The sequence below is a fragment of the Carassius auratus genome, unplaced genomic scaffold (assembly GCF_003368295.1).
Source record: "Carassius auratus strain Wakin unplaced genomic scaffold, ASM336829v1 scaf_tig00008591, whole genome shotgun sequence".
Classification (NCBI taxonomy): domain Eukaryota; kingdom Metazoa; phylum Chordata; class Actinopteri; order Cypriniformes; family Cyprinidae; genus Carassius; species Carassius auratus.
The window spans coordinates 1-59,576 of NW_020523964.1; the positions used below are offsets into that span (position 1 = coordinate 1).

The window sequence follows — 59,576 nt, forward strand, 5'->3', positions numbered from 1 at the left end:
TTTGACATGCAGGTTAACATTAAAAGGTTAAAAACATAGCGATGCATCTGTTGTCAGGTCAAGAGGTGAGCGGCTGTGGCAAGCTGACAGGGTCATAAGGTGAAAGTAGGTGTGTTTCTTATAGTTACGAATGGACAAATTACCTGGCATATTAAAAATCTTCGTTTTCTGTAAAAATGTTGCTTTTACTGATTTCAAAACTAAAAGGGTCCAAAAGTTAAAATGTAGGTTAGATTTTTTGCATATTTCTCTAAATAGATCTTGGGTCTTAAACAGTTTGATCTCATACAAAGTTTGTGAAAAAAAAGAAAAATAATTAATATTAATTAAATTATTAAGTATTTGACGTGGCACATTAATATCGATTATTTTAATGACTTTACAATGTAAGCATCATATATGCATGTTATAACAGGCCAAGCGTAAAATGCAACACTCACTTTAATATGACATAAATCTCTTAATTTACCAAAATGGGTCTTGAATATCTTTGCTATAAATGGTCTATGGATTACAACATCCGTTTTAACTTTTAATTGCTAAAAATGGCATACGTCATATCTCTAACCAACATGCAAATACATCAGGCAAGTTCATTTTCAGTTCATTGCACAAAGCACCTATTATGAACTGCGAGCTATGTTGGGGTTGAGTGAAACTAAACCAGGCCTAACCAGAAACTTAAGTTACCAGGATGTGTAATAGTTTCTCACATCATTACTGTACAATGCCAAGAAAAGGAAAGGTGCAGTCGCACATTTGCTTTAGCTCTGGCAGAAGTGCATCACAACACATGAATATGCATGAGCAAAGCACCTTGTGACCATGACAACCATGTCTTGTAAAGACAAAATACAACAAAATACAAATCTTTCAATCTGATTCTTCGCCAACAAGCAAGCAGCTTCGGCTTAAAATAAATCACAGACAGGGCATTCGCATTAAAAAGCCTAAACACTGTGCATCGACGACTGGCTCTGGATGAGGATTGTCTAATGATAAACTAAGACCTCCATTTGTGCTTGTAATATAAAGACTGTTTGTCCACATGTTCATGCTTCTGGAAATTATTCTTGTCAATGTTTAGATGATCTTTCTCCAGGTAACTTGACCATGTTTAGAGTTTTAGAAAATAGTAGTGCTTTACAAAACCAGTTTAAATCTTCCAAAACATCTTCCAAAACAAGCAATACATTTATACTTGCATGATTAATGTAGGAACATGCTGTCGTAGAAACTGGAAAGTCTTTTTTTTTACTATATAAAAATGACTGGCTGTCAGTTTCAGAGGCAAAAATAAAATAAAATACAATTTGACAAAGTTCTGGATTTGAACCCAGCATGCTGAATATGAAAAATGTCCCACTAGACTAACAGATCACACGTTTTAAGAAAAAAAAAGTACTTTGTTTTTCATTTGGCCATGTCTTATCTTACATTTGGCACCAACAAATCCATCACTTAACAATAAAATAGTTTGTGTTCACGAGTCCATCTGAATTCACATTTAAGACTCAAACTCCAAAAGATTTCCAAAATATAATTTTTTATACATTTGAGAACAAAAAAAATGCGTATGTTTATGCGCAGTTTAATCAAATAGCTGAGACGGCAAACTGGTGGCTGAAGCGATCAGGTGAAATCTAGAGATCTGTAGCTAAGCCGCAGCTGTCAGGAACCTTCCCAACGGTTTTCACCATTCACATGAACTCTCCAGCAGGTGTAGTGTTGATCTCAGGTGTTGTGGGTCGTCAGTCTTTACTCTCTCTGCGGTCACAACGAAAGAAGGAGAAGAAGCTTGAGCTTTGAGGAGGACCCATCAGCATACGGGCCTGATTCTCATGCATGATATTAATCTGTCAGAAAGATTGGAAACAAATAGGATGTGAAAATGTTTACATTATATGATATGAATTCATGAAGACAATCGAATGAGAGAAGATATGACAGATAAACGTTATATGAAGTGGCATAATGCACAAACAAAGGCACATAACTAACAGACTGGAATTTGAAGTGAAAGTGTCATTAAACTTCGTTCCTGTCACATTTAATTGGGTGCTGAATTCCCTGTTTGTGGGGTCAATTATAATTCCACTCAAAGTGGATGGTAAATATCAAGCTTCTTCTCTTTGAATTCACCCATTTGCTTTGTTCGTGAAAGTATTCAGGCAATCAGAAGGTAAATGGTACTGAAACCTCAAAAAGAAAACCTTTGCAGGCATTTAAGTTTAATTAAGACGAAGAGTCAACATGACATTTTTTTAACATATGGGGTGAACTCGAGAGTGTTCATATATAATGCAAATTTATTGGACTCATGCCCTTTTTAGTGTCTCTCTGGAACCATTTATAAAGACATGATACAATTAGGTGCTTATTTTATGAATAATATACTTGATGGTTTCTCTGTGGAATATGAAATGAATCTTTATTGTTAAATAATTCAATTACAAAATTAAAAAAAGGAAATTTAATTTTTTTGTAATTTGTAATATATTATTGATATATATAGTATATATATATATATAATATTATATATATTATATATATATATATATATATATATATATAATTATTATAATTTTTTATGTAGGAAAAAAACTTTATTTAGTGATATTATTTTGTAAATAAATAAAAAAAATCTATAATTTCAAGCCATTTTTTTCATTTAGTTCCACATTGATTGCATGAAATATATAACAAACAAATGCAATGCCACTTATTTACAGACAAACCCTCACAAGCAAATACAGATAAAATGCAGTGCCACCTAAAAATGGATTAGCATAATCACTTTTTGCTGAGGATGAGCTGGAACACCTGAATATTGACTGTAGTGTCTCAAAAGCATTCCTTACGTTTACTGACACTAATTAAGCCTCGACAAAGCCATAGGTTGCCATGGAGATCACCTGCTATGATAACAGTTCTGTTGGTGTCTACCTTTAACGGGAGTTTTAATCTACAGGTACAAGTGCTCCTTCCAATTAATTGTGTTGTCATGCTTTTTGGATTCCAGGCATCGACAAAATGAAGTATATGTAAATGAACAGTGCACTTCAGAAAAGATGCTTTTAGAGAAGGGAAACTTTAATTAAAAGCAAACAAAGCTTTGAATCTTGCAAATGAGGAGGTTGTTTCGGGCTGGAGCATATTTTCAACTTTCTTGTAAAAGGCTGCTGTGATTTTTAAACAAGATATCAGGAGATAAAATACGATTGACCAACTAAAGTCAGTTTAGAAGGAAGTGCAAAGAGAGAAAAATGCCCTTTAAATATCCAATGCTTAAACGTTACGGTTAACACATGTAATGTACAGGACATTTAAACATATAAAAACATTAAAAGTGCATGCCTTACTTACAGTGCATGGGCTCTGCATCCATGGCTCACCATCTATTTGCATAGGAAGGGCTTTACTGGTTCTGTCAATGGAACATAGTTATATAATACTGAAACCTGAATAGTACTGTGTATTAAATTATTATTTCAACCTCATTACTCCAGTCTTCAGTGTCACACGATCCTTCTGAAATCATTCTGATATGATTTCTTATTTTAATCAATGTTTTATTTTAATCAACAGTTGTGCTGCTTAATATTTTTGTGGATTTTTTTCCCAGGAGTTTACTTGAAACAGAAAAAAAAAAAAAAAAAAAAAATTATATATATATATATATATATATATATATATATATATATATATATATATTAATTATAAATGCCTTCAATGTCACTTTTAATGAATTAAATGCACCTTTGCTGAGTAAAAATATTAGTTTCTTAAAAAAAAAAAAGAACTAAGCAATATAGAGCTTAAACTCGTTGCAGAAAAGTAAAGCATAATATACTATAAATCATTCTACTATAGAAATAATTTACCCCGAACGCACTACTTTTTCTAAATTCAGAATATTAGGAGCACCACACTGGAGGATGGGGTTGATTTGTAATTACAATGAATGTAACCTGATAATGATGGAGGAACACTGGGCCAGACGTCTGCCTGCGCTCTTCAGACCTGTGTAGATCTGGCCCATTTCCATTGCCCCCTCCAGCCCCACCACCTCCAAAAGCTGATCAGACGGGTCTAAAAGACAGAGAGAAAACTAGTGACAGACAGAAAAGAAACTAATGAGGTCAACCTGATCTAAAAATGAGCACAAATCCATCAAATAATGAAAAAGACTTGAGCAGACCTTCATCTAAGAAAATTCTGTTCCAAACAGACATTTCCATTCACATCAAATTAAATAAAAAAGTCTAGTCTGTTTAAAGTCTTACAATGACCTGCCAGTTACTCTATATCAAAACAATGAATCTTGAATCTATCGGGTTTTATCTGCATAAACAAATGCATTTCCTTTAAATAATGAATTTTTATAGTAAATCTTGTTGTGTCCTGTATGATAAATTGCTTGTGATTTTTCGTATTTCTAATTCGTTTGGCACAAAACATCTGCTAAATGATAAAATGTAAATATGTAACACATGCAGGATATGTGCTAATACCTAAAGTGAATTATTTAGCATTATCATTAACGTACATGAGATACACCAACCAAAGAGCCCATACAGACAGTCCTCTCCCTCCAAAACACAAAACCAATATCAATATCCCTGTCAAAATGTGTTAGCCTGCGAAACCATCCGCTTTCTACCAAACGCTCGAGCCTGACCCATGGGGGACATCAGGGGGAAAAGATTATGAGGAGAAAGACCAAAAGAGAAGATGAGGAGCAGACAGTGGAGGTGTGTTTGGGCGGAAGGGGGGGGGAGCGTGTGAGAAGGAGAGAAAAAAAAGCAGACAAGCTTGATTTGGAATCTTCACAGTCTGCCTTCCGCTCTAAAAAAGCATAAATTGTCACTGTTGGAGAAAAGGAGGAGAGAAAAAACACCAACAACCCACAAACAAAACACCTATTAATTAGAATGCGACACTGATGCAAAGCAATCTTGTGTTCCTCCATATTTATTAATTTCTTTTTTGTTTTGAAGTTATGAGCATTGATTTTTCCTCGGTCGGAGGTCCAGTGTCGCGCTGGACCATCTGTTCAGTAACAGCTCCTATGAGTCTTCCTCTCCTCCTCCTCAAACACACACACATACACACACACACACACACACACACACACACACACACACACACACACACACACACGGTGTCATTCAGTCCACAGACAGGCAACAGTCAAACCACACAAATAAACAGAAGCGAGTGCTGACAAAGCTCTGACCGCTAGTGCAAGCTCCAGTCCGGTCAGGAGCACTCTAATCATTTCTATTCACTTTTAGCCACTTTTGAGATGGATAAAGATACTGAATGTTATAAGGAAATGTTGCGAACCAAGAACTCTTGCCATTAACATAAGAACTATGGCTTAATGAGCATATTTGTTTCAGTTATCTTACTCCTATTCTATTCAATTATATTCTATTCTATTCTGTTCCTTACATTTTGTAAATTGTATATTATTTTTCTATTCTAATCCTATATTCTAATGCTAATATTTAATATATCTTATTTTATTCTATTCCTTAGATTTATTTGATTCTATTTCTATTATTTGTATATCTTCTTCTATTCTTTGCATGTGTTTTATTCTATACCTTGCATTCATTCCATTCTATTCTATAGCTTGCATATTTTATAACAATCTATTTCTTACATCTAACCTATTTTCTCACATTTATTTAACTCTGGATTATGCATTTTATATATTTTCTATTTCTTAAAAAAATTATATTCTATATATATATATATCTTACAGTATATCTATAAATCTTACATTTAGTATATTCTGTTCCAATACAACATATTTATATATTTCTTTTCTATTTCTTACATATATTCTTTATCATACATTTATTAGTCTACTCTTTACCATATATTTTTTCATAACTTATTTTCATATTTTTCATATATTATTCTATTCCATTTACTCTAGTTTAATCTTACAATTATTGTATGCTATTCCATAGCTTACATATGTTTTTTGTCTTAATCTGTTCCTTAGATTTATTCTATAGCCTCACATTAATTCCATTCTTTAGCTTGCATATTTGAAATCATATTCTATTTCTTACATCTAATAATTTTTTTATTCAATTCTATAGCTTACACATCTTTTCTCTCATTCTATTCCTTATATTTATCCAATTCTCTTACATTTTATTCCATTCAGTTCTATAGCCTACATATTTTATATCTAGTGTAATTCTATTCTTACATTTATTATGTTCTGTTTCTTTACATTTATCCCATTCTGTAGCTTACATATTTTATCTTATTCTATATATTCCTTAGATTCATTCTATTCTGTATCTAAAATTGTATTTCATTATATTCTATTCTACCTTACATACATTCTTTCAGACTTTTTTTGTATTATATTCTGTATAAATTAAATTTAGATTCGCTTCAGGTGCTAGGCAGTGTTTGGAGTCATAACTGTTGCTATAAAATGCATTTTCTGCATGGCTCTTACACTGCTGACCAATCAGAAGCAAGGATCAGAAAGTCCATTCACATATTCAAGTTAAATGTCATTTGTGTGGAAAAAGTGATTCCACATGTGCCTAATGGCAATGCAGAAATACATTTCTTAAAAATGTAAAAGCTAAACACAACAAAACAGAATTGGTTACAGTTGTCTGGCAACCACAGTTAACAGGGTAACACAAATTCTTGGATTGTTGTACCAACGCTGTGTTCAACTGTTGTCAAGGAGACAGGCTGCGAACAAGGCCTTGCTGGGATTCGGAAAAGTGTGAGAAGTAAGGACTGTGTGCGTTGAGTGTGCGTTTGTGTACACAGTCCTTTGACCACAGTGGCTCTGCTCTCTAAAAGGGTCAGGCTTGCAGGACTGGTGAGGCTGAAAACAGAGGTCTGTCTGTCATCAGTAATGGAGAGGATTTCTAAACACACTCTCTATCTGCAGCTTCACCTGCTCTAGATGGGAGCGGTCATCTGTTTCAAACTGGAATTTAAAATAGCCTTAATGAAATGCTAATTATAAGAAATTACGTCAACACTACGTCAATTGGTGGCATTCCCTTTCATTTCAGTTGATGTTTGGCTAGCACTTGCTACCCCAGAGTGCCATTCAAAATCATATACTTCTACAGTATATAGTATGCAAAAAAATAAATAAAATACATAATAATAAAAAAATTAAAAAACACTTTTGCCAGAACAGTAGGTGAAAAGTACCCAGATGCCCTACTACTTCTGCTGAGATTCTTAAGTGTGTATTTCATGGACACTTTACTATCCCATGAGGCCAAGGGAGAGGATTTCTGAATGACAGTGATGTGACACAACTGACGCTGGTAGGTCACATGACAGTCACAACATGGCGGATGTAGAATGTCTGAATTGAATTCATGAATTTCATTCATAATATACAGATTCATATATTTATATATTTATATATTAATACAAATATATTTTTAAAATCGCTGCCAGTGAAGAAAGATCCTTTTGTGCACCTAATGGTGTATTTAAAAAATATATTAGAAGGGGTTACCTGGCCAAACCTTAACCCCTTGACTCTAGAAATATACTAAAAAATAAAGAGTGCAGTTCCACACTACTAGAATCACCAAACATAATTTCAAAAATAATGATTTTTCAAAATTTGTTTTCCTGAAGACCCCAATCAAACTGCTTTATTGGCTGATTATACTGCCTAAACAAACTTTTATTTTTAATTTGTATTTTTTTTTTTTCACTTTTAACCTCCACATCCATTCCTAAAAGTCTCTGCATGTAAAGCTGGGATAAGAAAATAATAATAATAATAAATAAAAAAATACTAACACCAAAATGTCAAATCACCTTCACTTTTGAACACAAACCTCTCTTTCTTTTGCACATGCACACACACATACAGAAGCTGTATGCACCTGATAATGGTGTTTTCTTGTCACCTGTTTTTTTGTTGTTTTTTTTCTGTGTGATTGAACAGCCCGTGTTGCTCATGACGCACATGGAGCGACAGGCATAGGCAGGGCTGAGGGGCGATGGAGGGGGTTTGAGGGGCTTTCGCACAGTGTGTCAGGGGACATCAGTAGCCTCAGTGCAGCCTAGTCCATGCTGAATAATTCAGCCCGCCTCCATTCCCTTCCACCTGAGGAGGCCTGTCTCCTAGCGTCACCAGCGGGGCCACTCAACTGCTCCCGAAAGGTCAGACTCTACCCCACCTGAGAGCTGGGCCTCGGGGGCTAATGCACTCCCTGTTTACCATCCAGCTAATGCTCCCTCGACTAATCTGACAAGCACAGGCCTCTCACCTTCAGAGCTCCTTCAAATGAAGCCGTATCTACGAAGGCTTTCAAAACCATCGGCAAGGCGCCCAGGCTAAGTGCCTTCTCTGGTCCAAATCTGGGCTTGTGGGTGCCTTCGCACCAGTCAATTGATCTTTTTTTCCAGAGTAAATGGAATAGAATGAAGCGTAAAGAGTTTTGTCCTCTTGCTCTCATTTCTAGAAGACGATTTTTATTAACCAAGCACTCCGTTTCTACTGAGAGATGCAGCAGAGATGCAGCGGCAGGATATTAGAGCAAACATGCATGATACAAATGGGTGCATTTATCAGCGGCTGACTCGTATTGACTGAAATTAAAGAGTGCAAGAGGTTGGATGAACTGTAAAGACGGTCTCAGTCTAATGACACCTGAAATAATGGATTGGTACTTGGGGTTTAACTGAGGTGGACAGATTAAAGAGTTTAATGAATGAGATACTATGGAGTGTAAATGTACGGATATTGATATACTGTACAAAACATGAATAAGTATACTCATACTAGAGGTTATATTTCATTTTCACCCATATTGACTGGAAAGAAAGCAGCTGGGAAAGGCAAGTAAACTCTTTAAACAAGAAAGTCCAACTGACAATCTCTTTCAAATGGGTGATTTCTCATCAGGGAACCTAGAATACTGTGATTGTAAGACTCGAACAGGCTCTGACGTCTCACCCTTCATTCTGCTCTTTGTGATCCCAAACGGTCCCATGATAACGGCCCAAAGAGATTCTGTAAAACTACAATCGATGCTCTCAAAGCAGCACGATACATAGATTTTCCCCAACGTGGTGACAACCGGCGTACACATTTCTAGATTAGTGAACGGCGTTCTGCCTTGATGATTCTCCGTGGAGGGAACATCTAAGTGTTTATCTCAACAACAACAAGTCTTCACTGTTTTTTTTTTGCACTTTGACAGGATTTGGGTTAATGTCAATTGGCAGGGAACTACTTGTAAGGGTTTATGTGTGTTTGGTATCTCACTTGTATCGGCAGCTCTTTTTGGATAAAGATAATTTTTATTAGGGTTCATCAAAATAATCTCTGGGCCAAATTCTGGGCGAAATGTAACTATTCTATGAAACGTATGAATTTAAATGCTTATATATATTATATATATACTGTATATATATATATAATAAAAAAACTAGTTTGCATGACTGATGTATGTTGGTCATTTCAGTACCCTTTAGCACAGCTAGTGGCAGCAGCAGATGTATGTGACAGTAAGTCTGCCGTTATAGAAAGTTATTGAAACCCTAATCAGCCTGTTTTACCATGGTACAGTTGAGCCTGCTTTGATTGGACAGTTCTGTCTCCCAACGCTAGCACAAGCCATTACAAAGCCACTGACAATCCCAAACACTGACATTAAAACTGCATCCCTTCAACCCAAACAAAGGCCACTCGCCATGATTCAATGTGTCACTGGTGAAATATTCATCATGAAAGAAAAGTTCCTCTGAAGTTGCCTTTGATTAATCAGGGATGAAGACAAGGACTTTGCAAACCAGTAACGTTAAGGTGACCCTTAAAGAAATTTTCCAAATTCAATACAAGTTAATCTCTATTGACAGCATTTACGGCATAATGTCGATTACCACAGAAAATATGTTTGACTAGACCCCCAGTAAATAATAAATAAATAAAAATGTATGAAAGCATAAAAAATGTAATGTAAATTAATGAAATACAATATATATATATATATATTAAAGTAAATATATAAATCGATCAAAATATTTTTGATATATAAAGAGTATGTGTTTGTATACCTTGGACAGCAAAAACAAGTTGTTTGGGGTCAACAATTGGGGTCTTCTTTTCCGGAGACTTCTTCCCTGTTCGACGGTGACCCCTGCGTTTCTTGCTCTCTCCCCAAAGGTTGGAACCGCCGTGCATGCTGGGAATATTCAGGATGGCAATGCCCTCCAATGAGATGTTGCTGAGGTTTAGGGTGACACCATCACACTATAAAACATGAGAAAGATAAAATTGCAATTATTATACAATGAGTGAACGAATAAATTAATTGATAGATCAGTCAATCAACAATGAATAAATCACTGTTGCATTAGCACAAACAAACTAAAAATAACGTGCTTTCTGTTATGTTGGCGTCTCTGAATATCATCAGAGTTGTGTGTGAATACAACAAAATATTGAAAGATAATTTTTTTGTTGTTGCATTGAAATAATATACTACAGTTCTTTCCAGTGGTTCAGCAGAGAGTGTTTGAAAGGTGATAAGGCATGTGGTTTCTCACTTATTCTCATTACCTCCACCTCAAGATAATCATGCAGCTTCTTGCAAGTTGCCGAGAAGGTCTCTGAGGTTCCAAACTCAAAGTACCAAAGTTTATTCTTCGTCCTGAAACCAACAAGTTGTGTCAGTTATTTATGGATAATGTCTCATCTACAGATCATGCAATTATTAAGTAAGTGGTGAAGCATGGTTCCATAATGGATATCAATCGATATATTTTATTGTGCATGATTTCTTTTTAAACATTTAGACTTAGATTCAAATATACTGATATGTAAATGGCCAAAAAGTAAAATGAAAATATATAAGACTACCTACAAACTAAATATCAGTTGCCATCACTCTATATTTCTCAAACAAAAAATCTTGGTAAGATTGTATCTAAAAATGCTTATTTTTTAATCAAATATTATTTATAGTGGAGGCAAGATATAATGCAATGCAATACAATGATGATACAATATGTATGTATAATTAAATATACCCAAGTTATTTCAATCCAGTACATGTTCATTTTTAAATATTTCAAATAATGTCCAGAATTGTAATATTGGTGCATGGTAACTGTAAGACTGTAGGTTCAAAATCAAAACGCTTTAGAGCAATGCACAACCTAAAGCAATCCACAAAGACTGTCTGGTCTTCATCTTGGCATGAAAATTATAGATATCAGGATGACTCAAAAACTGAAGCACATGGCGCAAACCCCTATCATTACAGAGCCCAGCTAGGGTTCTGAGAGGGTAATCTAGCTGCCCCTTCAATTAAGAGTGGGCTGTGGAGCCGGACCCTTGTCCCCCACCCCACACAAAGTCTCTCTGGGACAAGGATCATGATCAGTGACCTCACCAGAACAATCCACCATCTGTTTTCATTACCAGCACACACACACACACCTGAACCTTCTACAGCAGGGACCAAGGATTTACAGATTTAAAGAATTACACAATCCAAAGCAGAAAAAAGCGATCTGGTTACAGGAAAAATAAAGGAGAAGAAGGACTCGATAATTGGCATGAAAACAATAAAAAGGCTTAAAGGAATAGTTCATACAAACATGAAAATGTGCTTAAAAGGTATAACCCTCAGGCCATCCAAGACGTAGATGAGTTTGGAGAAATTTAGCATTACATCACTTGCTCACCAATGGATACTCTGCATTGAATGGGCGCCGTCGGAATGAGAGTCCGAACACCTGATAAAACCATTAAAGTTATCCACAAGTAATCCACATGACTCCAGTTAATCAATTAATGTCCTGTGATGTGAAAAACTGTTTAAAAAAGAAAAAAAAAATCAATCAAAGTCCATTTTTCTCAGAGTCCTCTATCCAAAATATTGCTTTCTCCAGGAGTAAAGTCATCTCGTCTGAATTAGATGAGAAATAAGCACAAGCAAGCACTGATTTTAAGCAAAAACTGTCCAAAACAATTCTAAACGAATATGTAGTGGCATACTTGTAGTCGTGTGGTTTACTTGGGGATTATTGTGATATTTTTATCAGCTGTTGGTACGGCACCCATTCACTGCAGAGAATCCACTCGTGAGAAAGTGATGCACTGGAATTTTACATTTCTTCAAATCTGTTCTATTGAAGAAACAAACTACATCTCTACATCTCTACTCTATATCTACATCTGAGAGTGAGAACATTTTCAGTACATTTTTATTTTTGATGAAGGACTAGACTGAGATAGTGTTTGTTGGCTTTTCAGCAATACTCTAAAAGAAGAAAAAGGTAAATGCATAAAAGCATTCTAAAGCATTACAGTATCTTTCTAACATCAATCTGTACCTCTGTAATTAAAGGGGAGGTGAGAGGTATTTTTCACCTAATTTCACACAGAATGGATTAAATTAATATTAATGGCAGCAGCACTTCTTAAATGCCCATAACTTGAATCCGACCAAAGTCCTGGCATCAGTCACAAATTCCACAACAGATTATCAATCAGGGGTCCGTGGCGGGGGGAAAAAACCTTTTAAAACACGCTGATGTGCAGAAACTGCGCAATAAAAAATGGCCCCCTCTTCACTGGATCCCTGCCCCAACAACCTGGATCTATTAGTATAAGCAGGACAACAATCGCTGAATTATTGATTTCCTTATTAGACTTTTTGTCAGGACCATTTAGTGATGTTAAAAATGAGCTTTCATTAGCCACTTGCAGGAGAACCTCACCGCCTTTGATTTATAATGTGCAACATGGTCAATATACAGCAGAAAGGATGAGAAAAACACGGCGCACACGCTGAGATCGGCCTCTGTATGTAACCACACACACCTCAAAGCACAGATTACATGGACACACACACTTCTACATAGTGACAGAAGCTGAAAACTCTCCTTCCATAGTATAGATTCTGGTCATACAGGATGTCTGGATTAACATATGGACCTTTATGTTCGTTATGCATCTAGGTAGGACTGCTAATTAAAAAGACTTCTAATTAAAAGCTGCGTTAAAACTCAGAGCAGAATGTCTAGAGATGGTTTGATAGCATTTGTCATATTTTATCTGAATGCGAAGGGTAACAAACATAGGTATCTTCTTTTGTGCATAATTTGTAAACTCTTGTCTGGATCATACAGCCTTAAAAGTTACAAATAATGTAGTCTATGAGACTTCAAATTCTGAATTGGAATATAAATGGATGAGATTTTAGAATTTGAAATAAAAATAATGAATGAACAATTGAATAAATTAATAATTACTGAAAATGTAAAAACGAATATAAAATGTAAAAAAAAAAAATTAGTGCTGTCAATCGAGTAAAAAAAAATACTTAATTTTTAAAATACTTTTACATTGCAATAATGAACATTAAATTGAACATTTATTAGACTCCTTAAAATAACTTCTAATTTAACTTAAAACAATTGATCACATAAACCCATTATAATTAATGTCATATTTAGTTACTTGTGCCCTTCAGCAAACTGAATAAAGTTATCAAACACTAAATTCGAAATTAAATATAGATGCATCCAACGGATGATATTGTCTGTATATTCTAAATGCGCAGGTGTCTGTTGCTTTAAATTCTCCAATGGATTCTGATTGGCTGTCAATGTTTTTTATTATTCATCAGCTGGAAAAAAATCATTCTGAAAGTGATCCCAACGATATCGCTTCTCCTTTATTGTTATAGTTGTGGTGTGGACACTGCTATTCTTTAATATTCAGAACATTTTTTAGAAGTATATCTTTATCGTTATCTTTATAGTTATTGTGCTGGGTGTGAACAGGCCTTTAAACTGAAAACAATAATTGCCTGCATTAATGCGCAAATTTTGCCAGCACTAAAAATAATACATAAATTCTTTAACATTAAAAAAGTAACTACTAAATAAAAACTACTAAATAAAAAAAAAGAATTAAATAAAAAAATCAGAATATCTATATTGTTGAGATTTCATAATAGTTTTGAGATTTAAAACAATTTAAAGAGAAAAAAAAAGAGAAAAAGCATAAAATAAAGTACAATAAAATAAAAGAGAAAAAATGAATAAAATAAAAGAATGAAGTAAAGACTAAATATAATATAGTTGTCTAATTACTGAAGTTTTGGGGTTTATAACACACTGCAGATCTCAGATTGTATCTTTTTAGACATTTTCTGATTTCCAGTATTGCAGACATTTGAGCTAAAGATCAGGATAGATTGAGCCACGATGGCTCCTTAGTCGATTCCCTCCACTTAACCTAACAAGAGTGCTAAAGCGACAAATCAAGCCGATCCCTTTGCTCATTAGGTAATTAGGAGCATCTCATCTCTTCAATCGGATTCCCATCTGTTCCGTTCCCTTTCACCGACGCACACAAGTAGAGCTGATAGACGGGGTCACAGCTGCACTAAAGACTGAGGAAGAGATCCATGCACACACTAGGAGCGGTGGAATGAAATTTTGGATTATTCTTTCATGGAAACAGAATTTAAGTGTACTTGAAGTACCAAAAATGTACATAAATAGTCTATTGTGTGTATTCCCAGTGCTACCAGACAAGAACTTGAGGCAAAGTGTCACGGTGGTGCTGTTGACCTGAGGCGACTCTGCCTTTCGCCACTTTCTGCTGCGTCTGAGGAAGGCAAACATGGTCTCGTCATTGATTTTTTTCTTTGACACTTAATCTAACCTGCAGTGATGTACGACCTCATTCTCACACTAATTTCTTCTTTATCAGAGGTGATAAATATCACATTGATATAACTAGCTCTGTCAGGACTGCTCCGATGCACTGGTTTGCAGAACATGACACTACAAGAAGAAGAGCAGAGAGAGGAAGAGAGAGGTGTTCCTTGTAACAAAACCGTAACCCTAAGTATAGCACAGTTATTTTAGCATCACTGAGATACGAGTTTAAGTTTTTAATAATAACTTGAATTAGTTATCATTTTTAGTTAAGTTAAAGTTGTTGCAGTTTAGTTGTGTGTTCTTGTCATTTTTATTAACTTGACCATTACCGTGTTTATATATCAGACATTAATTGTTTTTATATAATAGTTTGAAATCATTTTGACCAGTAGTGTGTGTGTGTCTGTCTGTGTGTGTGTGTATATAAATAAAGAGAGAGAGAGAGAAATATATATATATAATAAAACTAAACAAAACAAAATACTATATATATATTCAATATCTGGAAAAGCATGAATGAAAAAAATATATTGTAATTATAGATGTATAATTCCTCATTTTGTTATTTTTCTAAAGTAGGTATACCTTGAGGACAAAGCAATCCCAGAATACATTGCAACAAGCTTAGTGAAAATACAAAATTGCAAAAAAAATGATGAAAATGATGATAAAACTATGATTTTAATCATGCAAAATTTTTAAAAATTGATGTAAAAGTAAATCATACTGTGCAAGACAATGCCACACCAGACCCACATGACTGATGTAACATTTTGAAATTCAAAATTAAACCTAAAACCTACTTAACGACTAAGTTTAAACAGTTTAGTGTGTGCATTTTGGAGTGGAACACTTGAATGTGTAAATATAGGCCTGTATGGTGAAGTAGGCTCTCCTGACTCAGGGTGATGGTTAATGGCTGGAGAGTGTGAAGGAGGAGAGGTTCCCTGACAGCTGGCAGCCCTGCAGGAGTCAGTGGCTCCACATGGGGCTGTAGCTACTGAAGAGGTTGCCGTGAAGGCGGAGGAGAACTCAGCAGGGGAAGCAGGCCTTTCTAGTACCGCTGGGTTTTATCTGACTCGCCGTACTGGTCAGAGACGAAGTGCACATCAGCAAACATGTACTATAGCTTAACTACAGCTCAGCGTAATCTGTGGTCATGATACCCAACAGTCATCAGTGCACGTGTATGCACTCAAGTCTTTTGTACAGTAAGGGCTTCCCTGTGGAATTCTGTTCCAGTGTGGATGGGGAATGTTTCACAGGCCCTGCAGATGGAGACCAGCATCTGCCAACTGAGTCTAAGAGATGCAACACAGGTAATCAGATGACAGCAAGTCCTGGCATGTCTACAACATGAATGAACTGAGACTAAACCATCCAGGATCTGGCCAATGGCCATTGATCTGAAATCAAACACAACAGGGTCTTCCAGTGAGCCCACTAATTAAAGGCACATTGTCAGGATTAAAACCTTTTATAAATTAAATGATTTTGTAAATGCTACTGTAAGACATTATTTAATAAGTGTTCACTTTAAAATTATCATTTACTTAGCCTCATGCTATTTAAATTCTATATGCCTTTACACTATTTTTTGTTGTTGTTGTTGTTGAAAGAAATTTATATTTTTATTTAGAAAAGATGCAATTAATTGATGAAAAGTGACTTTAAATGCATTAAAAGTGTTGTCAAACATAGTAAATACCTTACTTTTGTAAGGTATTTTCTATTTATCTAAGAATCCTGAAAAAAACAATCATCACAGTTTCCACAAAAAATATTAAGCAGCACATCAACATATTGATAATAGCAAGAACTTTGTATTGCGCAGCAAATCAACATATTTTAGAATGATTTCTGAAGGACACTGAAGACTGGAGTAATGATGCTGAAAATGTAGCTTTCATCACAGGAATAAATTACACTTTGAATATATTAAAATAGTAAATATGTATTCTTAATTGTAATAATATTTCACAACATATCTGTTTTACTGTATTTTTAATCAAAAAGTAAAAGTTCATAAAAAAGTATCATAAAAATATCATAAAAGTGCATTTTGTACACTATGTAATACATACTCAGATTACTTTTAAATCTAATTTAATTTAGCGTTTTATAACACAAGAGGAATTAAATCATACAGGATTGAAACTACATGAGGTTTAAGAAATGATGATTTCATTTTGATTTTGAATGAACTATTACTTTACGAGTTTAAACATTCAGCAGAGACAATTGCAAGTCAAACAAACTAGTAAATGCAGGGCTGAAACCATTAACTATTGAGGAGGACAATTTTTTGTTTCATACATATGGGTTTTTCAGTAATTGATTCTGAACCATTCCTTCTCTATGGTGTGACTTTTTGTTGTTGTTGTTTTATAAGTGTTGACATGATATGATTGTGCAAGGTGTGAGATCTTCTCCTAACATTCAGTATGTAAAGTGGCGAACATCAGGTGGAGTCATCTGCTATTTCTGTATGTACGCAGTGTGTGAACATGAGGAGGTGGAGCAGGGAGGGGGCTGAAAGTCCAGCAGGGATGGAGACAGTGCCACAGGTGAGATCTCAATAAATTAAACTCTGAAGTGGTCATTAATTATAGATGACATCCCAGTCAGACCAGCCATTTCATTTGAAATGAGGAGCAGTGTGCATAGCGGTGCTGCCCAGGGCTCTGCTGGGATGGTTTATGTATATATGTGTGTGTGTGTGTGTGTGTGAGAGAGAGAGAGAGAGAGAGACAGTGAGAGCAGTGGGTCAAACAGTCTTAGCTCTTGCAATAGCTTTTTGATGAGGACCCTCATTACACTAAACGGCCCTCTATGGTTCAGCCTCCCTCCGACTCAAGGAAAGGTTAAACAAAGAATAATTAAAGAAGAGCGCCTCAGGCTGAGCTTGTCACCCTTGAGGCGATACTCTGGTCAGCGGTAGGCTGTTTCAAAGACGGCTCAATAGAGCTCAAGTACTCCTACCTAGTCAGTATCATATGGCTGAAATAAATGACACATTAATGACACTTTCATTTATTTCACACTTGGTGAGGATGTGCAAATGCCAGCAAGGCAACAATTAACAACTAAAATCCTTGAAATAGAAAAATATCTAGTTAAAGATTCAGTAAGTTTACAGTTACAGTTTTTTTTTTGTTGAAAAAAGTATTTTATGCTCGTTAAAGTTGCATTTATTTGATCAAAAATACAGTAAAAACTGATGTAGTACATCTGTAATTACATTTATATGGTCTTAAACCAATCCATAACAGCAAACCTGTCCCTAACCTCACTGTGCCCCACCACAATAGCAGCAAAAAAGTTGTTTTGCAATACAATATGATTTATTTTTTTGATGCAAGTACCTAGCAGTTAAGGCCACCTAATATAAAGTGTGACCTTTATTTTTGTGGAAACCATTTTTTTTTTTTTCAGGATTCAAAAAGAAAGTTCAAAAGAAAAGAAATTCATTTTGAAAGGTAAATTTTTTCTATATTGACAAAAAAATTAAAAAAATGTAAATTCCATTTTTAAACATGAAAGTAAAAAGGCAAATATATGAACAGCTGTTGCAAATCCATTTGTAGTGTCCATTGGGGGGGGGGGGACACATGAGATCATAATGATCAAAAAAATTTGGGGGTTTAAATATTAATTTAAAATTAATTCATTTAAAGGCTTAAGTAAATAAACATACACAGTCACACATCCATTCATGTTCATCTGCCATATTTCCACCTTGATGTCATAAATAGCTCTTATTGTTATTATCATAAAAACTCAAATTCATATGAGCATCAAACATTTTAAGAGGCTTTAAAATGCTATTTGTTTAATTATTTATTTATTTGTGTTTTATTTATATGACAGTGATGGCTAATTTCAATTTAACATAATTTTACTATAGTATTTTGGTGTAAAACACGGCTCCGGTACATGTGGTACAGTATTTTTGTAGGCAATAACCACAAGGCCACAGACTCTACACATAACACTAAGTTCACAAAACAAAGACAACTGAGACATGTTTTTTTTCTCCTTTTTCGCATCGTCTTGAAGACAGAGATTATCTTGGAAGCGCATGAAGGATCAGTGACGAGAGAGAAAGTGTAGTTTAACGAGTCCGTGTGACGCTGCCACACTGATTGTCTGCTTTTAATCCTCGACCTCATTATCACCCTCTGGTCTTACTCCAGCAGTAAATTAATCTATCTGCAAAGTGTCAAATCTTCTCACCTTCCTCCTGGTAATCACCCGAGGTGCAAATAAAACCAGGGAGCCGTGTTCGCTCAAGACCCCGCGTCCGTTATCAACGAGAAGATGCCGCGTTATAATTAAAAACCAATTGGCCATTGTTGGGTTGCTCATTAAGCCGATCAAATATTTGTGTCTTCACTAAGGTCAACGCAATGACATATGAGAACTGGGAAAAATGTTAGAGATTCGAAAAGTTGCACAGAGAAAACAGCCAAAAAGTCATTAAAAATATGCTAATTTTAACGCTACACCATTTTAAGAAGGAAAGACTAGTAACAAACAAAGCACAGTCAAAAAAACAAGTTAAACAGTCAACACTGATACCTTTCTTACGGCTTAAAAGAATAGTTCACCCTAAAAATGAAAGTTTGCAGAATATTTACTCACCATGAAACTATCCGAGATGAGTTTATTTCTTTATTGGAAAAGCTTTGGAGAAATGGATCTGCAGTGAATGGGTGCCATCAGAACGAGAGTCCAAACAGCTGATTGAAACCTCACAATAATCCACAAGTCACTCATACGACTCCAGCTCGTGAATTAACTTGTTGTGAAAAGCTGTGTATTTGTAATAAACAATTCCATCATCAAGCCCCTTTTGTTTCTGGCTAAAATACAAGTCCTCTATCCATAATATTGCTTTCTCCTATTAAAAAGTCTGAATCAGGTTAGAAACATGCCGTGAAAACAGTCCAAAACACTTCTCAACAAATATGATTTTGATGTGAGAGGATAAGAGATTATGGACTTTTTTTTTTTTACAGAAGAAGCATAATTATACATTATGGACTGTTATTTTAGAATAGTATCAATGGAATTTTTTTAATTAAAACAACTTTTCACTTCACAAGTTGGACTGGAGTGGTGTGGATAACTTGTGGATTACTGTGATGTTTTTATCAGCTGTTTGGACGGCACCCATTCACTGCAGAGTATCTGTTGGTGAGCAAGTGAAGTAAAGCTAAATTTCTCTGAATCTGGTCTGATTTATTTCCATTAATTGTGCCCAAATGTGTAATTGTGCTCAAAGGATTATTGTGCTCAATTGCTTAATTCATGATGGCAGTGTAATTCATTTAATCTAACAGAATTCTGAAAATGTATCTTTAAAAGCACCATGTTAAACTGCAAAAGGCCCTGTTTCACAGAACGACCCCTGGGTTAAGATGTGTCAGTTTTAATACAAAAACCCTCCAGTACTATTAACTGCAAGCGAGATATGCATGGCCTTCACTAATATGATGATTTATTAAAACAGCTATATATTTGTAAAAGATAAAGGTTCCTAGAAAAATCCAACAAAAAAAAAAAAGTCTGCAATACCTTCCTACATCATACATTATTGAGGAAGAAAAGATACTATGTAATAGAAAGATCTAAACCCATTCTCTCATGTGAATTATTTATCAAACTCAAATAACAGATGGTATAATTTTCTTAAAATATCTTAATCATTATTCAAAAGACAGAGTGGTATAAAACAGTTCCTGTACACATGCTTTTGTGTGATCAGAATACTCTTTGATTCTTTATGCGTCCCACACGGATCTGAATCAACATCAACACAGTCCTATAAACAAAGGCATTTGCGTCTTCTGACTCCTGACCAATCCTTAATTCCTGAAATTAAAATGTTATCTGCTCACCAGGTTTGAAATATAGGACTGCACGTACAAAGTATAATTATCATTTGATTATTAAAAGACTCTCCTGAAGGTCTTGTGTCATCACGGTGATGGAAAAATGATGTCAAACTACCCAAGCAAATTCAATTACCCAACCAATTACTCGGCTGCGTTCGTACTGACTTACTGGGACATTAAATATTAATGGGAGCATAGATATCAAATTTGCTCATCATTAGAAGGTGCACACATTGTGGGCTAATCACAGATGTTCCACATCACTCAGATCCTTTCAGCAAAGAATAAAACACTCCAGCACAAAGGAGCACCTACATCTGTTGCTCAGCTATTTAGAAAAGTCCTCAAAGAACAGGATTTTATTAAGTAAATCATTTTTGCAAATGAGTAAACTTGGATCACAACATTACTCCAGTAGCAATATAGAATAAAGTAAAGGTGAAGTGTATCATTTCTGTTACACTGGCATGACTAAATGCAAATGCAAAGTAATAAACATTTCCAAACAGGTTTCCTGGTCATCTATTGGTCAGACAAACAGAAAGTCCCGCCCTAAACTCATGCCATTGGTTGAGCGAGTTTTGTTGTGTCAGGTAAATGTTTTAAAAGCACCACAGCGGGGATTTAATTTCAGGAAAGCCAACCTATAAATTATTTTTTTATGTAGTTGCATCTGAATATTAAGCCTTTAAAAAACATCTATAAATATATAATATTAAACATCAAAAAATATATAATAATCATTTCATGAGTGATTTTGATGAGTGGTTTTAAAACAGTGTTATATTTGTTTTATTACAGTGATTATATTACATTTTCTTGTAGGGGTGGAGATGTTATTCTTGACAACTAATAAAAAATATTATATGTGTGTGTGTATTTTAATACAATAAAATAGAATTAGGTAGGATCAATAAATTATGAATAAGCTTATATGCAGTGCATGCTACAAAAATCAACACTTTGTCTTTTTTATATTAAGTATTTTAGATATGCATGTATTAGGGGTGTCCCTGACTAAGGATTTTCAAAGTCGAATCGTAATTTTCGAATCTTGCCGATAGTCGATTGATCATTGAATCATATGTTCAGGGGCGGGGCAAAATACATTACCAAGAGTCAAGTCAGACATTCGACACACACAGGGAAAATGTGTATAGACGTCTCGCAGATACAAAAATAATATTTTATGTTTTGATGTACAGGCTATGACAGTAGCCAGTTATTAATGTTCTCTATTTCTGTTTTGAGCTTCGCGAGCTGAAGATGACCAGTATAATGAAGCAATCCATAACAGGTTTTTAATCAATGGGATTTCACTCATCATTGACTGTATGTGAAATCAGACATTTAAGCACCCCCATATAGCCATATAGCATAATCATAACACCTCTGCGACTGTGAGATTGGTAGTCGAATCAGGCTCCTCGAAAAATAGTAATGAATTAAAAAGTAAAATATATTATAATCTATCTATCTATCTGTCATATTTATATATCTGTAATCATATAGTATCAGATATTGTTCTGATAATATATATATATATATATATATACACACACACACAGTACAGACCAAAAGTTTGGACACATCTTCTCATTCAAAGAGTTTTCTTTATTTTCATGACTATGAAAGAGAGTCACACTGAAGGCATCAAGGGCTATTTGACCAAGAAGGAGAGTAATGGGGTGCTGCACCAGATGACCTGGCCTCCACAGTCACCGGACCTGAACCCAATCCAGATGGTTTAGGGGTGAGCTGGACCGCAGACAGAAGGCAAAAGGGCCAACAAGTGCTAAGCATCTCTCGGGGAACTCCTTCAAGACTGTTGGAAGACCATTTCAGGTGACTACCTCTTGAAGCTCATCAAGAGAATGCCAAGAGTGTGCAGAGCAGTAATCAAAGAAAAAGGTGGCTACTCTGAAGAACCTACAATATGACATTTTTTCAGTTGTTTCACACTTTTTTGTTATGTATATAATTCCATATATAATTCCACATGTGTTAATTCATAGTTTTGATGCCTTCAGTGTGAATCTACAATTTTCATAGTCATGAAAATAAAGAAAACTCTTTGAATGAGAAGATATGTCCAAACCTTTGGTCTGTCCTGTATATACAGTATATATAGTATCAGATCAAGTTTTGGGAATCCTTGATAATGCAGTCCCACATCATCATCTAATTTTAGAGAATAAAGTGAAAGTGAAAGAAAGTCTAAAAGCATGGCAGAAGTTTCAAAGACACACCTGAGGGGGGAAGGAGAGTTATCAGGGCATTAACTCACTGTAAACCCAGCAGACACACTGGCGAGCTTACAGATTGAGATGACAGCCAAAACAGTGGGAGTTAAGATGCAGTGTTGGTGAAGTGTTTGGTGTTAACACAGAGATAGAGAGCGAGTGGTACCTGCTGTTAAACCTTTCTGGATGTTTCTCTCTCATAATGTGGAATCGATGAGCAATGGATGCATCCTGCAAAAAGGAGAAAAAAGCTAATCAGATCAGGTTTTTATGCACACCGATACACCATCATCGCTGTTTCGCGAGCCTCTGACAATGGGTCGTTAGGAGCCTTTGACGTATTACACTCGTGCATCAGATTCTCTCATCATCCTCTGTGCATCTGGGTCTTAAAATCTTGAATTTGTCAAAACAGCTGTGTGAAGATGAAAAGACAACAGATTGAGGATTGTATTGAATAGTTTCATGATGGTTTTATCACGGACCATTAGCTATAAACAAAAGCCCCACAACAGAGATGTCGCAGACAGAGACGTGTTTATTTTAAAACCAGATGAATGTATTTTAAAACCAGACAAAACTCTGACGACAAAAACTAAATTCCTTCCCCCACGCCGAGCTCCAATTAGGGGCCTGATCGCCCTTCCACACGACTGGAAACAAGTTTCAGCTCCATGCATATTTATGTGTGTTAACAGATAAGGTGTTTGCGATTCTTTGCTGGGGTTCTAGCCAACGAAGATGAGTATTGACAAGAGGACTGAACACGTGGTTCAGGCTAATTAATCGCACACACAGACAGGATGCTACAGCTCAGCTGGCGCCCATCACAGGTATCCTGACATCTGGGGTTAGAGGTTTAGATGCACTCGTGTGCGCTCTGTTTGCATGTGTTTTTGTGTACTGTAAATGTTCTGTTGCTATGGTGATGTATAGAGATGGTGTTTGAAATGTAAAGTGGCTTTATGTCCTGATTGAGAAATGTAGATTCTGAAGGCCTGGCCATTTGTAAGGACGAACAGGAGACACATGACAAATATGACACTTTCATACACAATACAGAAGATATGCATTCTTCATTCAGCAGAATTTCACAGATTGCCCCCCCCCCCATTATCAGCAAAAAATAAAAATAGTTCTGACATATTATGAAGATGAATACAGGCAAAAGTGGCACATTTTCAGATAATTAGTCTGTTACACCAAATTATTTAAAAAAAAAAGTAAAACATCTATGAAGCACATGAAAATGGAACGAATATTGAAATAGAATGAACAGAAACCAGAAAACAGAAATGAATGTCTCACCACGTTCTCAAAAAAAAAAATTTCGAAAGTTTGGGCACCCCTTGCAGAATCTGTGAAAATATGAGTAATTTTCTAAAAATAAGAGAGATCATACTAAATGCATGTTATTTTTTATTCAGTACTGTCCTGAGTAAGATATTGTACATAAAAGATATTAACATTTAGTCCACAAGACTCTCTTATTTTTTTTAAATTACTCATATATTTTCACAGATTCTGCAAGGGGTGCCCAAACTATCGAGACCCACTGTATATATATATAAAATAAAAGTTTGGCTTCTAAGCTGAAATTGTAATAATACTTTTTTCTTCTAAGTAGAAGAATATATTTTCTTTATTAGATAGTTGAAATGTATTAGATTTTTTTTTTTTAAATCAGTCAGGATCTATTATTATTATTATTATATTGCTTGATTTAAAAAATAATTATCTTTTATGCCCATACCTTTTCAGAAAAAAAAATCTTGATTTTTAATACGTGCCAGTTCTGTTGAATCATCAAAGCAAATTAGCAATATTAATTAAGGATTATAGAAAATAAATATATATTACTGATAAAACTAAATGTAAAATAAATGCTAAAACATTTCGAGAAGTAAACAATAAATAAAGTTGTCATTTCTCATTTTTATTTATTTTCTAGTTGAAGTACTAAAATAACAAAAACTAAACAAACTAAACATTTAAACTATATAGACATTTTAAAAAGACTAATAAAAATTAAACAAAATTACTAAAACTTTAAAAGCAAAATGAAAGGAAAGATATACAAATAAAATCTCATTCTAAATACTAACAAAACAACAAAAGTACACTAAAGTACCACTGTCTGGAGATCACTAAAAAATGTTCCACAAACAGGTCATTTCCACCTGACTAGGTATATTCGGGGGAAATAAAGTATGAGTGAACTTGGGTGTGCTCAAACAGAGATTAAAAAACTTGCTGAAACTTTCTTCTTCCTCCAGGAGGCGCCTCCCTATCTTTTCCCCCAAGCCCCAAACACACTGTTAGGACCATTTGTGAAACCACCTCCACTCAGAAGACCCCCTGCTAGCTCACCGCTCAAAAAAAATCTAGCGAAAGGCAAAAAAATCAATTCCTTTACTGTTGACATCTTTTAAACCCGCTGTTAGTTGCAGAGCAAAGGGAGGCCCGGGGTCCCACCAGTCTTGGTTTTCTTCAACCAAGAACAAGAAGAAAGGTAAAATGACAGGTGTATCTAAAAGATTGTATTGCTCTTTTCTAACAAACTGCACAATAAATAAAAACACGAGAGCAAAGGCATAGTCTCCCCTCGGCCTGGCTCTGGTTTGATGCCCGGCGCTGAAACAAGGAGCTTTCAGAGACGTCATCGTATCCGGCATCCATGACAGAGAGAGAGAGAGAGAGAGAGAGAGAGAGCAGATTTCCTTTCATTGACTCTAAAGTCAAAGTTGCAGCAGTCAGTCACTCGCTATCTTTCATCTGCCGTTGTCCACCCCTCCCCGATAATTACCACTGCAAAACTCTCGTGACCAAATTAATAAAGGGACATGTGTAATGTTCTCTCATAGTTCACCATTTAGTCCAATTATGGCTTGTCCAGGCAGATGATGTGCCTTCAGCGGGAGAGTAATGACTTTGACATGAGCGCAGGGTCATTAGGAAACAGACTACATTATCTTAGGCGATCCTGTGTGATTAGGGACTGTCTCTAGCTTCTGGCTCTGACCGAAATGATAACACCCCCTGTCTAACGGAGAGGGATATTTCAACTTTGGTATTTAAATGGTACCTAATTACCCAAAATATCACTTGACAGGGTAATCAGTCAGCGAGACAAGCGTTAATATGAAGAACAGCTTTGATTTGAGGGGGTTTTTGTTGATGCGTTGCATTGTTTTACCAATCCCGTTGGTCTTTGGATTTAAATCTGACTGATTTTATATCTTGCCGCATTTCTTCTAGGCTGTTTATCTGCACTCGCTATGAGAAATACATTTTTGCTTTTGCTTTTTGAGGTGAGAAGTTTTCTTTTTGACAGAGTTTCTGCGGGTCTCAAACACTCTGAGTGCTAAAAACCTTTTAACATCTTCAACTGAAGCAGGAAGTCTTACATTCATTTAATTTCATTAAATGTTAAATCCAATTCATTATTTTGTATTTTGTCTAGTTTTCCAGTACAAATATCTAAACATCCTTAAATCAAGATACTTGAGATGCAATATAAAGATATGAAGTTTTGATTTTTCTAAAAAATACATCAAAATTAAGTGTTTTTACGCTTGAAACAATAAAAAATACCTGCTAATGTGGTCAGAAAAATAACTGTGTTTTTCCTAGACTTTTTGGCAGGCACTTGTTATTGCTTTAGTCATTTATTGAATTTATTTGGTGTATGTTTCTATTTATTCTTTCTATTTTCTTTAGATGATCTTTAAAAAGTCTTTAAATTCCCCTTTAAAAAAAAAGCAGTGGAAACCCTATCGTTTATACTGCCAGGTTTCAAATATGGTCAATGATGCATATTCTGAGTTCATGTTAACTTAGACCTAAAAGTTAAGGTTTTTTAGAAGCTGTGATATAGATTTTGATGTAAATGTCTTAAATTAGCCCTTTCTGTTAATGTTCTTGCACCATCTTGTCTGGCAACAGCTGCATTTGTTGGCTGTTTAGTTCCTAGAGTTCATATACATAATTACGGAAGACATTGTTTTTCATTTGCATAATCTGCAAAGTAATTATGAGCACGACTTGCTCTGTAATCTCTATTGGTTTTCAGTTGTTTTCAAATGGAATTTGTGTTTTCTTGTAAATTGTGATAGGGAAAATATCACTTGATCCCACTGAGATTTGCACTTCTGTATAATCCAAACAAACAACTACATTTCACAACACATTGAAAAATTAATTTCATTAACACAGTACTAAATATACTGCAGCTGAATAATTAATGAGACATAGATCGATTTATTTATAAATCAATTAAAAAATTTTTACACACAACTATATATATATATATACTGTATGTGTCTATCTCTCTGTCTATCCATTAAAGACTTGTTTTATGTAAAGGTGAACATGGGACTGAATGTTTCATAAATCAATACTTAAAGCCATCCATTCCCTTATTAACAAGATGACACTGACTAACATTTGTCCAAGCATGTCTCCCTCATTACATTTTCTTTTTTTTTAAAGATGTGTACAAATCTAAAATAAAATAGAGCCGTCAAACCTGTAAATGTCAATTACCGTATTTCCCTTGACATTTCTGGATAATGGCTGACATGCGGTCGCCGTAATAAGCATCATTAGATTTCAGACGGCCCGAGAAGCATCAACACACGCCGTGTTTGATCGTCGTTCGGGAAGACGAGAGCCGTGTAACGTCTACGGCATATTTCATTGTCAATTGGCAAGCTTCGCTCCTCACCGCAGTGATGAGGGACGGCTTTGTTAATGTAATAGATGCTCTTGGCATTTCAAAAAGCACTCAGCCCTCTTGATTAGCTCATTTAGTCTTATTACTTAGGGGCCTTATTCACTTCTTCATTCATAAACTCCACTCACAGTCATCACATTCTGTATCACGGTTAGTAGACCAGACTAGCACATCGGCCAGATGTGGATATGCATGTCTCTCTGTTTAAAGAGAGAGGGAAAGAGTGGAAGAATGTGGACAGCCTCAGGGGTCTCTACGTGCAACTTTTATTGTTCAGACTCACCACGCCAATAGAGAAGTAATTGTTCAAGATGCTATACGGGACTGGATCTCCTCTTTCATCTTTGTCTACAGGAGTGATGTCAATCTTCCACCTGTCCAGCATCACTTCAGTACTGTTCTCAATGTCCTTGAGAATCTCCAAAAGACTTTGTCCGTCGTAGCCTGAAAGCCAACATTACAAATAACTCCACTGAGGTGTTTCGGGTTTGGATTCATTGTGCTCCAGCTATTTATAGACAAGGAACTGACGTTTTTGTAACATTTAGATCTAAGTAGTTTTGAATGAGTAAAAAAACTACAGTGATAATATGTGATCAGTTTTCCAGTGTGGCTCGCGGTGTGGATTTAGGCTTCAGGATTCACACGAAATCTCATTTACAGCATCAAATTAAAATATTGAAATGACTTAAATTACCTCCACCCCAGCGCAGACACCTTGCGAGGTCATTTCCTGTGCCGAGAGGAAGTACACACACAGGGGGATTCTGTTCAAAGTTGGCTTTGTCTAAGAGAAAGAACAGCACTTCAGAGAACAACAGGAAAAACACAACATCCCAGGATTCCACTAAAGTTGCTTTGGCAGAGGGGAAAAATAGAACTTGTTTTACCTTTGCTCCAGAAAATAAAGCAATAATGAATAAAAAGGACTATTTATGGGAATTCAACTGTACTGTACACAGTACATAGTTTATACAAAAACTGCTAAGGGGTAATAGTGGATTTTCTTTTCTTTTTTCACTATGATTTACAACAGGATCTGCATTTTCATGAGTTTAAATACAATATTTTTCAGAGACAATAAAAACTACTTTGTCCACAAAAAACACTCTTTTTTTGACATCTCTAGCATGTTTCATAATAACCAAAAATCAAACCAGAGACAGTAATCTACATAACACTTTAAAATTTGTACATAACTCACAAAAATTAACAGGTTGTTTAAAAGATTAAAAAGCCAATGATCAAAGTTGAATAAAATTATATCTAGTTTTCCTATATACAGTTTTAATTTTAATGACCTCTTTGCTGATTTTGAGCATACTCATATTGACCATACAGACTACAGTACATATGTATAACATGCTCACTGTATAATGAAATAAATGGCAATGTCAAAACTACAGTGGTTCTTTTCTAATACACTCCTCTCCTCTGAAAGCATCCAGTCTATTACTCTTTGTTTTGATTGATAAAAAATGGAGGCAATTTTTGACACAAATAAAGGACTAAATGAGCACGCAGTCATCTAAAAAAAAATCACATGCAGAGACTATTCTTCAGGTGATATAAATAATATGCCATTTCTTGAAGAAAGATAATCATCCTATTTGCCCTGAAAATACAGGTACGAATGTAATAGCTTTAGTTCTGTGAAAAATAAGCATTTGACTATTTCGACTAATATAACAAAATCACTTCTGTACAAAAGAACCTCTGAAACAACAAGAAAAGCCTTTTTTTTTTTGTTGCAATATTTCCTCAAGATGTCTTTATGTCAGGAAGTTTACTTTAGCTTGTTGTTTTTATCAAATCTAGACTGAAAACTTCTTGGATTTAGTTTACAGCATGGCACATGCCCTGAAGCCCTGATCCACATGACTCAAGCTTTTAATTGCTTTAAGAAATGACTCAGTCAACGAGAGGCCAAAGCAAACAAACAAGAACTATTTGGGCATCATACAACTGTGTTTTAATCTGAACTCACCGATAACATCCAGAATCCATCCAACGGTCCCATCTCCACCGCAGGCCAGGACTCTGAAAACTGGAACATCTCGAAAGAAATTTAAGCTGAAATCAAGAGCATCAGAATTACTAAGACACCAAGCGTTAGCAAAGCAATACAACCATACTTTACTTTTAAATTTCTACAATTATCATATACTGTATATGCATGGATTTAATTAAAGATAACAATGATTTATAGAAAATACACATACAAATAGTATAATAGTAAATTTTTTTCTCTGTATTGGATTATGAATTAATCTTTTGTTTAAATAACAAATGCAAATCCATCTTTTAGAAAGCCAAGCCTGTTCAGAAGCTAATCAAATCTATCAAGACAATGTTCATTGCAGCGTCTTCCGTTCCTTCACAATAATAAAGCTCTAACACAAAATAAGACGCTCAATTACTTTACTTATTGGGACATGCAGGCTTGCCAAATCATATTAGAGAGCAGAAACAGATGACCAATCTCATGAAAAAGCAACTTTGAGGATGTTTGAGTATGAAGAAACAAACACTCAGTTTGCTCTAATTGTGTTAGCAGGGCCTGTAACTGACAGAGAGCCCAGAGCTACGGCTGACAGTCACCTCGACAAAGCAATGTCACATTATCATCACATGACTACGCCAAGCTTGTGTGTTATTTCAAACATAATGCAAAAAGTCAAAAGCTATATTTTCCACCAGCAAACATCAATACTTGGGCTACACCTTACTTCAAACAACATAATCAATAGGTTCAAAACCAAATTGGCTGAAACGCTCTAAACGGTGTCTGGAGAGCATCGCTCAGTGGCATGCATTTAAAAAATCATACAAATCTGGAAAAAAATTATCAAATGCCAAGAGCAACAGAAAATACCCCCCCCCCACCCCGTTTATTTATGCATGTATGTATGTGTGTTATGTATATATTTATTTGTAAAAAGGTTATTTTGCTCACCAATGTTGCATTTTTTTTATTGAAAATACAATAAAAACTGTAATATTGTGGAATATTATTACAATTTAAAATAACTGTTTTCTACTTGAGTTTATTTTAAAATGTAATTTATTCCTGTGATGCAAAGCTGAATTTTTCTAATTTTCAGAATTTTTTTACATGATCCTTCAGAAGCCAATCTATTATGCTGATTTGGCGCTCAATAAGCATTTCTTCTTCTTATTATTATTATTATTATCATCAATGTTGAAAAGTATTTTGTTGATAAATATTGTTTATTTTCTTTAACTGCATTTAGAGTAGTTTTTCTTCTTTTTTGCCCAAAATCCATAAATGCATATAGAATTAAAATCACTAATAGAATCAAATCAATTATCACATTTTTTTCTAAATTTGAATGAAAACCTACAGTATGACCAGTGAATAGAATCGATACACTGTCTACCCAAACATTCACACACAAATAAGATTTCTGCTTTGAAATTCCATTTTTTAAATATAGTCTCATTGAATATTGTCACAATCCTCACGGCTGTGCACTTAACTCAAAAGTGACCACGTAGCTGGCATACTAATAACAAATTGAGTCCGTGATCACAGAGCCTCATGCTTGCGTGCATTTGATTGACACCAGCGATGGTATGCGTGATCACACAAGGCCTTGAGAGCAGTGACACACTAACACTAACATGAATCTATTATTACCAGCTGACTGTCAGCACTGGAGACTACCACCGCCTGGCTTTGTTCTCCGCGGTGTTTGTGATGGCGGATCTAACCCTTTAATAATGTCTACATTTCCAGCTAAGATGCAGAGCGACATTGTCATGCATGAATTAGTGCACTTTATTATCAAGCAGTGTCTTGTTAACGTGGGGTTGTCAGAACTCTTATGATCGTAAAGCGAGAATGTGGCACAACAATACGTTTCCTAAAAAGCTAGACAGCAGGGAGCTAAATGCTTCTGATAGAATGATAAGAGAAAAGCCTCTCTGGAGTGTCAGGAGAACTGTCACTCACCCAGGCATGGGGCCGTTCTTCGCCAGGTTGTAGACTTGACGGGGGTTCAGGAGGTACTGGAACTTTCGGAAGATTCTAGATAGGGCAGAATTTATAGAAATGTAAGAAATCATAATAAAAAAAAAAAAATCTAATCCAAACCATTTTTTTTTTTAAAGAACTCAAACATATTTAAAATACATTTATTTCATGCTTAGTATAATACAAATACATTTACATATTTATGTGTGCAATAAAAATGCCCTGCAATTGTACTGCTGGTACTAAACTGATATTTTAAAATGAAGCAACTAATTTAGTACTTAAAGCACTTTAATTGTGTTGAAGTAGTGCTGAGGTCCTACCAAAGATATACTTAAGTATATTTAAATGTGCTTAAGTGGAACTATTGCTATAAATATAATTATCTTTCATTTAAAGATGGATATTTTACAGAGATCATACATAAACATATAAAGATTTTGGTCATTCAAGTATTTTAAGGTATTTTTAAAGTATTTTGGTAGTTTTAAAGCACCAATATTCCATCCATAATATTGTTTTACCATTTTGTTACAGTGAAATTCTTACCACAGATGCCATTTTTGTTCATAAATTTAACAGTCAGTGATTTTTTTAATATATTTTATATATAAATATATATATATATATATATATATATATATATATATATATATATATATATATATATATATATATATATATATATATATATAAAATAGATAGATGTGGTTGGATGAATTTGCAATAGAAACTAAGGATGTTGTCATTAATAATAGCTATTACAAGACATTAACTATTCAACAAATACTGGTGATCATGGCCATCTCATCCAATATTGTCCATCAAGAGGAACTGAAATCTGATATGGATCTTTATGATGCCAAAAATGGACTTAAAATTGCAACTGATTTGATTAGATCCTCGTTTAGGCTGCCAGAAATAGATGTGAAACTGTAATTGTAACTCAGAGAAGTTTCATCAACAACCTCGAACACATTCAGCGCATTGCTAATTTGACTGCAACTGGTATGCACTGGTGTCAAACAAACTGTAGTGATGGATAAATTATGCAGATTGACTGAAAGACAGTTAAAATGCTACATGAAAATACTAAAGTGTAACTTTCTTATTAAAATCTGACACCATCTTTCAAAGTTCTCACCTTTCTCCTTGTTTACCTCCACTTTTAGGGTTGACGAAAACCAACAACGGATGAGTTCCTTCTAATGGCGTAATCTATAAATTCAAAGGATACAAGCATTATTATATATCCTAATCTAGAAACATTTAGCATTAAAATCAGCTTTTATGCTTCATGATGCAAATTTTACTGACCAGCGTCTATTTACATTTATTAATGACATGAGTCTCAGAAAATACCCCAAATTATTAATTCATCAACAGATCATTTTCTTAAAATTTTCTTCACCACCCGAACCTTAATTTTCAGTCAGCAATGTGATAATTCTCTCTCTATTCTCTGATAATTAAAAATGAGAGTCATCACATTGACGTTAATCTGCTCAAAAAAGATCTCAGAATAACTCTTCAGAACTATGATGCACTACCCATGTAAAACCCACGTCATGAGACGCAACTGGCAAACCTCAGTAATCAGCTCCTTATTTAGTCATTAATGACAGTCTTTGACCGTGAGTCACTTTTCTGCATGGATGCATGATGATTGTGGGCTTTTGGAGCGGACGACGCACTCACACACTAATCCAGAGAGTGTGAGTCGTCTTCCGGTGGACAGTGACACAGATGAAGCGCTTAAAACAGGACCCATCGAAACAATCCCAGCAGGCCCAGGTGAATTAATGAGCCGCCCGTCCGGTGACGAGTGATCCATTACTTCCTCTAATTATAAATAATAATCCTGATTATTATACTGGTTAGCCGCCGCCAGCCGAGATGGATGACCTGGGACACGATTTGTCTTTTTTGGTTCTGTCATTACTATGCTCAGACAACACCCAATCACAGAGGGTCACAGCTGCCTAGAAGTGTGATCTTGAGATCCAATTGTAATTTTGAGCAAAACTTAGTTTATAACTTACCGGGAAGTTACTTGTTAACATGATATTAATAGATTTTTTTTTGTGTACTTATATTTTAGTTTAATAAGGAGTGAACAATGCCGATTATATAAGTTATTTTAAACTTTAAATATGTTTTAGTCAATATTGTCAAATGTGATTATATTGGAAAATCTAAATGTTTATTTTTGAAAAACACCAGTTTTATACTGTATATCATGATGTTGTAATGCCTAGATTCACTTGTAGCATTTAAAACTATTATTTCAGTTGTTAGTGTTTATTTGTAATTAATGCATTTTTGTGTTTTTCATTCTTTTTTTAAAACTGATTTATTTAGACAAAAATGCAGAATTTAATTATAAGCGTTTATACTGTAAGACATCAACCTTATTAAATAATTACAATTAATACATAGATAATAAATAGATAAATACATAGAATAAAATTCTATTAACTATTAGCATTCCTATTATTAACATATTGACCGTTAATTAGTAATGTATAAAGTAAGTGCCAATAAATTCTGCATGACCATATTCTACAATCCTACCTAGAACCTAAACTTAACAACTACCTTACGAATTATAAATAAGCAGTAAATTAGGAGTTCATTGAGGTTGTATTTAAATGTTTGTTAATAGAGAGAACTGGAACTTTTTATAAAGTGTGACCAAAAATTTATATAAGTGCATCTCTTGTTAATATGTAAATGGTGTATGAAAACATTCTAAAAGTTCACATATTTCATATTGTCCCTAATTTATATAAGATGATCATAAAAAAAAAACATAAAAATAGCTAAGTCAACCCAGATGTATTTCATATCAGTCATGTATTTTGCCTGATAGCATTAGGGGCTATTAGATTCACTTTAGCACTGCGCTATTTTGTCTGATTCCATTTGCAGGAAATGCACCCCTGGGACTTCCTGTTTTTAACAATATCCGACTATAAGTGTGTGTCATTCACCTGTAGCCCCTGTCCATCCACTGATACTGAATTGGTCCTTTGTATTTTCCCCCGGCCTCCTGATTGGCTGGAGTCTTTTCTCAGAGTGGACTGTCTCTCCTGCAGTTAAAGGTCACACGTAAAAGTCTTAAAGAGCTGAGCTTTATATAACAACTGAGTCCTGAAATAACATAAGAAAAGAATAATGCCATATTACCAGTACAACAGGGCATATTGTGTTTGGAGGAAGTATGTGGTCTCTCAGTGATCCGCAGCCACATTCGGGTTTGACGTGTGAAGCGCACTTGTTGTGTAGCTGCAAGACAGAGCTTTAAAACTTTAAAACAAAACAGATAATCCATCAATATTGTTTACACATTTTAATAAATTGATTAAAATATAAATGAACACCTACAAATTACATTGTGTGCAAACTGCACTTTACTTGTGGCAAACTAATAACTTTTATAATTAATACTTGGATTAAATACATACAACCCAACATTCACATATGGTTATATGTTCAGAGCATAACAGCTGTAATAATTATAAATACTTATGAACTCACAGTAATCTGGCACCAGACACAGTGAAGGCCCGTAAGCCCCTGATAACACTTGATAGTTTTGTGACACTTATCGCACTTGCTTGGACAGTTTCCCTCAACCCAGAAATGATGCATAATCTATAAAAAAAAAAAAAAAGCTTGTGTTAATATGTAAAAATGCAAATAAATGCATATATAGAGGAATAAACAATATACGGGCAAATCACAAATGTGCATAGGCGTTTATTAAGGCTCCTCATTGGTGCATTCAGGTCTCTGTTTAAACCAGGTTAATCATGTAATTAGCAATGCTTAGAGAGAGAATTTCGTTCTAATTTCATTAGCTGAAAAGAAGCCCTTGCTCTAAGCCCCATGAAGCATTGGTGATCCAAGCGTGCTGGTTTTTAAACACTACAATTCGACGCACCTCTGTGTTTTTCTTAGATTTGACGTATGTTTTGATGCAGGACAGGGGGGCTCGAGCCACACATCTCTCGTGAACGGTGTACTTACAGACTATAAAACAGACACACAGAAAATGAATTCACAGCGTAAAGTAAAACTTGTTTTGGTATCAATTTTTAAGATGTATTTTTCATAAAATGTATTATTAAAGTGTCTTGTTTTTAATGTCAATGAATTTGATTGGAGATGCATTAATGCATTCATTTTAAGCTTAAAAACATATTACTTCAAAAATTAAATAATAATAATATTAAAAAAACAAACATTGAAATGTATCGTTATTGTGACTTTGCAATCTATAATTCTTTGAATGTCACTGTTTGAAGATGATACATTTAACAAACTAGCTTACTTATATTCCAAATGTAATTGATTAGATGGTTTTGATTTGCATTTGCCCATATTCACTTTTAAAAAATCATATTTGAACCAAAGTGACTGATGGTTAATATAATAAATGCTGTGAGTTACAGGAGCAGCAGAGGCCTTGCTTTCCCAATCCAATCAACATATTCAGACACAGGTTACAATATGCAGGTTTACTGAAGTGCTTTAGTCTCCACACATGTTGCCCGTCATCCTTTACATTCTGCACAACAGAGAGAGAGAAAAAGACAAAGATAATAGCGAGAGAATGAGAGGAAGACAGCTATGAGGACTTGACAAGGATAATACAACTATGACAACTGTTATGAAAAACATTAGAGTAAATTACATAAAGTGCATTCTGGAATCCTGCTGAGACAATGCAGATCTTGAAAGCAAAGGAATATGTTTTGAAAAATGTGGATTAACAATGTGGAGGACATGCAAAGTAAATCAGGCACCAGACCACTGGTACAACCAAAAAGGCATTTAAAATGAGTCGAGGTCTCCATCTAGTGGGCAAACAGAGTGTAACAGCTCAATTTTTATCAACAGTGATGCACTGCATCTGTTCTTTTGGTTTGGAAGAATTTAGAATAGATGGACAAACAGATGGACTAGATGGAAAAAAAAAACATATGACAAAAACACATATAGATATGTAAAGCTTAATTGATAATCACAGTTTCAAGTCCCAGAAGTACTAGCAGAGGAATGGTGGTCAGACCACCCTGGACCCACTCTTCAAGAGAAACCATCCCGTCACGGTCATAGTCGATCTCCTGCATCATCTCCTCCAGAATCTACACCCCAAAACCAATGATGTTAGACATGTTAATTATTAGAAAAATATGATCAGATTTGACACGCACTGCCTATTCAGGTTTAATTTACCGGCTTTAGTTCTGTGACGTCCCACTCCAGATACTCCGCAACATGCATCATCTGAGAGATAATGTGCTCCAGTTCCTGTTTGAGAGGAGAAGACCATTTCTGCACAACATCGCTGTAACTCTACACAAAGATCTTGTGGTGGGATCCTGAATCCTGCTACATCTACATTCTTGTAAAAAGTTTACTTCCAACTCTATTCCAACTATTTCTTCTACTTGTAACATATACACATATAAACACGTATAAGTGTGTATTTAAATACAGATTTAAAAACATTTAAATACACACCTATAAATGTGTCTGTGTGCTACAGTATGTGCATATATTATATCATAATAAAAAATATTTAATTTTAATTTATATATTTATTTTATACGTCATATAGAAATACATTTTGTAATTCATCTACTTCAAAATGCCTTGCTCAATTCAGTTTTACTTGACATTTTTACTTGCAATTCTTTGTAAAGTTTCTAGAAATTTCTGTTGAAATTTACTAGCAATTTCTAGCAAAATGCACCACATTTTTGCACCAAATCAGTATATATATATTTTTTTTAATTATAATTGTGTTTATCTTGAAAAGTCTCATCTCGAATTCTTTATTTGTATCTACTTTTTTTATGAAAAGCATCTATAAAACAAAACAAAACAAAAAATGTATACAGACTAAGCAAACTTAACAGAGAAGGGCGAAATAAGTAAATGCAACCAAATCAGCAATGAACCACTAGGGGGCGTTTCATGTTATTACAACAATAATAAACCCAAGAAAGAGCTGGAAATTAAGATGAAGGTCTCACCTTACTGTCTAAAAACCCGTTCCCATCTGTGTCATAAAGTCGAAACATAACTGCGACAGAAACAAAGAAAGATCAAGAAAGGATTCAGTACAAGGATAATTACTGCATCTAAAGGGTAACCTATAGGAACATGCTCTGTAGGTCCAAAAAAAAAAAAAACCTTATCCCTGGAAAGAATCTCAAAATTCAGAGTGCAATCGCAGCTTTTCTATGAGCCATTATAAATGATCGGCGCCATGGAAACCAGCAGCTCAGCCAATGGCAGCATTTCTCAAGAAGACAATTCAATCAAGCTCAGCACAATTCAATCTGAACAAGCCCTTCACTGATGTTTTCCATTCAAACAGTTTGTTCTTTCTTGCATAATAGCATCTCGGAGGCAGTATTAAACCTTAGCAAGAGGTTATTAGCATCTGAGCAGCCCGTAGCAACAGGTTTCTGAACCAACAGCCTGGAATTACGATCAGAAAACCATTCGAGATGGGACAAAAGCTGCCAGTAGATGGCAGCACCGCCTTGTGTTTTCTCTATGGAAATCATTAATGGACCCAAAAGGTAGCTTTTTCAACACCACGAAGGACTTGCAATTGTACTGTGAGGCATTTTGCATAAAACTAGTCAATTAGTAGGAAAGGTAAGTGATCTTACATTCTAGTTTGTCTTCTGGTCGTCCGCCCTCCAGCAGAGAGAGGTAACAGATCATATCTTTCAGCTGGACTGAACCGGATGATACCTTCGGTGGAGTGGAACTTCCCTTTAGGAGTTTTAAACCTTGTAAACCACAAGTAAATTATGTTTAACACAGTGTGTTTTAGTTAGAAATCACTGGGAAATAATTAAGAGATTGAATCACTCTATAGCTGTTTCCCTGCTAGAGTTTTGGGAAATAACATTGCAAGTTTATTGATTGTTTATACAATTATAACCGAATAACAGGAATAAACAGAATATATTTTTTAATGCTTTTGAGGAAAGATGCTCGACAAGGCTGCAAAAACACATTACATACTATTACTTTGAAATGCTATTATAATGTAAAAACTATGTGATTCATGGCAAAGCTTAATTCTCAGCAGCCATTAGCCTTCAGTATCATCACATGGTCCTACAGAAATCACTCTAATATCCTGATTATTATCAAACATGGAATATTTTTGTGGACTGATACATTTTTTCCAGGGTTTTCTGATGAATCGAAATGTATATAACAACATTTATTTGAAATCAAAATCTTTTGTAACATTAGAAATGTCTTTACTGTTAGTTTAGTTGCATATTTTCTGAATAAAAGTATTATATTCTTTAAAATAAAACATAAATAAATTGGTAGCACTTTATTTTACAGTCCTGTTCCTCATGTACATACTATGTACTTATTATAGTAATTACAATAACTATGTAATAACTAGGTACTAACCCTAAACCTAACCCTACCCCATTGTAGTTACCTTGTATTACTAGAACTTTCTTAGATAAATACACTGTAAGTACACTATAAGTACATGTTAGTACACGTACTGTAAAATAAAGTACAACCAATAAATTGACTTTACAAATGTTTTCTCTACACTAAAGTAGTTAAGTAGTGGTTTCTTGATTAGGTATATTTGTTTTTCTCAAAAGGTTTGGATGAAGTTTGTTCAGCCTGTGCGAATGGGCAGATTTAGATTACCCATGATTCTCTGCTTGTCTGTGACGGAGGGGCTTGGTTTGGGGTCTTTGTTGCAGAAACTGAGGAAGAGATGCTGGCAGAACTCCTCAGCAAGTTCACTCTCCAGGAATGTCTCCATGAAGAGCTTGAAACCCTCAAAGTCAATCTCCTGCTGAAGGTGATGCACACCCTGTTACTCGGTTAATATTTCATACTGAACAAATAACTGTGCAGCCAGACTGTAAAACCATAAAACGACAATTTACCTGATTGAGGATTTCTGGCTTCTATGCAGCACAAAACGACAAGTAAAAGCATCTTCGTTAAATGGATGGCAAGCGATTATGGAAACTGTAATGATTTCATCACCCAGAAGAAACATCATATAGTTTCATGGCTCTAATAACCAGTGAAATTAGATCATCATCATAACGTTCGGTCCAGTACAGCATTCTTAGCTCAGCATGAACATTGCAAAATAGCATGCTTCAAAAGGCCATAAAGAGTTGCAATACCTCTTCAGGATTATACTTGGCCAGAATCCCATCTCCGTGAAACTCCTGGAGAACATCTTTTAGTTTCTTAGTCGTGTCTGCAACAAATGGGTAAAACAAAAGCAAGATACTGTACTTAGATGAACTAGTGCAGACATTTAATGGTCAATGACATGTTGATGTTGTGAGGGGAAAAAACATTTAAAAAAAATGCATATTAGACAGACAATGACCTGCATTTTTTTAAGATGAACATGTTTTGAACTTCTATATTCATATTCATGTTTTTTTTTTGTGTGAAAAGTATTAAGATATTTTGATATTTTTTTGGGACATGGCAAGGTTACATTACTGTTAAAAGTAAGATTTTTATGTTAATAGCTCACCAAGGCTATTTGATTAAAATACAGTAAAAAGAGCTATTTTTACTGTAACAGCCAGTTTTAATATATTAATATCTAAAATATATATTACTATATTAAGTGTCACATGATTATGATTTGATGCTCAAGAATCATTTCTTACTATTATCAATGTTGAAAACAGTGCTTTTATGTTATTTTATTAATTAAATAAAATAGTTGTTTTTTTTTTGAGGGAAAAGGAAAAATCTTTTAAAGTTCTCAAATGTAATCTTTGTGAAACATTTATGAAAAATGTCTGTCCTAATTTCATAATTGCTCAAGTCCTTATTTGTCAATGGCTGTGAGAATTATTTAAAAGACAAATTGCTATGCCATTACGTTTCGTTTTACCTCCACATGTTGTCCCTCTGTCGCTCTGCACAGATTTATCTTTTATAGATCATATATTCTATATCAGGAGTCCAATGATATTAGAGCTCAAAACTTTCAAACTGTGGGATTTTTCATATCCCTCCTTCCTCTTCACTAATGATCCACATTGTTATATTGCATGCTAGCCAATCAGAAGGAGAGGAGCCTTGGCCCTACACAGGAAACAGTGGGCTCTGGGGTTATCAATTATTCAGATTACTCAATTAAATGCATGCGATCTCTGTTCTCTGCATACGAAATGAAAGACCCCTCTCATTGGCACTTGATTTGTTATGTATGAATGCAGGATTTAGGGTAATCAAAACGGCACAAATCTGTATCTTCATTTTTATGTGTTTGGTTTTTGATTTGGTGTGTGTAATCAAATCCTTTATTATTATTATGTCATGCAGATTATTGCTAAAATACTAGTTTTATCTCTTTATCTTACATTCGACAATGTAAAAAATGGTCTACTTTGCCAGCAAACACTGAGCTTTTCTAACCGTTTCCTCAAAAAAAGGGATTGTAGATGACACTTCATTCAGACTGACTCCCACTGCAGCATTAGCACTCAAAGGAATCAGCGTTCATCATGGATGGATTATGAATTTAGGGGAATTAATAACTGTCAGTCAGAGTTTTCTCTCCCCTCATAGTCTGATGCTGATTGGATTAGATTGAAGTCTTAACCTTAAGCTCCAGACAGGAAATGACATTTCCTTAAGTGACACACGCACAAATGCTGTTAAATGGTTCGATTTTTGTTTCCAGTGAAATGGCAGACTGTCAGCGTGTCTCCGCAAGGATATTTAGTGGCTGGAAGATTCTCTATGGATCGAATAAACTGTGAATTGAAACGGTATTATTTGGCAGAAATGTTCTTTAGGAAATACATAACTGAATCGATCCAATATAAACAAATACTGAGCAACTACGGAAGAATTACAGAATAGAAGCCTTACATTGTGCATAGTCTTGAAGAAGAGAGAATTCATTTGGACTCAAAGTGACCCACTTTTCCTCATTCGACATGCTGTCCAGTGTTTATCTGCCCCTGTTTACATACATAAGATCCAGCTCAGCCTCTGTGGAGAGAACAACAAAAAAATATATAGTTTAAAAAAAGTGTTTTAAAGTAACCATATCTGACCAGTTTCACCTGATTTTACAACAAATATAAACTACTGTGCCAATACATTTTCATAAAAAATGATGACTGTCACATAGAAAGGAAGAATCTGAAGAAAAATGAGCTCATCCATTTCTGAAGGATTCTACAATCCTCACTTAAGGATAACTCTGCAGCTCAATTCCACATCCTGTCAAGCCTTTGAACTTCCTGCGCCAAGAGCAGGAAGTGCCTGAGGCAAGTGTCTCTTCTGAAAGATAATCTGTATTTATGAATAAAAGTGCTTGCCATGTCAAGAACCCAAAACAAACTCTTCTCAGCGTTACCCCAGACTACAAGAAATGGATGATCTTGGCCTCGTCTTGACCTTAACCCACATTCAAAATGGCTTTTACTCACAGCTCAGTTAAAATACCCTCAACTTAAGTTCACAAACTGACACATTATGTTTAACATGAGTATAAGCATACGAAATATCATATACAGCAGTTTGTTCAACCCTGTCACCACTGGTCTGCAATACAGCATAATGCAAACCGAGTCGAGAGCTCTATCATGTTGTCACTGGAAACAGATTGAACACAGTTCTCTCTTTCACACAAACACAAGTGCATAACGGAGTTCCACTCACCTGATGCTTCTCAAAGCCAACAGCAACGATCCGACAGGCATGTTATGTGTTTTCCTGCATCGTCTGGAGGGGACGTCACCTGCCAGCATCTCTCTCTCTTCTAACAGAGCCACTGTGTTTGTATCTATGGGCAAATGAGTGTGAGAGAGGAGCGCTGGAGAGAGGGAGAGCGATCTATTCATCTGCAACAATCAGTTCTCGTGCCTCTGCTCGCATCACACACACAGACACACTCCCCCTCCCTTCCTCCTTTTCCCCTTCATCTCTCCATCTTGCCATTCAGCGGGCAGTGGATCTAGGATGTGATATTGGTAGGATGCAGTCTATTGAGGGGGAGTTAGGGTAGGGGATATATATCTTTTCGGACCTACTGTAGAGACTCTCTCACATGTATGTAAATATATATATATATATTTGTTTTTACCAGAGATGATTAAATTAAATTAAACTATTATATATATAGTAAAGTAAAACAACTTAACCACATTCAGAAACATGCAGATCATTTTTTATTTAATTTTTTAAGATTTGTTTGGAATAAAACATTTTTAGAACAAATTAACTTTATTAATTTTTATGAATATGCAGAACAAATGTCTGCAGATTTTTTTTCAAAGATCATAATTTGTAAAAAAGTAGAACAAATTAATCACATTCACAATTATGCAGAATATAAAAAAAATATTTTTATTTTTATTTTTTTATAAATCGATAATTTTAGCAGCGATTACTGCAGTCATCAGAGTCACATGACCCTTAACATTTCTTATTGTTAACAGTTGAAAATGGAACCATGGAGGCATGATAATTTTCTGATTCGTGTTCTTGTGTTTTTTTGCTGTCACTTTTGATCAATTTAATGCATCCTTGCTAAAACAACAACAATAATAATAATAATAATAATAATAATTAAAGCTGCAAGCAGCGATGAACGGGCCCTCGCACCCGGGCTCACCGGCAGTGAGTGGCTTTAGTTAATAGGTGAACGGTGAGAAATATGCGTTTAAACTCATAAATATAAGTAGAATATATCAATGTTTATTCCATATATGTGCCAATCTTCCTGTTGCCAGCAGGTGGCGCTATCATTATAATGGAATATTGGCCTTCAGATGTGTTCAGGGCAGGACTTCTGTCGAACATGTGAGGTTTGGAGAGGATTGGAAATTTTATGCCTGAGTTACAACAACATCCTATTTCATGGCGAAACATCGAAATTTGTCAGGCCGCCATGGACACGCCCTTTAACGAAACCTCAAGATCTTCGCAATTTAAGATCGCAAAAGGATTTAGATTACACTGACCAAGTTTGGTGTTGATATGAATAAATCTCTAGGAGGAGTTTGTTAAAGTACAACCCCTGAAAATGGCCAAAACAACACAAATTTTGCAGAGAAAATTCTAAATAACTGACTTCCTGTTGGGATTCGGATTTCGTACCAAGAGACTTTTTCATAGATATTGGTGTGTTACATGTGTGTACCGATTTTTGTACATGTACGTGAAACATAGCTCGAGGCGAACTACGTTTAAAGTGAATACGCACTCCGTTGAAAGTGTATAGGTGGCGCTATCGAGCCATTTTGCCACACTCGATGGAATATTGGCCTTCAGATCTGTTTAGGCCAGGACCCTTATCACACAAGTGAAGTTTGGGCAAGATCGGACATTTTATGCCTGAGTTATAACATGTTTTATTCCCATTGCGAGACATCGAACTTCATCACGGCGCCATGGACACACCTTTTAACAAAAACTCAAGATCTTCACAACTAAACATCACACAGGTCTTTAGATTAGACTGACCACAAAAAAGACATTGATGTCATAAAATTTCTAGGAGTAGTTTGTCGCAGTGTAAAATATGTAACTTCCTGTTGCCAATAGGTGGCGCTATGACTATAACTGAATATTGGCATGTAGATCTGTTCAGGACAAGAGTCTTATCCAACATGTGAAGTTTGGGGCAGATTGGACATCGTATGTCTGAGTTACAGCAACTTCCTTTTTCATGGCGAAACATCGAAATTTGTCAGGCCGCCATTCACCCGCCCTTTAACGAAACCTCAAGTCCTTCGCAATTTATTATCGCAAAGGGCTTTAGATTACACTGACCAAGTTTGGTGTTGATCTGAATAAATCTCTAGAAGGAGTTCTTTAAAGTACAACCCCTGAAAATGGCAAAAACAACACCAATTTTGAAGGGAAAATTCAAAATAACCGACTTCCTGTTGGGATCCGGATTTCGTACCAAGAGACTTTTTTGTAGGTATTTGAGTGTTACATGTGTGTACCAATTTTTGTACATGTACGTGAGACATAGCTCGAGGCAGACTCCGTTGAAAGTGTATAGGTGGCGCTATCGAGCCATTCTGCCATACCCGGTGGGATATTGGCCTGCAGATCTGTTCAGGTCAGGACTCTTATCACACATGTGAAGTTTGGGGAAGATCGGACATTTTATGCCTGAGTTATAACATCTTTTATTAACATGGCGAGACATCGAACTTCGCCATGGTGCCGTGGACACGCCTTTTAACGAAAACTCAAGATCTTCACAACTGAACATCGCACAGGCCTTTAGATTAGACTGACCACAAAAAATACATTGATGTCAAAAAATTTCTAAGAGTAGTTCATCACAGCGTAAAATATGACACTTCCTGTTGCCAATAGGTGGCGCTATGACTATAACGGAATTAGGGTATGTCAATCTGTTCAGATTCAGAGTTTCATCAAACATGTGAAGTTTGGGGCAGATTGGACATTGTATGTGTGAGTTATAGCAACTTCATTTTTTGTGGCGAATCATCGAAATTCGCCAGGCCGCCACGGACACGCCCTGCAACGAAAACTCAAGATCTTCGCAATTTAACATCGCAAAGGCCTTTAGATTAGTCACACCAAATTTGGTGTTGATTTGAGGAAATCTCTAGGAGGAGTTAGTTAAAATACAACACATGGAAATGACCAAAATTACACAAAATTTGCTCATAATATTAAAAATAACCGACTTCCTGTTGGGTTTAGAATTTCGCTCCAAGAGTCTTTTTTCTAGGTATTGGTGTGTTACATATGTGTGCCAATTTTCGTGCATGTACGTGAAACATAGCTGGAAGGCTGTTGATTTTCTTAGTATAGGTGGCGCTGTCGAGCCATTTTGCCACACCCTCTTCTGAATCCTATATCAGACGAAAATTTTCACCAGGTTTGACGCGTGTGCAAAGTTTCATGACTTTTTGAGCATGTTAAAGCCCTCAAAAATGCGATTCATTCGGGAGAAGAAGAAGAAGAATAATAAATATAGCTGCAAGCAGCGATGGCGGGCTCAAGCCACCAATGCCATCGCCACCCCGGTGGCATCAGGTAAACTGTGCCCAGCGGGCACATGCATTCACAATATCCCTCTGGCAGTGAGGTTTTAAAGGATATGGCAGTTAAAGGGTTAATCCGAATCATCTAGACTTTAAAATCACATTCACAGAACAATATATATATATATATAACTTTAGTAACACTTTACAATAAGATTCCATTCATAAACATTATGTTAACATGAACAATATTTATATAGCATTCATTCATGTCAGTTAATATTCCAAACTTAAACATTAAAACATTGTTTTATTGTGATTTTTTTCCAAGCACATTTTACCAATTCCAAACCATATCAATCTTAATAACTACCATTATTTTTTATTTAATCATTTATGAGTGCTATACAATAGTCCAGGAAAGCTGGAAGAGAAAAACAGGTCAAGAAGAACTAACAAAAAGAATTGCAAAATAATTAGGAAATAATGTGAAGATTAATTTTTAGTCAATTCTGCAAGACAGACTTTCAGGAAAGGAGGTGGAATAAAAATGAGCTCCTAAATCTTAATCCTCAAACCATCGAACAAGAGGAGGTGGTGCTGGTCCTTCACGAGTCTCTTTAATCTGTTCATAAAGCCTATATATAAAGCCTTAATATATAGTATTTCACAATACTTCATGGTATTCTAATTAAATCATTTTTTGGAATCTTAAGTCTCTCAGAGCCTGACACCGAGTAATTCTGGAGACTCCAGGAAAGTGGCAGTTCTGTAAAATGTTGGCGCTGGAGACTAAATGCTCCCTGATAGTTTCACACCTAATTCACTTAACACACACACACACATTACCTACAGTGACAGAGGGACAGAGTAACATCAGATGTATGATAGTTTTTTAATTTTCTATCATCCATATAGTGTTGTATAGTCATGAAACTATTGTCATGAGACCAGTCATTCTGAGGAAATATGCCTCAGAATGACTGGTCTTCTATGTGTACATTTTTTTTGAAGTGTTTAGAAGCTGCACTTTAAAAAAATAAAAAGACATTTACTGGTTCCTTTTTTACTATTATTTCAAAAAATCACCACGACAAAACCATTCAAGCTATCCCAAATTCATTCACACCTGTTCTGTAAGATTAATTCTTTAAACAGTGGTAAAAGAGGATGTGGTGCTGAACCTTCAAGAGTCACTCAAAACGTATCTGTCCATAAAGCCTATAAAGAATTATTCTTAATATACAGTTCACAATACTTCAGCTTGTTATTCTAATTAAGTGAGGGTCATTTTATCAGTAAAATTCCTAAAATACATATTATTTTATTTGAAAGATTTCTATAAATTATTTAAATCATACTCGTTTCTACAATAATTATTTAAAAGTAATCCTATAGCTCCCTCTGGTGGCCATTATAGGTACTAAGAATTGCAAGCTTGATTTATAAGTTATGATAGTTTTAATTTTATGCTGGCTCTTGAAAAGGATAAAGCTATGAAACTTACTGTGCTTCCTTCAAATCAGGACTTCTACTTATATAAAAAATTATGAAGAGTTAGAATGAAAATTTTTAAAGATATAGTAAAATAACTATTGTATTTTTTATGTTACTTTAATAAATCTCTATGGCAACACCATTTAAGCTATCCTAAACCCATTCACAATTTAACATCTCAGTATATTGGCATCATGTTGAAAAAGGAGTATGGAGTAGTATGAGGAGGAGTATGAATTCATTTACAGGCTGATTTTATCATAATTCCACAATACAATTTCTGAGTTCTGTATCAATCTGTGTTGTTGTTTGTTTATTTTTATCTTTTATTTTTCATAGGAAGATAACTTACTCTTCTTTTTAATAAATGTGCTTATAAACCAAGGACAAGCTATTTATAGCTGTATTTATAAACTGCTTACTACTGACTATTAATATTGGGACAAGGCTTTATAAAGCATGAACTGACTATTTACTAATGAGTGCAGTTATTATAAAGTGTTATCAATGCATTTGCTAATGTTAACAAATTAGACATTATTTTACAGTGTTATCAAATCCTTAAATGACTCATAAGCATTTGTGAAAGTTCTGCTTGCATTACAGCTTAGTATTGATCTGTGAGCTGAACAGATTTACTGTTACATCCATGAGATTATGTAAGTTAAAATAAATATAATGTCACAGGATGTCATAGGTCAGTATCAAATGAGTTTGAAATTATTATTTGCAGCACAAATAAGTTTTTTTTAGGATTTTTAAAAATCCCTAAAACTGTCAGAAAAAGTTTAAGGCCTAAGCTATTTCTATGTGAGTGGCTAAATTTATTTTTGTTTTTATAATTGTAATACACAAACTATGAAATTATACAAAATGTATAAAAAGGTAAATAAATAAATACGCACACATTAAAAAAGCAGCCAAGTCGAATGAGTTTCCTTTTTTATATAGATTAAAATTGAAGACAGAAGCAAGTGGTAAATGTGGTCACTTTAATATTCAAATCCAGTAGATCCAGTTTATGTTCACGTGGCTGTTTTCGTTTATAGTCGCCAAGCTATTATGTGTTTTGAAATAATCTTGTCCGTTATGTGTTCGTTCGTACGACAAAAGGCAGAATCCTGCAGCTCCAGAGAGAGATCAATGTTATTCTGCCAGTCGCGCTTTCAAATAGTCTTGCGCACATAAACGGGTCACAAACACCTGCATTTAGCTCGTGTTGTGTTATAATGGATGTATTGTGCGCATTTATGGCAATAATTTATTTTAAAAAGCTCTTAAACAAGAATAAATTCATTAGTTTTGAACTTGTGACACTGTACGCGCTGATCGGAGGCAGTGATTTCAGATAGGCAGCCGCAAATATTTCATTTTCACACAAACAGTTCAAAAACATCTTAATTTAGCTCTTGGTGTGCTCTAATTGGTGAATTGTGTGATATCGCTGCAATACTTTATTTTTAATAGCTATAAAACAAGAATAAACTCGTTTTTTCTGAGCTCATCATTCCACACGCTCTTGCTCAGAGCGGTGATTCATCTCTCGTGTTTCTCACGTATCACTGACCACACATCCATTATTAATGAGCCCTGACCCGGTAATAATCATATATGTTGGTTTAGCTTGTCAGTTTGAATTAAATCCAAGTATTTATTTGTATTTTAACCGATTTAAAAGTGAAACCAAAAGACAGTCTCCTCCCTTTTTTAGTCCGGTAACTGCACCTGTAGGGGCGCATTTTCTCTCAGACAATGGAAGTCTAAGCACACACAGTCAAACAGATGGACAGAGTGAGATGAGATGTCTGACAGTTTTTTTAATTTTCTGTTATCCATACAGTGTTGTAAAGTCATGAAACTATGCATATTTACTCAGAATAACTTTTTTTCTGCATGAAAAAAGGTTTTGAAGTGTTTGGAATTCAAAAATGCAGGAACATTAATAATTCCATCTTTAATGTCATTTAAAAAAATCACCACGACAAAACCATCCAAGCTATCCAAAACCCGTTCACATTTTAAGTTCCTCAATGTTTTTTCAACATGTAGACAAAGTTTGGTGTGTATAGTGTTACTCTCCTCTGAGCAGTATGCATTAATTCACAGCTAAATGTAAAAAACAATCCACATTCAAATCAAAATAGCCGACTTCCTGTTGGTCGTAGCTGATGACTGTGAATTAGAAAGTTGTCCATCTTGATAAGAACAATTTTTGTACTGAGTTTGGTGTCTGTAGCTAAAACTAACCCCCCCACTTTTGACAAAAGGTGGCGCTATAGAGTGCCTCTTCCACGCCCTCTTATGAAATTGTGCCAGTGTCTAGCTGTCCCTAATACTGATATGTGTTCTGAGTTTGATGAAATTCTAAGTATGTTTATATGACTCAAAATCACCTGAGAAGTATTCCAGTTTGACATGTTGCCACGGCAAAAATATTTTTAGATATCAATATCCCCCTTGCAGATTTATATCGGCTGTGTTTTAACATTATTCTGATGAAGTTTGAAGCAAATCGAGTAAAAATAAGATGCTGAATTCAAAGCATTTTGAAAATGACACACTTCCTGCTGCCAGTTGGTGGCGCTATAACTTTGACTCCTAATAGTCACATATATGTGATCGACATCATACAATGAATAATCTGATGAAGTTTGATTAAAATTAGGAAATGTATGTGGATGGTATTAGACACTTCCTGTTTCTCATTTCTCGCCATAATTTCAAAGCCTCGCCACGAGCAAACCGTTCGAGATATCAAAAATCCCCTGGCAATTTTTCATCCTCAATGTCTTGAGATCATGTTGACCGAGTTTGGCGGCAATCGAGTAAAAAACCTATGACAAGTATTTCAAATTCCAGAGCATGCGCTTTTTACATTACTCTAAATAGCTGACTTCCTGTTGGGTGGAGCCTATGATATTCAATATGAAAGTTGTTCGGCACAATGAGATCTATATGTGTACTGAGTTTCATATGAATATTGGCAAGTATGTGTGAGCTATACATCAACATTTCTGACTGTGTTCCAGGGGGCGCCGTAGAGCCCCTGTGCCACGCCCGGGTCCCAGCTTCTGCAGGCTCCTAAAGGCCACAGATTCCAAAGTGTGTGCAAATTTTCAAGAGTTTTTGAGTATGTTAAGGACCCCAAAAGCCCCCACAACTTTGACGAAAAATATGACTACTAAACCCAAAATAGCCAACTTCCTGTTGGGCGGAGCCTATGACATGCAGTACGAAAGTTGTTTGGTTTGATGAGATCTACATGTGTACCGAGTTTCGTGTGTCTACGTGCAAGTAAGTATGATATATGGCCCTCAGTATTCCAGGGGGCGCTGTAGAGCCCCTGTGCCACGCCCGTGTATCAGTCTCTGCCCGGCCCTAATGGCCGCAGGTTCCAATGTGTGTGCCAAATTTCAAGACTTTTTAAGCATGTTAAGGACCCCAAAAGCCCCCGAAACCTTGGAAAAAAATTAGAAGAATAAATAATAATAATAAATATAGCTGCAAGCAGCGATGGCGGGCTCAAGCCACCAGTGCCATCGCCACCCCGGTGGCATCAGGTAAACTGTGCCCAGCGGGCACATGCATTCACAATATCCCTCTGGCAGTGAGGTTTTAAAGGATATGGCAGTTAAAGGGTTAATCCGAATCATCTAGACTTTAAAATCACATTCCCAGAACAATATATATATATATATATATATATATATATATATATATATATATATATATAATATATATATATATATATATATATATATATATATATATATATATATATATATATTTATTTAGTAACACTTTACAATAAGATTTCATTGATAAACATTATGTTAACATGAACAATATTTATATAGCATTCATTCATGTCAGTTAATATTCCAAACTTAAACATGAAAACATTGTTTTATTGTGATTTTTTTCCAAGCACATTTTACCAATTCCAAACCATATCAATCTTAATAACTACCATTATTTTTTATTTAATCATTTATGAGTGCTATACAATAGTCCAGGAAAGCTGGAAGAGAAAAACTCCTTATATTCATGTGTGCAGAATTATAAGGCATGTTTTCTTTTACAGATGAAATGCGCTAAAAAAGAGTTTTAACTCAAACTGTTTTAACTCAAAGTCGAAAATTATGAAATACCCATGAGAAATATCAAACACAAATGCAATACAGAAATGGATAAGTTAAGACTTGACCATTGTACAAAAATGCTGACTGAGTCATGAGGTCAGAAAAGAAGAAGAAAAAAAACAGGTCAAGAAGAACTGACAAAAAGAATTGCAAAATAATTAGGAATTAATGTGAAGATTAATTTTTAGTCAATTCTGCAAAACAGACTTTCAGGAAAGGAGGTGGAATAAAAATGAGCTCCTAAATCTTAATCCTGGATTCTGGAAGATATATTCCTCAAACCATCGGACAAGAGGAGGTGGTGCTGGTCCTTCACGAGTCACTCTAATCGGTTCATAAAGCCTATATATAAAGTCTTAATATATAGTATTTCACAATACTTCATGGTATTCTAATTAAATCATTTTTTGGAATCTTAGATCTCTCAGAACCTGACACATTGTAATTCTGGAGACTCCAGGAAAGTGGCAGTTCTGTAAAATGTTGGCGCTGGAGACTAAATGCTGTCTGATAGTTTCACACCTAATTCACTTAATACACACACACACACACACACAAACACACACACATTACCCACAGTGACAGAGGGACAGAGTGACATCAGATGTATGATAGTTTTTTTAATTTTCTATCATCCATATAGTGTTGTATAGTCATGAAACCATGCATATTTCCTCAGAATGACTTGTCTTCTATGTGTAATTTTTTTTGAAGTGTTTAGAAGCTGCACTTAAAAAAAATAAAAGACATTTACTGGTTACATTTTTACTGTTATTTCAAAAAATCACCACAACAAAACCATTCAAGCTATCCAAAATTCATCCGCACCTGTTCTGTAAGATTAATTCTTTAAACAGTGGTAAAAGAGGATGTGGTGCTAAACCTTCAAGAGTCACTCAAAACTTATCTGTTCATAAAGCCTATAAAGAATTATTCTTAATATACGGTTCACTATACTTCAGCTTGTTATTCTAATTAAGTGAGGGTCATTTTATCAGTAAAATACATAAAATACATATTATTTTTCTTTCAAAGACTTCTATAAATGATTTAAATCATACTTGTTTCTACAATAATTATTTAAAAGTAATCCTATAGCTCCATCTGGTGGCCATTATTGATACTAAGAATTGCAAGCTTGATTTATATGTTATGATAGTTTTAATTTTATGCTGGCTCTTGAAAATGATAAAGCTATGAAACTTACTGTGCTTCCTTCAAATGATGACTTTTACGTATATAAAAAATTATGAAGAGTTGGAATTAAAAATTTAAAAGATATAGTAAAATAACTATTGTATTTATTTATGTTACTTTAATAAATCGCTATGGCCTGTGTTGTTTGTTTATTTTTATTTTTTTATTTTTCATAGGAAGATAACTGACCCTTTACTCTCCTTTTTAATAAATGTGCTTATAAACCAAGAACAAGCTATTTATAGCTGTATGGATTTACATTTTTAAAAAAATTAGTCTACGGCATTCATTCTAAACAGCTTGAATAAAACCTGTTAATATTTATTATAGACCACTGTAACTGTGTATAATCTAACAAACAGGTTTATTATGAAAATAAAGTGTGTACACCAGATAAATTGGACGATAAAGAAATTGCTAACAATAGTATAATAGAGCATGTTTTAGGTTTTTAGGCGTTTAGATGCAGAAATGGACAAATCAAATGTAAAATAAAATTTTATTGATTTAATTAAATATAGATTTAGTCTTGTTAGAGCAAAATAATAAATAAATACGTACACATATTAAAAAAGCAGCCAAGATGAATGAGTTTAATTTTTTATATAGATTAAAATTGAAGACAGAAGCAGCTGGTATATGCGGTCACTTAATATTCAAATCCAGTAGATCCACTTCAGATTTATTTCTCAACAGTTTATGTCCACGTGGCTGTTTTCGTTTATATTCGCCAAGCTATTATGTATTTTGAAATAATCTTGTCCTTGATGTGTTCGTTCGTACGACGAAAGGCAGAATCCTGCAGCTCGAGAGATATATGTTATTCTGCCAGTCGCGTTTTCAAGTAGTCTTGCACACTTAAACGGGTCACAAACACCTGCATTTAGCTCGCGTTGTGTTATAATGGGTGTATTGTGTGCATTTATGGCAATAATTTATTTTAAAAAGCTCTTAAACAAGAATAAATTCGTTAGTTTTGAACTTGTGACACTGTGCGCGCTGATCGGAGGCAGTGATTTCAGATAGGCAGCTGCGAATATTTAATTTTCACACAAACAGTTCAAAAACATCTTAATTTAGATCTTGGTGTGCTCTAATTGGTGAATTGTGTGATACCGCTGCAATACTTTATTTTTAATATCTATAAAACAAGAATAAACTCGTTTTTTTTTAGCTCATCATTCCACACGCTGGTGCTCAGAGCAGTGATTCATCTCTCGTGTTTCTCACGTATCACTGACCACACATCCATTATTAATGAGCCCTGACCTGATAATAATCATATATGTTGGTTTAGCTTGTCAGTTTGAATTAAATCCAAGTATTTATTTGTATTTTAACCGATTTAAAATCGAAACCAAAAGACAGTCTCCTCCCTTTTTTATTCCGGTAACTGCACCTGTAGGGGCGCATTTTCTCTCAGACAATGGAAGTCTAAGCACACACACTCAAACAGATGGACAGAGTGATATGAGATGTCTGACAGTTTTTTAATTTTCTGTTATCCATACAGTGTTGTAAAGTCATGAAACTATGCATATTTACTCAGAATAACTTTTTTTCTGTATGAAAAAAGGTTTTGAAGTGTTTGGAATTTAAAAATGCAGGAAAATTAATAATTCCATCTTTATTGTCATTTAAAAAAATCACCACGACAAAACCATCCAAGCTATCCAAAGCCCATTCACAATTTAAGTTCCTCAATGTTTTTTCAACAAGTAGGCCAAGTTTGGTGTGTATAGTGTTACTCTCCTCTGAGCAGTATGCATTAATTCACAGCTAAATGTAAAAAACAATCCACATTCAAATCAAAATAGCCGACTTCCTGTTGGTCGTAGCTGATGACTGTGAATTAGAAAGTTGTCCGTCTTGATAAGAACAATTTTTGTACCGAGTTTGGTATCTGTAGCTAAAACTAACCCCCCCACTTTTGACAAAAGGTGGCGCTATAGAGTGCCTCTTCCACGCCCTCTTATGAACTTTTGCCAGTGTCTAGTTATCATAAATACTGATATGTGTTCTGAATTTCATGAAATTCTAAGTATGTTATATGCCTTAAAATCACCTGAGAAGTATTCAAGTTTGACATGTTGCCACGGCAACAATATTTTTAGATATCAATTTCCCCCTAGCAGATTAATATAGGCTGTGTTTTAACATTATTCTGATGAAGTTTGAAGCAAATCGAGTAAAAATAAGATGCTGAATACAAAGCATTTTGAAAATGACACACTTCCTGCTGCCAGTTGGTGGCGCTATAACTTTGACTCCTAATAGTCACATATATGCGATCGACATCATACAAAGAATAATCTGATGAAGTTTGATTAAAATCAGGAAATGTATGTGGATGGTATTAGACACTTCCTGTTTCTCATTTCTCGTCATAATTTCAACGCCTCGCCACGAGCAAACCGTTTGAGATATCAAAAATCCCCTGGCAATTTTTCATCCCCAGTGTCTTGAGATCATGTTGACCGAGTTTGGCGGCAATCGAGTAAAAAACCTATGACAAGTATTTCAAATTCCAGAGCATGCGCTTTTTACATAACTCTAAATAGCTGACTTCCTGTTGGGCGGAGCCTATGACATGCAATACGCAAGTTGTTCGGCACGATGAGATCTATATGTGTACTGAGTTTCATATTAATACGTGCAAGTATGTGTGAGCTATACATCAACATTTATGACTGTGTTCCAGGGGGCGCTGTAGAGCCCCTGTGCCACGCCCGTGTCCCAGCCTCTGCAGGCTTCTAAAGGCCACAGATTCCAAATTGTGCGCAAACTTTCAAGAGTTTTTGAGTATGTTAAGGACCCCAAAAGCCCCCACAACTTTGACGACAAATATGAATAATAAACCCCAAATAGCCAACTTCCTGTTGGGCGGAGCCTATGATATGCAATACGAAAGTTGTTTGTATTGATGAGTTCTATATGTGTACCGAGTTTCGTACGTCTACGTGCAAGTATGTATGATATATGGCCCTCCATATTCCAGGGGGCGCTGTAGAGCCCCTGTGCCACGCCCGTGTATCAGTCTCTGCCCGGCCCTAATGGCCGCAGGTTCCAATGTGTGTGCCAATTTTCAAGACTTTTTAAGCATGTTAAGGGCCCCAAAAGCCCCCGAAACCTTGAAGAAAAATAATAATAATAAATAATAATAATAATAATAATAACAAATAATCCTAAGGAAAACAATAGGGCTCTCGCCCTCCAGGCTTGAGCCCTAAATATAGCTGCAAGCAGCGATGTCGGGCTCAAGCCATCAGTGCAACGCCACCCCGGTGGCATCAGGATAACTGTGCCCAGCGGGCATAAGCATTTACAGTAACCCTCTGACAATCAGTTTTAAGGGATGCGGCAGTTAAAGGGTTAATCCGACCAATCTAGACTTTGAAATCACATACACAGAACAATATATATAACTTTAGTAACACTTTATTTTAATATTTATAAAAAATGTATAAGGTGTGCATTGTAGCTGACACCTATATGAACACATTACAATTGCTTTGTGACTGCAAGTCTTTCTTCTCAAATGCTATTGAGCTTCAAATTTGCATTTGAGCCCATGTGAAAAAGTTGCATAATTTACATATGACTTACAGTTTGTTGTAATAAATATCAAACATTCAATTTAATTGTGCATTATAGCTGTCACCTAGATGAACAATTACAGTTGTTTTTATGACTGTAAGTCATTCTCTTCAAATGCTACTGACGTTAGAAAAGTGTATAACAATATCACATGTAACTTTAGAGACCGGCCCTAAATTTGAGACTCTAGAAAGTCCAATGTCAAGACAACTTTATGCCTGTTTTATTTTCTTTAGTTTTCTTTTCTCTGTGCCGGATTGCTGATGTCCTATACCCAGGCATAGATGTCCATCCATCAATTACGAACATTCAGCCGCAAACATGAGGTGTGAGCGGTCGCGAGCGCGGATGGGAGAATGACGCATGTTTTTTTTTTTTTTTTTTTTTTTTTTGAGCAACTGGGATGGTGCCCCCTCTGGGAGTTGGTGCCCTACGAAGACTGCATACTATGTTATACTGCATAATGTTAACAAATTAGACATTATTTTACAGTGTTACCAAATCCTTAAATAATGTATTAGTGTTTTGTAATGATTTTAATGACCTATAAGCATTTGTGAAATAGTTTTGCTTGCATTGCAGCTTTATCTGTCAGTTGAAGAGTTTTACTGTTACATCCATGAGATTAATAAATGTCATGTCACGTCACAGGTTGTCATAGGTCAGTATCAAATGAGTTTGAAATTATTATTTGCAGCACAAATTAGGGTTCTTAGGATGTTTTTAAATCCCTAAAACTGTCAGAAAAGGATAAGGCCTAAGAGATTTCTTAACCTGTAATGAAAGGAAAAAACACCACCATTAGCAACAACAAAAACAATAACAATTTAAAATACAGATTTTTTTTTTCCTGATTATTAAAGGGATGATTAGGTCTCTCTGTCTCTCTCTCTCTGCCAGACAGCCCCTCCCTACAGTCCACACACACTGTCACAGTCACCAACCCCCTCACACTCCCCCTCCCTCTCCCCCTCCCTTCCCTCACACAGACAGGGTGGCCAGAGTGAGATCATGTCAGTTGAGAAGTCTGACAGTTTTTTAATTTTCTTTTATCCATACAGTGTTGTAAAGTCGTGAAACTATGCATATTTCCTCAGAATGATTTGATCTTTGTATAAAAAAATGCTTTGAAGTGTTTGGAAGCTGCAATTTAAACATACAAGACAATTAATGTTTCCCTTTTTACTGTCATTTCAAAAATTCACCACGACAAAACCGTTCAAGCTAACCAAAATCCGTTCGCAATTTAAGTTCCTCAATGGTTTTTCTTCATGTAGACAAAGTTTGGTGTGTATAGTGTACTTCCCCTGTGAGGAGTATGCATTAAATCAGAGCTCAATTTAAATATTCAAATCAAAATAGCCGACTTCCTGTTGGTCGTAGCTGATGACTGTGAATTAGAAAGTTGTCCGTCTTGAAAAGAACAATTTATGTACCAAGTTTGGTGTCTGTAGCTAAAACTAACCCCCCCACTTTTGACAAAAGGTGGCGCTATAGAGTGCCTCCTTCACGCCCTTTTAAAAGCTTTTGCCATTGTCTAGCTATCACTAATACTGATATGTGTTTTGAGTTTTATGTAAATCTGAGCTTGTTGTCTGCCTCAAACTCACCATAACAGAACATTCAAGTTTGACACGTTGCCATGGCAACACTATATCAGATATCAATATCCCCACAACAGATTTACATCGGCCGTGTTTTGTCATTATTCTGATGAAGTTTTAAGTAAATAGAGTAAAAATAAGATGCTGAATTCAAAGCATTTGGAAAATGGCACACTTCCTGCTGCCAGTTGGTGGCGCTATAATGTTGACTCTTAATAGTCACATATATACGATCAGTATCATACAACGAACAAACCAATGAAGTTTGATCAAATTCAGGAAATGTATGTGGATGTTATTAGACATTTCCTGTTTCTCATTTCTCGCCATAATTTCAACGCCTCGCCACGGGCAAACCGTTCGAGATATCAAAAATCCCCTCGCAATTTTCCATCCCCAATGTCTTGAGATCATGTTGACCGAGTTTGGTGGCAATCAAGTAAAAGACCTATGACAAGTATATCAAATTCCAGAGCATGCTTTTTATAAACAGCCCTAAATAGCTGACTTCCTGTTGGGCGGAGCCTATGACATAGAGTGCGAAAGTTGCTCGGCTCAATGAGATCTATAAGTGTACTGAGTTTCATATAAATACATGAAAGTGTGTGTGAGCTATGGTTCAAGATTTCTGACTGTGTTCCAGGGGGCGCTGTAGAGTCCCTGTGCCACGCCCGGGTCCCAGTCTCTGTGGCGTCCTGATGGCCGCAGATTCCAATGTGTGTGCCAATTTTCAAGAGTTTTTGAGCATGTTAAGGCCTCCAAAAACCCCCGGAAGGTTTAATAAAAAATAAAAAAAATAATAATAAGAAGAAGAATAATCCTTAGAAGAACAATAGGGCTCTTCGCCCCTTCGGGCTTGAGCCCTAATAACAAATAATCCTAAGGAAAACAATAGGGCTCTCGCCCTCCAGGCTTGAGCCCTAATAATAATAAACAAAGCAGATACAAGAGGGTCCTCGCACCTCGGTGCTCGGGCCCTAATAAAATCTTACTTGCCTCAAACTTATGCTGCACAGATTTTGTATAATCACATTTTTTGTAATTGTATGCCTGACTATAAACTTACAGATCAAAAATTCTTACTACTAGTGTTAGAAAAAAATCCAGAAAATGAACTTATTAGGGTAAAATGGCTCATTATGCACTTTGCATAGGGCTAAACCTCTTGGATGCTATGCATGGGACAGCTGGTTCAATCATTTTGTTTACATCCTTAGAGAATTAGAATTTATGAGCTGGGAAGTGACTGACAGCTTTTACTATAGCATCCCTTCTATTCACCTGAATAACTCCAACCACTGTCTGACATATAACTGAAACATAATGTACCATTCTCTAAAACTGTTCAAACATTCTTCAAAATATCTTCTTTTGTATTCCATAGAAAAAAAAGGAAAGTCAAACTGATTTGGAACAACATGAGGGTCAATAAATGAAGTAAACCTTAACCAGTTCATCATCTGAATGTACTGCATATGCATCACTTTTCAATAAATACATGTAGCTGTTTGGAAGCCATTAGCAAAGGCAAATGACTGCCAACTGTAAACATGTCTAGTTGGAAAATGCAACCTAAATGCCACATATTTTATAAACAATCTTGTTACAAGGCTAAATGAGGCCACAAATCCCATAATACTGTATATTTTACCGTGGTCAACATCCCGTGGAAGAGCTTCATTTCAGGCTAGGAGACATGAAGGATGGGCCCATTTCTTTCTAGTTCTGCCAGTTGGTGCAAGCACTGTAATGCTATAATCTGAACATGAGTCATTTGGGTCTTTTCTGGCAACAGAACGCCACATTTGTGAGGCTAACAGGACCCATCTGCCATTTAGATGAGAATACAGGCCTATTATTTTCACCACATTATACATTTTACCTAATCAAGCCTCTGAAAA

General features: G+C 35.3%; 1 protein-coding gene across 1 annotated transcript; it reads right to left on the bottom strand.

Annotated features, from left to right (window-relative positions):
- Positions 1 to 1,751: 1,751 nt before the first annotated feature.
- Positions 1,752 to 42,534, bottom strand: LOC113072164 (diacylglycerol kinase beta-like). The gene is made up of 25 exons (XM_026245291.1): positions 42,325 to 42,534; positions 41,527 to 41,649; positions 39,807 to 39,883; positions 39,558 to 39,578; positions 39,313 to 39,463; positions 38,289 to 38,411; positions 37,641 to 37,690; positions 36,838 to 36,912; positions 36,627 to 36,746; positions 36,049 to 36,166; positions 35,540 to 35,628; positions 35,134 to 35,250; positions 34,783 to 34,881; positions 34,587 to 34,685; positions 32,738 to 32,811; positions 31,573 to 31,647; positions 29,584 to 29,669; positions 28,294 to 28,383; positions 27,880 to 28,040; positions 23,028 to 23,092; positions 10,595 to 10,685; positions 10,090 to 10,285; positions 3,972 to 4,092; positions 3,367 to 3,427; positions 1,752 to 1,856 (listed from the first exon to the last, which is right to left on the bottom strand). The coding sequence occupies exons 2-25, from the start codon at positions 41,594 to 41,596 to the stop codon at positions 1,752 to 1,754; spliced, it is 2,334 nt and encodes a 777-aa protein (XP_026101076.1). The 5' UTR covers positions 41,597 to 41,649; positions 42,325 to 42,534.
- Positions 42,535 to 59,576: the final 17,042 nt, after the last annotated feature.

What these genes read in the sequence shown, in the direction of transcription:
- LOC113072164 (XM_026245291.1), bottom strand. Translation starts at nt 41,596, where the DNA reads ATGTCGAATGAGGAAAAGTGGGTCACTTTGAGTCCAAATGAATTCTCT. An exon ending in AGACAAGCAGAGAATCATGG is followed by an intron (nt 38,412 to 39,312) that starts GTAATCTAAATC and finishes GTGGTTTACAAG; the next exon opens with GTTTAAAACTCCTAAAGGGA. An exon ending in GTGTCTGGTGCCAGATTACT is followed by an intron (nt 34,882 to 35,133) that starts GTGAGTTCATAA and finishes TCTGTCTTGCAG; the next exon opens with CTACACAACAAGTGCGCTTC.